The sequence below is a fragment of the Xenopus laevis genome, chromosome 2S (assembly GCF_017654675.1).
Source record: "Xenopus laevis strain J_2021 chromosome 2S, Xenopus_laevis_v10.1, whole genome shotgun sequence".
NCBI lineage: Eukaryota > Metazoa > Chordata > Amphibia > Anura > Pipidae > Xenopus > Xenopus laevis.
Window position 1 is genome coordinate 78,148,430 of NC_054374.1, and position 57,129 is coordinate 78,205,558.

At 40.2% G+C, this 57,129-nt stretch overlaps 1 protein-coding gene across 4 annotated transcripts; it reads left to right on the top strand.

The window, feature by feature from the left end:
- The first annotated feature begins 21,769 nt into the window (after window positions 1-21,769).
- On the top strand, window positions 21,770-37,345 carry txlna.S (taxilin alpha S homeolog). Of its 4 annotated transcripts, none has more exons than XM_018248497.2 (11): window positions 21,770-21,925; window positions 22,601-22,727; window positions 26,003-26,299; window positions 26,892-26,983; window positions 27,096-27,266; window positions 27,474-27,668; window positions 28,331-28,450; window positions 30,444-30,518; window positions 30,745-30,837; window positions 31,491-31,586; window positions 34,621-37,345. In XM_018248497.2, exons 2-11 carry the CDS (start codon window positions 22,607-22,609, stop codon window positions 34,900-34,902), a joined length of 1,542 nt encoding a protein of 513 aa, XP_018103986.1. In that variant the 5' UTR covers window positions 21,770-21,925; window positions 22,601-22,606; the 3' UTR covers window positions 34,903-37,345.
- Window positions 37,346-57,129: the final 19,784 nt, after the last annotated feature.

Here is a 57,129-nt window from a genome sequence, read left to right on the forward strand (position 1 = left end):
CCAAGCTGAGCATAACTTTTTAATTTGACTTTTCCTTCTAAGAGTAGTAGGGGTAAAAAGCGCTCGGCCGGGCAGATAACAATCTGTGCATACCTTTAATTTGGACTCTCTCTCTAAGAAGTAGTAGGTAAAAAAGCGCTAGCCGGCCAGAAAGCCAAGCTGAGCAACCTTTAACTGACTTTTCTCCTCTAAAAAGTATGTAGGCAAAAAACGGCTAGCCGGCTCAGATGCCAAGCTGAGCATACTGTTTAATTTGACTTTTCTCTTTCTAAAGAAGTAGGAGGTAAAAAGTGCTAGCCGAGCTTCACGCCAAAAGTCTGAGCAGTACCTTTAATTGACTTTTCCCTTATTAAGAAAGTAGTAGGTTAAAAAAGCCTCGCTATGCATCAGACTACAAGCTAAGAGCATACAATTTAACTATGATTTTTCTCTCAATCATAACCAAAAGATAGATAGGAATAAATCAAGCAAGTAGCCGCAATCAGCACGCCAAGCTGAAGCATACTTTTTAATTTGGACTTTCTGCTTTCCTAAAAGTAGTAGAAAACCCGCTCGCCAAGGCTCGAACATACAATCTGTGACAATTACCTTTAATACTCTGACTTTTTCTCATCTAACTAAGACAGTTTGTAGGTAAAAAAGCGCTGCCGGCTCAGACGCCAAAGCTTGAGCCATGCCTTTGATTTACTTTTTTCTCTCTTAAAAAGTAGTAGGTAAAAAAACGGTAGCCGGCTCAGACGCCAAGCTGAGCATACCAATAATTTGACTTTTCTCTCTCTAACAAGTAGTAGACCGAAGTTAACAAGCAACTAGCCGGCCAGACGCCAAAGTCTAATAAGAGCATACCTTTAACTTGACTTTTCCGCTTTTAAAAGTAGTAGGAAAAAACAAGCTCGAACAACACTCACGACAAACAATCGTGCATACCTTTAATTTGACTTTTCTCTCCTCTTAAGAAGTATAGGTAAAAAGCCGCTAGCCGGCCTCAGAAAGCCAAGCTGAGCAACCTTTAACTGACTTCTCTCTCTAAAAGTAGTAGGTAAAAAACGTAGCCGGCCTCAAGATGGCCAAGCTAAAAGCAATACTTTTCCTAATAGTTGACTTTTCTCTTTCTAAAAGAAGTAGTAACGTAAAAAGTGCTCATTAAGCCGGCTCAGAGCAAAGACTGAAGCATTGCCTTTGATAAATTGACTTTTTTCTCAAATCATTAACAATAGTCAGGGTAAAAGCACTTAGGCCGGCTCAGACGCCAAGCGAGCCATACCATTAAATTTGAACGTTTCTCTCTCTAACAATAGAGGTAAAAGCCTAGACCGGCTAGACGCCAAAGCTGAGCCATACCTTTTAACTTGACTTTACCTCTCTAAAAAGTAGTATGTAAAAACGCTAGGCGCTCAGACGCCAAGCTGAGGCATACTTTTTAATTTGACTCTTTCTCATTCTAACAAGTAGTAGGTTAAAAAACGCTAGCCTGACTCAGACGCCCAAGCTGAAGCATACCTTTAATTTAACTTTCTCTCTCTAACAAGTAGTAGGCTAAAAAAGCGCTCGCCGGCTCAGACTACAAAGCTGAGCAACTATTATGACTTTCTCTCTCTATAATAAGAGTAGGTAAAAGTACGCGTAGCCGGCTCCCAGACGCCCAAGGCTGAGCGATACCTTTAATTTGACTTTTCTCTCGTCTAACAAAGAGTAGGTAAAAAGCGGGCTCGCCGGCATCAGACTACAAGCTGAGCATTCCTTTTAACTTTGACTTCTCTCTCTTTAAGAAGTAGTAGGAAAAAGCGCGTAGCCGGCTCAGAAGGCGCAAGCTGAGCATACCTTTAACTTGACTTTTCTCTCTCTAAAAAGTAGTACGGTTAAAAAACGGTAGCCGCGCTCAGAGCCAAGCTGAGCATTATTTTTAATTTGACTTTCTCTTTCTAAGAAGTGTAGGTTAAAAAAGTGCGAGCCGGCTCAGACGCCAAGCTTGAGCGATGCTTTTTGATTTGAGCTTTTTTCTCTCTAACAAGTAGTAGGGAAAAAGCACTAGCCGGCTCAGACGCCAAGCGAGCATACCTTTAAAATTTGACTTTTCTCTTTTCTAAACAAAGTAGTAGGTAAAAAGCGCTCGCCGGCTCCAGGAACGCCAACTGAGCATACCTTTTACATTTGACTTTTCCCTTTTAATAAGTAGAGGTAAAAAGCGCTCGCCGCGCTCAGACTACAAGCTGGCATTACCTTTAAAACTTGATTTTTCTCCCTAACAAGTAGTAGGTAAAAAACGGAGCCGGCTCAGACGCCAAGCTGAAGCATTACTTTTTTAATTTGACGTTTTCCTTTCTAAGAAGTAGTAGGGTAAAAAAGCGCCGCCCCGGCCTCAGAACTACAATCTGTGCATACCTTAATTTGACTTTTCTCTCTCTCTAGGAAGAGTAGGTCTAAAAAGCGCTAGCGGCTTCAGAAAGCCAAGCTGAGCATGCCGTTTGATTTGACCTTTTTTTCTCTAACAAGTAGTAGGTAAAAAGCACTTAGCCGCTCAGACGCCAACTGAGCATACCTTAATTTTGACTTTGTCTCTTCTCAACATGTAGTAGGTAAAAAGCGCTGCCGGCTCAGACACAAGGAGCATACCTTTAACTTGGACTTTTCTCTCTCTGAATAAGTCAGTAGAGTAAAAAACGCTAGCCGGCTCAGACGCCAAGCTGAGGCAGCCCTTTTTTGATATTGACTTTTTTCTCTCTAACAAGTAGTAGGTAAAAAAGCACTAAGCCGGCTCAGACGCCAACTGAGCATACCTTTAAACTTGATTTTTCTCTCTCAATAAGTAGTAGGTAAAAAAAACGGTAGCCGGCCAGACGCCAAGCTGAGCAACTTTTAATTGACTTTTCTCTTTCTAACAAGGAGATAGTAAAAAGCCGCTCGCCGGCTCAGACTACAAAGCTGAGAAATACTTTAATTTGACTTTCCCTCTCTAAGAAGTAGTTAGGTAAAAAACGGTAAGCCGGCTCAGATGCCAAGCTGAGCATACCATAAATTTGACTTTTCTCTCTCTAACAGATAGTAGTAGGTAAAAAGCGTAGCCGGCTCAGAAGCCAATTCTGAGCATACCTTTAACTTGACTTTTCTCTCTCTAAGAAAGTAGTAGGTAAAAACGCGTAGCCGGCTCAGACGCCAGCTGAGCATACTTTTAAGTGTGCATTTTCTCTCTTTAAGAAAGTTAGCAGAGTAAAAAGCGCTAGCTCGGCTCAGACGCCAAGCTGAAGCATGCCTTTTGACCTATTGACTTTTTTCTCTCTAAACAAAATAGTAGGTATAAAAAGCAAACAGCTAGCCGGCTAGCACGCCTAAGCTGCAAGCATTACCTTTTTAATTGATCCCTTAGAAGTAGTTTAGGTAAAAATCGAACCCGTGGGTGCGCTCAGGCATACAAGAGACCCCTGAACATTAACCTTTAACTTGATTTTTCTCTCTTCTAACAAGTAGTAGGTAAAAAGCCGACCCTAGCCGGCTCAGAACCCTGCCAAAGTGCTGAGCATACACTTTTAATTTGCACTTTTTCTCTCTCAAGAAGTGGAGTAGGTAAAAGGCGGCTACCGGCCCACTCAGGATGCAAGCTTGAGCATGCCTTTTGATTTGACTTTTCTCTCTTCAAAAGTAGTAGCTACCGTAAAAAACGGCGTAGGCCGGGCCTAATAACGAACACAAGCCCGAAGCAATATACTGTTTATTTGACTTTTCTCTCAAACTCTCAAGACGGCCTAGCTCAGTAAGAAAAGACCGCTCGGCCCGGCTCATCCACCACAATCTGGTAGCATACCAATTAAATTGTAGTTCATTTAATCTCTCTTAAAAAAGTGAGATTAGCGTAGACAAAGCCGTGCTCACCGGGCTCAAGCACAGCTACAAGCTGATCATACCTTGTAACCTTACTGTTCCCTTTTAGAATAGTAGTAAAAAAAGCGACGTAGCCGGCTCCAGTATGCCAAGCAACAAGCCGAGCATACCTTATAGATTGACTTTTCTCTCTCTAAGAAGTACGTAGGTAAAAAGCGCTAGCTGGCTCAGACGCCCAACTGAGCATTCCAAATTTGACTTTCTCTCTCTAAGAAGTAGAGGTAAAAAGCTCTAGCCGCTCAGACCCCAAGCTGAGCATACCTTAAAGTGACTTTTCTTTCTCTAAGAATAGTAGGAGAAAAAACGGTACCGGCTCAGACGCCAACTGAGCATACCCTTTTACCTTGACTTTCTCTCTCTAACAAGTAGTAGGTAAAAAACGGTAGCCGGCTCAGACGCCAAGCTGAGCATACTTTTTAATTTGACTTTTCTCTCTCTAAGAAGTAGTAGGTAACAAAGCGCTAGCCGCGCTCAGACGCCAAGCTGAGCATACCTTTAACTTGACTTTTCTCTCCTAAGAAGTAGTAGGTAAAAGCGCTAGCCGGCTCAGACGCAAAGCTGACATGCCTTTTGATTTGACTTTTTTCTCTCTAACAAGTAGTAGGAAAAAGCACTAGCCGGCTCAGACGCCAAGCTGAGCATACCTTTAATTTGACTTTTCTCTCTCTAACAAGTATAGTAAAAGCACTCGCTGGGCTCAGACTACAAGCTGAGCATACCTTTAACTTGATTTGTCCCTCTCTAACAAGTAGTAGTAAAAAACGGTAGCCGGCTCAGACACCCAAGCTGAGCCATACTTTTAATTTGACTTTTCTCGTTTCTAAGAAGTAGTAGGTAAAAGCGCTCGTCGGCTCAGACTACAATCTGAGCATACCTTTAATTGACTTTCTCTCTCTAACAAGTAGTAGGTAAAAAGCGCTCGCCGGCTCAGACTACAATCTGGTGCATACCTTTAATTTGACTTTCTCTCTCTAAGAAGTAGGTAGGTAAAAAGCGCTAGCCGGCTCAGAAGCCAAGCTGAGCATACCTTTAAACTTGACCTTTTCTCTCTAAAAAGTAGTAGGTAAAAACGGTAGCCGGCTCAGATGCCAAGCTGAGCATACTTTTTAATTTGACTTTTCTCTTTCTAAGAAGTAGTAGGTAAAACAGTGCTAGCCGGCTCAGACGCCAAGCTGAGCATGCCTTTTGATTTGACTTTTTTCTCTCTAACAAGTAGTAGGTAAAAGCGCTAGCCGGACTCAGACGCCAAGCTGAGCATACCTTTAACTTGACTTTTCTCTCTCTAAAAAGTAGTAGGTAAAAAAGCGCTAGCCCGGCTCAGACGCCAGCTGAGCATACTTTTTAATTTGACTTTTCTCATTCTAACAAGTAGTAGGTTAAACAAACGCTAGCCGACTCAGACGCCAAGCTGAGCATACCTTTAATTTGACTTTTCTCTCTCTAACAAGTAGTAGGTAAAAAGCGCTCGCCGGCTCAGACTACAAGCTGAGCATTCCTTTAACTGACTTTTCTCTCTCAAGAAGTAGTAGTAAAAAGCGCTACGGCCAGAAGCCAAGCTGAGCATACCTTAACTTGACTTTCTCTCTCAAAAAGTAGTACGTAAAAAACGGTTAGCCGGCTCAGATGCCAAGCTGAGCATACTTTTTAATTTGACTTTTCTCTTTCTAAGAAGTAGAGGAAAAAAGTTGCTAGCCGGCTCAGACGCCAAGCGCAGCATGCCTTTTGATTTGACTTTTTCTCTCCTAAAATAGTAGGTAAAAAGCACTAGCGGCTCAGACGCCAAGACGAGCATACTTTAATTTGACTTTTCTCTTCTAACAAGTAGTAGCGTAAGAAACGCCGCCGGCTCAGAGCCAAGCTGAGCATACCTTTTAATTTGACTTTTCCCTTTAATAAGTAGTAGGTAAAGCGCCGCCGGTCAGACTACAAGTGAGCATACCTTTAACTTGATTTTTCCCTCTCTCTAAGCAAGTAGTAGGTAAAAAACGGTATAGCCGGCTCAGACGCCAAGCTGAGCATACTTTTAATTTGACACTTTTTCTCTTCTAAGAAAGTAGTAGTATAAAAAGCGCTCGCCGGCTCAGACTACAATCTGTGCATTACCTTTAATTTGACTTCTCTCTCTAAGAAAGTAGTAGGTAAAGCGCTAGCCGCTCAGAAGCCAAGTGAGCATGCCTTTGATTTTGACTTTTTCTCATCCTAACAAGTAGTAAGGTAAAGCACTAGCCGCTCAGAGCAAGCGGCATACCTTAATTTGACTTCTCTCTCTAACAAGTAGTAGGTAAAAAGCGTTGCCCGGCTCAGACTACAAGCTGAGCATACACTTTAACCTTACCTTTCTCTCTCTAATAAGTAGAGGTAAAAAACGCTTACCGCTCAGACCGCCAAGCTTGAGGCATGCCTGTTTGATTTGACTGTTTTCCATCTTAACAAGTAGTAGGTAAAAAAGCACTAGCCGCTCAGACGCCAAGCTGAGCATACCTAATTAACTTTGATTTTTCCTCTCATCTAATAAAGTAGTAGGGTAAAAACGGTAAGCCCGGCTCGAGGACGCCAAGCTGGCATACTTTTAAGTGTTGACGCTTCTCCCTACTTCTAACAAGTAGTAGGTAAAAAGCGCTCGCCGGCTCAGACTACAAGCTGAGCATACCTTTAATTTGACTTTTCTCTCTCTAAGAAGTAGTAGGTAAAAAACGGTAGCCGGCTCAGATGCCAAGCTGAGCATACCATAAATTTGACTTTTCTCTCTCTAACAAGTAGTAGGTAAAAAGCGCTAGCCGGCTCAGAAGCCAATCTGAGCATACCTTTAACTTGACTTTTCTCTCTCTAAGAAGTAGTAGGTAAAAAACGGTAGCCGGCTCAGACGCCAAGCTGAGCATACTTTTTAATTTGATTTTTCTCTCTTTAAGAAGTAGTAGGTAAAAAGCGCTAGCCGGCTCAGACGCCAAGCTGAGCATGCCTTTTGATTTGACTTTTTTCTCTCTAACAAGTAGTAGGTAAAAAGCACTAGCCGGCTCAGACGCCAAGCTGAGCATACCTTTTAATTTGACTTTTCCCTTTTAAGAAGTAGTAGGTAAAAAGCGCTCGCGGGCTCAGACTACAAGCTGAGCATACCTTTAACTTGATTTTTCTCTCTCTAACAAGTAGTAGGTAAAAAGCGCTAGCCGGCTCAGATGCCAAGCTGAGCATACCTTTTAATTTGACTTTTCTCTCTCTAAGAAGTAGTAGGTAAAAAGCGCTAGCCGGCTCAGATGCCAAGCTGAGCATGCCTTTTGATTTGACTTTTCTCTCTTTAAGAAGTAGTAGGTAAAAAACGGTAGCCGGCTCAGACGCCAAGCTGAGCATACTTTTTAATTTGACTTTTCTCTCTCTAAGAAGTAGTAGGTAAAAAGCGCTCGCCGGCTCATACTACAATCTGAGCATACCTTTAATTTGACTTTTCTCTCTCTAAGAAGTAGTAGGTAAAAAGCGCTCGCCGGCTCAGATGCCAAGCTGAGCATGCCTTTTGATTTGACTTTTCTCTCTTTAAGAAGTAGTAGGTAAAAAACGGTAGCCGGCTCAGACGCCAAGCTGAGCATACTTTTTAATTTGACTTTTCTCTCTCTAAGAAGTAGTAGGTAAAAAGCGCTCGCCGGCTCATACTACAATCTGAGCATACCTTTAATTTGACTTTTCTCTCTCTAAGAAGTAGTAGGTAAAAAGCGCTCGCCGGCTCAGACTACAAGCTGATCATACCTTTAACTTGACTTTTCCCTTTTAAGAAGTAGTAGGTAAAAAGCGCTAGCCGGCTCAGATGCCAAGCTGAGCATACCTTTTAATTTGACTTTTCTCTCTCTAAGAAGTAGTAGGTAAAAAGCGCTAGCTGGCTCAGACGCCAAGCTGAGCATTCCATAAATTTGACTTTTCTCTCTCTAAGAAGTAGTAGGTAAAAAGCTCTAGCCGGCTCAGACGCCAAGCTGAGCATACCTTTAAATTGACTTTTCTTTCTCTAAGAAGTAGTAGGTAAAAAACGGTAGCCGGCTCAGACGCCAAGCTGAGCATACCTTTAACTTGACTTTTCTCTCTCTAACAAGTAGTAGGTAAAAAACGGTAGCCGGCTCAGACGCCAAGCTGAGCATACTTTTTAATTTGACTTTTCTCTCTCTAAGAAGTAGTAGGTAAAAAGCGCTAGCCGGCTCAGACGCCAAGCTGAGCATACCTTTAACTTGACTTTTCTCTCTCTAAGAAGTAGTAGGTAAAAAGCGCTAGCCGGCTCAGACGCAAAGCTGAGCATGCCTTTTGATTTGACTTTTTTCTCTCTAACAAGTAGTAGGTAAAAAGCACTAGCCGGCTCAGACGCCAAGCTGAGCATACCTTTAATTTGACTTTTCTCTCTCTAACAAGTAGTAGGTAAAAAGCACTCGCGGGCTCAGACTACAAGCTGAGCATATCTTTAACTTGATTTTTCCCTCTCTAACAAGTAGTAGGTAAAAAACGGTAGCCGGCTCAGACACCAAGCTGAGCATACTTTTTAATTTGACTTTTCTCTTTCTAAGAAGTAGTAGGTAAAAAGCGCTCGTCGGCTCAGACTACAATCTGAGCATACCTTTAATTTGACTTTTCTCTCTCTAACAAGTAGTAGGTAAAAAACGCTAGCCGGCTCAGACGCCAAGCTGAGCATACTTTTTAATTTGACTTTTCCCTTTTAAGAAGTAGTAGGTAAAAAGCACTCGCCGGCTCAGACGACAAGCTGATCATACCTTTAATTTGACTTTTCTCTCTCTAACAAAGTAGTAGGTAAAAAGCGCTCGCTGGCTCAGACTACAAGCTGAGCATACCTTTAATTTGACTTTTCTCTCTCTAACAAGTAGTAGGTAAAAAACACTAGCCGGCTCAGATGCCAAGCTGAGCAAACCTTTTAATTTGACTTTTCCCTTTTAAGAAGTAGTAGGTAAAAAGCGCTCGCCGGCTCAGACTACAAGCTGAACATACCTTTAACTTGACTTTTCTCTCTCTAACAAGTAGTAGGTAAAAAACGCTAGCCGGCTCAGACGCCAAGCTGAGCATACTTTTTAATTTGACTTTTCCCTTTTAAGAAGTAGTAGGTAAAAAGCACTCGCCGGCTCAGACGACAAGCTGATCATACCTTTAATTTGACTTTTCTCTTTCTAACAAAGTAGTAGGTAAAAAGCGCTCGCTGGCTCAGACTACAAGCTCAGCATACCTTTAACTTGACTTTTCTCTCTCTAACAAGTAGTAAGTCAAAAAGCGTTAGCCAGCTCAGACGCCCAACTGAGCATAACTTTTGATTTGACTTTTCTCTCTCTAACAAATAGTAGGTAAAAAGCGCTAGCCGGCTGTCAGGTACTTACCTCAGTAAGCTGCGCTGGGTCCGGTCTGCGCTCTGCTTCCAGCGCTGTGCGTTCCAGCATGCGGGTCAGTGACGTCATGATGGGGGCGTCGCGCTGATTCCAGGGAGCCAGGCGGCGCATCGTGATGACTCAGGCGTTTCCATTTAAGTCTGCACAGAGGGGATTTCCAGTGCTCGGACATCGTGTTTCCTGGCTACATTTTGAGTAAGTTACTCTCTTATATATATTGAACTCGGTTTTGACTTGTTTCTGCATCCTGACTATTCTCCTGTATTAACCCCTGGAACTCTGCTTGGATTTGAACCTCTGTTGCCAACCCTGCTTGCTGTTTGACTATTCTCCTGTATTAACCCCTGGAACCCTGCTTGGATTTGAACCACTGTTGCCAACTCTGCTTGCTGTTTGACCATTCCTTTGTGTTAACCCTTGATACTTCGTTTGTACTTATTTATTGTTGCCGACCCTGCCTGCCTTCTGACCACTCCGCTACGCTTATCCTTGATACATAGACTGTGATTTGCTGTTGCCGACCCTGCTTGCCTTATTTTTCCACAACTGATTAACCCCTTGATATCCAGCATTGTGTGCTCCTACTTTGACGTTTGGGACGCCTGCCTTATCTCTCTGCGCTGTGAAGCTCGTGACCAACCCTTAACATTGGGCGGATCTTCAACTCCTGCTGGTCTCCACGTCTGAACCTGTTACGCCTGACGCCAACGTGCTTCCTAGAACCTCTCCCTGCAACTACAGATCTTCGCTTCCTGTAGCTACCGCCATTAATCTTGTGTTTCTCTGTACTCCTGCAGTCACGTTATCCAGCGCTGAAGTCGCACTACAGATTGGTGTATCCAGCTAGATTTACAGGCTCCCATACGTCATCTTCACTGGCCTCCCTCCATACTTATTTGGGGGTAGAACTGGTGAGGGAGCTGTAAGGGTTGTCTTCCTCAACATCAGTGGTTTCACCTGGATCAGTAAGTCTGACACCGGCTCAGACTACAAGCTGATCATACCTTTAACTTAACTTTTCTCTCTCTAAGAAGTAGTAGGTAAAAAGCGCTAGCCGACTCAGACGCCGAGCGGAGCATAACTTTTAATTTGACTTTTCCTTCTTTAAGAAGTAGTAGGTAAAAAGCGCTCGTAGGCTCAGACGACAAGCTGAGCATACCTTTAATTTGACTTTTCTCTCTCTAAGTATTAGGTAAAAAGCTCTTGTTGGCTCAGACGCCAAACTAAGCATATCTTTAACTTAACTTTTCTCTCTCTAACAAGTAGTAGGTAAAAAGCGCTAGCCGGCTCAGACGCCAAGCTGAGCATACCTTTAACTTAACTTTTCTCTCTCTAACAAGTAGTAGGTAAAAAACGCTAGCCGGCTCAGACGCCAAGCTGAGCATACCTTTAAAGGGATACCGTCATGGGAAAACATTGTTTTTTCAAAACACATCAGTTAATAGTACTACTCCAGCAGAATTCTGCACTGAAATCCATTTCTCAAAAGAGCAAACATTTTGTCAATTTCCCAGCTGCCCCTGGTCATGTGACTTGTGCCTGCACTTTAGGAGAGAAATGCTTTCTGGCAGGCTGCTGTTTTTCCTTCTCAATGTAACTGAATGTGTCTCAGTGGGACATGGGTTTTTACTATTGAGTGTTGTTCTTAGATCTACCAGGCAGCTGTTATCTTGTGTTAGGGAGCTGCTATCTGGTTACCTTCCCATTGTTCTTTTGTTTGGCTGCTGGGGGGGAAAAGGGAGGGGGTGATATCACTCCAACTTGCAGTACAGCAGTAAAGAGTGATTGAAGCTTATCAGAGCACAAGTCACATGACTTGGGGCAGCTGGGAAATTGACAATATGTCTAGCCCCATGTCAGATTTCAAAATTGAATATGAAAAAATCGGTTTGCTCTTTTGAGAAATGGATTTCAGTGCAGAATTCTGCTGGAGCTGCCCTATTAACTGATTCATTTTGAAAAAAAATTTTTTCCCATGACAGTATCCCTTTATCTTGACTTTTCTCTCTCTAAGAAGTAGTAGGTAAAAAGCGCAAGCCGGCTCAGACTACAAACTGAGCATACCTTTAATTTGACTTTTCTTTCTCTATGAAGTAGTAGGTAAAAAGCGCTAGCCGGCTCAGACGCCAAGCGGAGCATACCTTTTAATTTGACTTTTCCCTCTCTAAGAAGTAGTAGGTAAAAAGCACTCGCCGGCTCAGACGATAAGCTGAGCATATCTTTAATTTGACTTTTCTCTCTCTAAGAAGAAGTAGGTAAAAAGCACTCGCCGGCTCAGATGCCAAGCTGAGCATACCTTTAATTTGACTTAAAGGCCAATAGATGATTTATCTAGGAGCACAGATAGACACCTTATTGGGGGTTGTTTATCTTCCTTGCAAGAAGATCGAGCGTATGATTCTTCAGATAACACAGTTTCGGCAGCAGTCCATAGTATCAGCAAGGAAATGTATGAGCTTATTAGGTCTTCTATTATCAACCATAGGCCTTGTCGGGTGGGCCAAGTGGAAAATGAGGCCGATCCAGCTGTCTTTTCTCAACCAATGGGATTCCTTAAGACAGGATTAGTCCCAAACAATTCAGATTACTCGGAGTTGCAAGAAACATCTAGGATGGTGGAGTGTGTTCAGCAATCTCCGAAGGGGACTTCCTCTTGAGGAGCTGGTAAGCGTTGTTTACCGATGCCTCAGGCATAGGTTGGGGAGCACATCTCCCGCATTTTTTAACTCAGAGGAGATGGCTGGAGAGTCTTTCCCAAGTCTCTTCCAACATTTTGGAGCTCAGGGCTCTAGGAACAGGGAGCAGGTCATTATTTCGGGAGGCTCTCCCAATAATGGAAAGGGCACAACGGCATCTTCTCGACCTGACAGTCCACTACATACCTGGAGTGATGAACACGGAGGCAGATCAGCTCAGTTGTCATATTTTACTGAGAGGGGAATGGAGTATGAACCCAACGGTCTTCAGTTGGATAACCTCCATTTGGGGGTTGCCGGAGGTGGATTTGATGGCAACACATCTGAACACCAAGATCCCAGTTTTTTTTCCCCCAGGACTCTCTGTCCAGGAACAACAGCAGTAGTTGCATTCTCTCAGAACTGTAAGGGCCTATTTGCATACATTTTTTCTTCAATTACAATATTATAGCATGTCCTCCAGAGGATCCGCTTAACTAGGATGGAGGTCATATCAATTCTCCTGGATTGGCAGAGGAGACCATTGTATCCACTTTTGAGGTCTTTTAATATCTCAACCACTAGCGCTACCTCAGATCCGAGATCTCCTAATCCAGGGCAGATGGGAACATCCAGATCCAATAAGTCTTAGAGTAAAGGCTTGAAGGTTGAGAGGAGGATCATAAAGGTGCAAGGTTGCTCAGAGTCAGTCATTGATACTCTACTAAGAGCAAGAAAGAGCAATACGATAGCAAAATATCATAAAATTTGGGACATCTTTTGTCCTTGGGCCTGGGAGAGGTCTCTCAGCCCAATAGTTCCCTCAGTGGCTGAGATTTTAGAATCTCTTTAAACAGGTCTCGAAAAGGGATTAAGTATAAGCACCTTTATAAGCACCTTGAAAGGTCAAGTTTCTGCTTTATCGGCTATACTTGAAAGGAGATGGTCTAAAAAGAGCCTTTGATAGAGAGGTTTTTTCAGGCCGTAACAAGAATCTGGCCTCCATCAAGATCTATTTGTCTATCTTGAGATCTTCCTTTTGTTCTAAATGCTATATCTTCCACTGATTTTGAACCCCTGGATGACATTTCTTTGGTTGTAAACGTAGAAGACGTTCTTTTTAATAGCTTTTACATCTGATCGACAAATTAGTGAGCTTTAAGCTCTTTCAGTGGATCCTCCTTACACAATTTTTCATAATGAGAAGGTCATTTTAAGACTAGTCATCATCATCATCATTTATTTATATAGCCCTTGGATTTTTGCCGAAGGTTGTTTTAAAGTTCCATATTAAAGAGCCAATTGTGTCCCCTTCATTTGATCCTCCAACGTCTTGTCAGGACCTTTAGATGTAAAAAGATATCTGCAGACTTCAGCAGAACAGAGAAAATAAGAAAGTCTAAAAGATTATTCATTATTCCAGCAGGAAAGAAGAAGGGATAAGTGGCTTCAAGGTCTACATTAAGTTAATGGATTGTCAAGGCTATATGCAAGGCTTATGAGAACCAGGGCAGTATACTACCTACACAAGGTATGGCAGGTATGGCGGCCTCTTGGGCAGCGGAGGCTGGAGTGTCTTCAGAAACAATCTGCAGGGCTGCAACATGGGTTACCATGAATATGTTTATTAAACATTACAAACTAGATGTTTTATCTAGATCTCAGGCCGAGTTTGGGCAATCTATTATTTCTTCAGCTATGTCTGTGAATTAAAACATTAAGCATTTGGGTGTGTTTTATTCCCTCCCTTACAGATTGCTTGGGTATTACCCATCAGTTAAGTTTTTTTCATGTTGACGGGGATGGCCAGGAAAAGAGAAAATTAATTCATACTTACCAAAATTTTCTTTTCCTGGCCATCCCCTGGTCAACATGCCCACCATATTCTGTGACTTTATATTAGACTGTTGGTAATTAGGAAGGGGTGGGATTTATATATTGGAAATGTAACCATTCTGTCCAGGCTGGGAACCAGGAGAATACCCATCAGTTAATTTTTTTCATGTTGACCAGGGGGTGGCCAGGAAGAGAAAGTATGAATTAATTTTCCCTTTCCTCTTCTGTTTTCAACCACCTCCAACCTTTTACAGTGCACCTGTATTCTTGCTTTACCCTATTCAAATCACTATTTTTTTTTATACCATTTCTATTTTCTCTTATCATTCCTGTTATGTTTTGGGTAGTCGAGGATGAGTAGAGTATAACAGTGCTTTATTAGCAGAGTCATGCAGGCATTACACAACAGTAACTTTCACTTTTAAGCTGACAGTAAGTATGCACAGTAACTCATGTAGACAGTGACACCTGCAGGCCATTTGTATAAATACCACATATTCCCCCTATAGTAGGAAAGCATTTGGGCAAATGTAATAAACAAGAACAATTCATCTTAAAGCAATAATATATAATACATTATTCACATCACATAGTCCTGGGTCCATGCAGATATTTTTCTGATTCTCCCAGTATGGCTTATAGGTTCACTTTCTTCAGTCCTTTTGCAGTTGACATCAGGAGTAGGAAAATGTCCTTCATCAAATGGAGCTCCTCCAAAGTCATATCTAAAAGGAGCAAGAAAACTTGCATTCCATATGCGTCCATCAGATAGTTCATATGTGTATGGTCCTCGCTGGCGTCTCACTTCAAGTGGTGTAGTAAATTTAGATTGTCCTTGTTTCAGTTTTCCTGGTTTCTTAACTCTGACTAAAGATCCAGGCCGAAAGTGTACTTCTCTTGCACCACGTTTTCTGTCAATATAAGCCTTGCATTTGGCTTGTTGATGGTGTCTACATGAGTCACTGTGCATACTTCCTGTCAGCTTAAAAGTGAAAGTTACTGTTATGTAATGCCTGCATGACTCTGCTAATAAAGCACTGTTATACTCTGCTCATCCTCGGCTACCCAAAACATAACAAATGGCGACAAGGATGGGATTTTAAGTAACTGACAGTTTCACTTTTAAGATGACAGGAAGTATGCACAGTAACTCGCGTAGACAGTGACACCTGCAGGCCATTTGTATAAACACCACAATTCCTCACACCACCCTCCTTTAATAATCTCCGTTCTCTCCCTCTTCTGACATTCCGTTCTTCTTCCATCTTATTTAGGTTAATCCCATTACCTTTAACAGTCTCCAATATTTTGTGCTCTCACCTTCATTAACCTCGGCCACTTTTCCTCCCCCATTCAGCTTCCAATATTTCATCAACTTGGCCAGCAATAATCATACTTCCTTTGTTATGAAAAAGGAAAAATATAAAAAATTTTTGTTTTTTCCCCACACGTCTTTTTTTTTTCCTTATAGTATCCTTTCTCAATTTCACTTCCATTGTATACCATTCTCACTTCACACTCTGCAGCCCAGTTCTCTTCTGCTCAGATCCCATACCTCCCAACATTTCAGAACAAGAAAGAGGGATTAAACTGGTCGCCGCACGAAAAATTGTTTCGCCACACCTATTTGATGGCCACGCCTCCTAAAGGCACACACATTTATAAAAACACACACCCATTTCTCTTAGTTGGCATAGCAGACAAAGTGTGCACTAGCATTTTTAAAGCAGACGAAGTGGCCCCCATTATGTATGTGTGTTGCAGAAGCATTGCTGTCTCTCAGCATTTAATGGCGCATTGGTACATTGTGGTGCCAGTTCTTCATGATAGACACCCTCTACCCCCACCAATAACCCTGCTCAGTAAGTGCTCCCCTTATTACATCTATGTCTAATCCGGGACACTTGAGAGGTATGTAAAGATACAATACAATGAAAGGGTAACAGGTACCGTATATACTCGAGTATAAGCCGACCCGAGTATAAGCCGAGGTACCTAATTTTACCTACGAAAACTGGGAAAACTTATTAACTCTAGTATAAGCCTAGACACAACTACAGCCCTGTCTCCCAGCAGTGCACATTCTGCCAAAGTGACCCCCCCAGCGATCAACCAGACTTCTTTGCAAAGTTGATGGTGACAGAGAATTGCCAAACGGATTACTGTGTGCATTGTCCCACTGTCCCACTACCATCTGCAGAGGGTGCTGTGTGATATTGCCATCACTGTTAATCTTTCGTATAACCAACAGAGGGCGCTGTGTGATATTGCAGTCACTGTTATTCTTTCATATAACCAACAGAGGGTGCTGTGTGATATTGCAGTCACTGTTAATCTTTCATATAACCAACAGAGGGCACTGTGTGATATTGCAGTCACTGTTATTCTTCCATATAACCAACAGATGGCGCTGTGTGATATTGCAGTCACTGTTATTCTTTCATATAACCAACAGAGGGTGCTGTGTGATATTGCAGTCACTGTTATTCTTTCATATAACCAACAGAGGGTGCACTGTTATTCTTTCATATAACCAACAGAGGGTGCTGTGTGATATTGCATTCACTGTTATTCTTTAATATAACCAACAGAGGGAACACTGTTATTCTTTCATACAACCAACAGATGGCGCTGTGTGATATTGCAGTCACTGTTAATCTTTCATATAACCAACAGAGTGCGCACTGTTATTCTTTCATACAACCAACAGATGGCGCTGTGTGATATTGCAGTCACTGTTATTCTTTCATATAACCAACAGATGGCGCTGTGTGATATTGCAGTCACTGTTATTCTTTCATATAACCAACAGAGGGCATTGTGGGATATTGCAGTCTCTCCCCAAGTGAACTGTTAGTATAGGAATGATTAAAAGTGACTGCAATCTCAGTTACTCGGGTTGGGTACCGCTGACCCGAGGTAGACTTTTTCAGCATATTTTGGATGCTGAAAAACTTATATACGGTATAAGATCCGTTATCCGGAAATCCTTTATCCAGAAAGCTCCGAATTACAGGAAGGCCATCTTCAACAGACTCCATTTTATCCAAATAATCCAAATTTAAATAATAATTTCCTTTATCTCTCTGTAATAAAACAGTATCTTGTACTTGATGTGGTGCCATGTCATTCTCTCTCTCGATTTGACATTTCTGTGATTGCAATGCATAGGTTTTTATCCACACAGTGGTGCAAGCTGTCCATGGAGTGTTCTGTATAGTATCACTAAGGGGTTAGAGAAACTCACCCACTTTCTAGTATGTATGTGTGTGTGTGTATATATATATATATATATATATATATATATATAACTTTGACGTAGTTGGCCAGCTTAAATATATTGCAATATATGGACAAACAATCCCTATGTTGTTTAAAGGGTAAGGCATTTTTTAGTAGCAGTATGGTACATTGATAATGGGTTGAGTGCAGAGGACTCTTGTATTTGTCTATATGTATTTTGTGGTCACACCCTCATTGCACCCCCCCTAATGGTTTTAAAAAATAGTGGTGAGCACAACTTTCCCTTGTTTGTTATATTTATATATATATATATATATATAGAGATAGATATATAGAGATAGAGATAGATATATAGAGATAGATATATAGATATATAGAGATAGATATATAGATATATATATTCTCCCAGATGACGATGCGCCAAGGAAAATTCCACTAAGACATCAGTTCAAATCAAATGCAGGTTTATTTATGGACCAAAGTTTCGACTCCTTACTGGAATCTTCGTCCAGTATATATATATATATATATATATATATATATATAATGGTTGGTGCTTTTGACAGCCAGTAAATACTGATGACGGTAATGCTGCTTATATTTTTTTTTTCATGTTTTGCTCAGTGAATGCAAACAAAATATAATTATAGATGAACTAGTGATGTGCCAAATTCAGGATATGGCCAGCAGTTTTTCCAGATTGGGATTCGCCAACGCCTGGCCCAACAGTATGGAGTAGGCTTATTGGCGTTTGGATTTGATAGATGCCTTTGTGAAGGATTTTATTCGGTCAGATTAAAAAATTCTGTCTTTGGTGTGGCCTTGTATGAATGGAAATATTATAAATAAAAGCAATAATCTGTAGACAAAAAAACCCTTACATTTGTCTCATGGAAATGATATCTCCAAGCAGATGTGATGAAATGGAATGGGGCTTCCATGTACTAGCCAGGCGGGGTGGGGGAGCAAACTCCAATGTCACCCTTCCAATTGCACATTTTAATGAAGCACCGACCAGGTGACCACATAGAAAAACAATACTATTAGCCTCTGATTATTTCCCTACAGTCACCCTGGGGCTCATATGTAGGTTAAGTACAGAAATACAAAACTGAGATGGGCTGAGAGATCCATGGTGCCCGGAGTGAGCACAGGTCACCAGGCTGTCCATACCTGAGCGCCGCTTTCCTTCCGTGAAGAACAAGCGCTCCATCCTCCCTCTGAGCCATGTTGCCTTCTCTGCGGCTTCTCTGCTAGGTAACCATTGGAGGAGCCAAACAAGCTGTTGCTAGGCAGAAGTCATTTTCGCTCGGTTAGACACTCCCTTACCAGCGACGCTAATGTTCTTCTGCTTTCTCACACCTTTTGACTCTACCTGGAATCCATCGGAGTTAGAGGTGTGTAGTCCATCTGATGCCGGTTGCCTTTCTACCAATCATAGCGAGAGGTTTATAGCGGATTGTCTGACAGCGGGGGACACACTGCACCTCTCATTTGTCTCTCATATACACACACAATCAGGAAGATCCGAACAGCACCGCGGGACATCTTCACCTGCTATCCGGGACGGCAGGACAGGCAGGTAAAATCGGTACTGTCCCGCCTAATCCGGGACACTTGGGAGGTATGAGATCCCTGTGTCTTTACACTCTGATGTACCATCATCAGGTCTGGACTGAGTCAAAATTGGGCCTGCACTGTACAAGTACACATAGGCCCAAACAGCCCCCACCATCTGACTTAAAAGTGAATTTCTATTGGGAATGCATAGAATCCAGGATTCAGTTCGGGATTCGATCCTTTTTCAGCAGGATTCGGCCGAATCCTTCTGCCCGGCCGTACAAAATCCTAATTTGCATATGCATTTGCATATGCAAATTAGGGCGGGAAGGGAAATCTTGTGACTTTTTGTCACAAGACAAGGAAGTAAAAAATGTTTTCCCACCCCTAAATTGCATATACAAATTAGGATTCGGTTCGGTATTTGGCCGAATCTTTCGCGAAGGATTCTGGGCTTCGGCTGAATCCAAAATAGTGGATTCGGTGCATCCCTAATTTCTATGGCACCTTACAGCAGTCACTCCTTTGTCAGAGCCCACAGAGAGCCAGTCTGACCCTGTGTACCATAATGTTCAATTGTATTCTGAACTTTCCCCCCTTATGTCTAGGTTCAGTCTCATTAAATTAAATATCTCCCATACCCAGCATTACATGCACATTCTTGGCTTCAGATCACTCCTGCTAAAGGAAACTGCTTTGTGCAGAGTTAACAAATGATCTTCAAGTTCCCAAAGCTAAAGGCCGCTTCTCTATTCTAATCCTTGACCACCTTCTCTTTATGCAAGAGTATCACGTTGCGTTTCACCTACGTTTTGGTGCTTGGATGCTCCTGTGTGAGTACAGCATTATCTCTAAATACAGGCTGCATTTACCTCAGCGGTTGAATGCAAGAAAACTGACAGCAGGACGAAACGTCGAACCCTAATGCAAAATCAGGAAAGCTATAGTTTTATACTAGGGTGAATTCCACAGGTGGGTCACACATTTTTAGTGCCCCCCCCCCATGCAGCCTGTGTTGCTAGGACCCAGGCCTGGACTGGCAATCTGTGGGTTCTGGCAAAGAAGGGGCTGCTATAAGGTGCCATAGAAAGTCACTATTTAGTGGGTGGTGGGGGCTGTTTGGGCCTCTGTGTACCTGAAATGCCAGGGCCTATTTTAATTCTCAGTCCGGACCTGCTAGGACCACTAGGTTATGAAATACTAGGGTCACTGTGCTTCACATTTCTGAAAAGTTATACAGTTTGGCATTTTATTTAGAAAGTGGGTGGTCTTACACAAGTAGAGGGGCAATTAAACCACAAAAAGTTTAAAACCTGCATTGCACTATTGCAGCCTAGTTATTATGCAATGTTTGTGATATCATAACATCATGCGTTTACTATGAAAAGTTGTGTGACCAAAGTCTCTGAATCTTCCCCTTTGTTATCCGACCCGACAGTCCGCGTTTGTCCTTGAGTAAAAAGCAGGAATCCAAATTTTTAAGGGTCAAAGCAGAGGGGAAAAATATGATGAAAGAGGGAATTTTTTTTTTATAGTGTAGTATTTACTGGTAGCGTTGTAGTTCCACAACCAAAATAATCTCTTTGGTGCAGTTACCCTTTACAAATCACCACGTGTGGTTATTAGGTGGGTACTTACAGACTAGGGTTGCCACCTTTATGTCTGGCTGAGACAGGGCGGCGGGGGGCGTATCTGTGACATCAGTGGGTGGGGCTATGGCATCAGTGGGCTGACCCATGATGTCAGTGGGCAGGGCTATGACGTGGCGATCAACGATTGCCCAATCGCCGTGTCAATCAAGGGAACCCCGCCCGGTTTTCCTTATTTGGAAAACCGGGCAGGAAGTATAGACCCAGGCAGCCCCTCAAAATACCGGGCTGTCCGGGTCAAAACCGGACAGGTGGCAACCCTATTACAGACGTTTAAGTCTAACACATGCGCATCAAGATTTGCAGAATAAAGCTGTTGAATATTCTTTCTAGATTTCAGTAGTTAAAATAGGCATAACGTCTCTTTCCATGCAAGTCCGTGTTGTTGCAAGTCTCTCCAGTGGTTTGGGTTGTAGGGTCTGACCCGCGTTGCCTTCACCAAAAATTTGTGTGTTTTATATATACATGAATTGTGGTATAATTAATTGTATTTATTAAATTGATATTTGTATAGCATTTTTCACTGTTTTGGTATTTGGAATTAAAAAACCTCAAAAAATTAAATCATAAATTTTTGGTCTCTCTGAGGATTTATTAATTTTGATTAATATATTACATGAAGTAATCTACAGTGTGCGGAAAATAAGATCTTTCTCACGCACCGACGTACATGGCTTTGTAAGCTTCTATAATTTTAAATAGTAGTGTGCGCTGCCGACATATATACAACCGCATTGCCTTCACATTCCACTTCCTGGACGCTTGGATATGAAGTCAGCCGCCTATGCCTTATGCGTTTAGACGCTTAGCGACTTCATCAGAGGCTTTCCGAAGGCAACGCGGGTCGGAACCAGGCCCGGACTGGCAATCTGTGGGTTCTGGCAAATGCCAGAGGGGCTGCTATAAGGTGCCATAGAAAGTCAGTATTTAGTGGGCTGGTGGGGGCTGATTGGGCCTCTGTGTGGGCTGATTGGGCCTCTGTGTACCTGAAATGCCAGGGCCTATTTTAATTCTCAGTCCGGACCTGGTCGGAACGTACAACACAAACCACTGGAGAGACTTGCAACAACACGGACTTGTATGGAAAGAGACGTTATGCCTATTTTAACTACTGAAATCTAGAAAGAAATATTCGACAGCTTCATTCTGCAAATCTTGATGCGCATGTGTTTGACTTAAACGTCTGTATGTACCCACCTAATAGCCACACGTGGTGAATTGTAAAGGGTAACTGCACCAAAGAGATCATGAGTGTGACACCTATTAAGTTACCTGTTTAATAAAAGCCAATTTCAATAAGCCCTTGTTTTAAAATGTTAGCTTTATAGGAAAGCATAGCACTATGTCCATGCACAGTCTGACTCCCTAAGGTCACAATTCAATTGTGACTTATATATCACAAAGTAGCACGCAAGAAGCTGGTGCAGATACATATAACTGCGCCACAAACAAGACTCATATAGGGACTTGCAGTTTTTATTTTGGCGCCTTTGCCGCCGCCCTATACAGTTTCTATTTCCTTGCAATCTAGTGGCGTCCTAAAAAGCCCGGCTTCCGAACGCCTAGGTTTCCGTTAGACCCGCCTCTGAAAGCGCATTGGTCTTTAGGCATGTTGGAGCTGCGTCTGATTGGCTAAGAAGTGTCCGGCTTGAGGCCTGGATTTGTTCCTGTGGCTTCCGGCAGAGAGTGATTGAGAGAGTGTTACCGGAGCGGATGCGAGAGTGAGGTAAATCCGGTTTTTAATCGTGTCCTCCGGGAAAAGTAGTCAGCGCAATCTCACTGGTAGATACAACAACTTTGTGGGAAACACAAAATATCTAATTCAGCGTTTACACAAGGAACACACCAGAACTACATCTTTGCTTCAACGTTTGAGGTGCAGCTTCCGTGTGTAGAGGTGGGACAAGGACAACAGACAAGTTTGCTGACAACAGGTAGCCTGCAGTGGCTCTGCATCAATAAAATAACTATAAGGGAATTTTCTAATGCAGGGAGGAAGAATTGAAATCTTCAGTTCAGGGATGATCGTTCTGCAGAGCAGGAGTTGTCAGCAACATTAATAAGGGTTGTCAGTCATGGGAGGGAGCAGGGTCACATTGCAAGATGGAGGCTTGGATCTGTCTCCTTTACACCTATCTACTTGGTTAATGCTAAACCATTGTATCCAAAATTATGTCATTTTTTCTGTCAAGTGATTATTGGAAGATGCTGTTGTTTGCTGATTAAGTAATTGGTTTATCAATCTAAAGTGCTAATGGCTGAGTTCTGTAATCTAGAGCATGCATATGAATGATAATAATGTGTTTTTATACCCGCAAACCCTCCAGACTTATTTGATTCCTGAAAGTGTGAAAGTGTCTTGTACTCATGCCATACTCTACTTATGTTTTGTTACTACAAGAGAGCAATGAAGGACCAAGAACTGGAGACTGTCACAGCCAAAGGGCCTACTTCATCCAGCCCCTCGCTTCCTCCATCTGCACATGAGAACTTGACTTCATCTGAAGTTTGTCATCCAGAAGTGGAAGGCAAGTATTATTTACACCAGTGATTGTAATTTTGATTGTAGTTTTTTCAGTTCAGCCCAGGCCCCCTTGGAGATTCAACCTTTGCCCTCCTTTAGTGCAAAACAAGGTCACAGACTGTTGCTGTATCAGTCTTTCAGCTATAGAAATTAGGCTTTCAGGTCTATCTAAGAGACCAAATAAGCTTTCTCCCAACATTTCACCCTAACTGGCCTTCAGACTGGACCCCTCCAGCAACTGTTATTGCAATGATTTTCATAAAATAAATCTTTAATTTTAGGATTAATCATTATCAGCCAGTTGTGGCTTTTATTTGTTTTGTATTTCTTAGAAGACTCACATACTCGCTAAATTAACTACTACCAGGGCCTCCCTTTATTGGTTTAAAAGTTCATCTTTAAATACTGATGCCAAAATATTGCCAAAAATTCTGGCTATAAGTCTTACCCAGGCCGTGCAAGAACTAATACACCCATACCAGTCTGGCTTCATATGCCTCAGAAGGCAACAGACTTTAATCTCTTCTGCTCTTCGCTTATATCCAATTTTCACACACAAACAAAGGTTGCAGAGTAGTGACCTCACTAAACTCGGAAAATTCTTTCGACTACCCCTGAGAAGTACTACATAGGTTTGGCATGAGCAGCAAATTCATTCAGTGGGTCAAACATCTGTACAAGTCCCCGATAGCCAAGGTCAGGGCCAATAACTTCATCGTCTCCCTCCCCCTTTCAACATCGTAGGGGGACCAGGCAAGGATACCCCCTTTATCCTTTCCTTTCACACTAGTGCTTGAACCCATGACCATTATGATAAAGGGATACCCATACATCAAGGTGGTGTCCCTCCTTGCTGACAAAATATTAGTATACCTAGCGCATCCCCTAGAATCCATTTCCACTGTCCTGGTTTTCGGCAAATACTCTCATATTAAGTGGGGGAAACCACGGCTATTTAGTATTGGCCCCAACTTATACACTACTTCCCACACAGGCACAGATGTGGGTTACATCATTTAAGTACCTGGGAATATGGGTACAACTAGTCCCCCAAATTTTCCTACAACTCAATTTATATCCCACAATTGGCACTCTCTAACTTCAAGAACTTGAGAGTTAGAGAAGCTACTGTTTACACTGTGGGGGGGAAAGTGAATATTATCAAGATGATATACAGGTATGGGATTCAATATCTGGTATCCAGAAAGTTCTGAATTATGCAATGGACATCTCCCATAGACTCTGTTATAATCAAATAATCAAAGTTTTAAAAATCTGGGCCAACGGATGTAACTATAGATATCTCCAAATCAGGCACTCCTTTCAAGTGCATTTTTATACTCTCTCTCGCCTACAATGACCACGGTAGCTCAAGAACTTACCCTCCACTCCCCTTCCCAATTAAACTTCTATCTAGACTTTTTATGGGGGGGTAACTGTTAAAACTGCCCTTTGACCAAACTCGCCACCTTTGGGTTCAGGCCATTCTGGGACTTGACAAAGAAAAATGGGAGGAAGCCACAGACATTTTTCAAATTTTTCAGCAGAAAAGCCAATATGCCAAGGAAACGCCATATAATTGAGCTCTGGCATCCGCAGGTTTGAAAGTGCACTTTGCGCAAATACGCCGCTTATTTTTAATATGTCGGTCAAACTCATGTGAGATGGATTGCGCATATACACATCTAAAGTGTTGTCTGCTGGTGACATAGTTACGTGGTGTATTGTAAATTGCTTTTCCACTTTGCTTTTTTTTCCACAAAAGGTTTAATACATTTCTTCTGAGCGGAGAATTACAGGCTGTAACACACACACACATTATCATGCGCATGTGGCTTAATTGGCGTGTTTACACTCAACGCACATTTTTAAAATCGCAACGTAAAAATGCCCCATGTGATCTCGCCCTCAAACCTGGTGTGACCTACACACATGCATATTGACACTTGTAAGCATTCAGTGATGGTATTCTTCTAGCCTGTGCTTGACCCCACATCAATACAATACATTCTACCAGACACTGTATTCTATTTTTGTTTGTTGTTCAAATTAATAAAATTTGCCTAAAAAAAAATAAATAAATACAATAAAGTTTCAGTCACTCCATATTCCTAGACTTTCTATTTACCTGTCCAAAGTATGGCATACTCTCTCCAGTTTGAAAGCCCTCCATTTGTTTCCTGGACTGGGCTTAGCTCTATAAAATGTGAAGTGGCACTCAAAATGTTGTATACTTTTTGCTTCCTAGAAATGTCGTAATTAAAGGCAAATTAAAAAAAGTTTTTTTTTACACAAGTAACTTTGTGTGTCGTTGTCCTTAGGTTTTATCTAACCTAGAAGTGCCATTTGCTCCTTTTATGCTCCTGCTCAGGAAGAGTAATTATAGAGTGTGTTTCTTTCACTGTATGGTTTGTCTTGTGGTTCTCCTTAATAAACCTTCTGGTTGAGCATTATTTATAGTCTCCACATAGACTAATGCTACCAGGATATGTTGTAATTTGTCACTGTGACTTTTACTGAAGAAATGTATGGGTGACATAATATGGAATTGTTGCCATTAGCTTTCAATTTTGGGCCAATGGAATCTTTGTAAATATTATTAACCTGTCCAAAAGTTGCCTGAAAATTGAATGACTGTATCTTTAGGTACAAGTCATATTTGTGCCATGCTACTGCCATGATTTCAGTTGTCCACAATGGAAAGTGATTTGAGAATTTCACCCATGAATTGTTTGCAGAATCCATGTCTGGTGTAACATAAGCATTCAGTTAATCACTTGAGTCTCCTCTGGGAGGCCTTAATTGCTTTGGAACTCCACCCAAGCTCCACCTTGTGGTGTGATCAAGTGATTTGCAGCACTTCGTATAGTTGAAAATCTCAAAAAAATCATATGGCATTTTATTTTGGCAGGCTTCCCAGTATCAGATGATCATTTAGTGGAATAAACAACTGAATGCGCAATTTGGCTTCATGTCTGGGTGGCCCGCTTACACTAATCTAAAGTGCAGTTTTCCAGGTCAGGCAGTGACCTGAAATATGACAAGTTAGGTTAGTTTTTTGCCCTAGTGGTCAATTAATCAGGTGAATATGACCCACCAGGTTGCTTTTAATTGATGTTGACCTTCAGACATAGTGCTTCATTGTTATAGATTACTCTTTCAGTGTAAAATTTCACTTGTACTGTGAATTCCTATTGAAACCAAACAATTCGCTTTGTGAATTATTTTTAACGTTACCGGTTTAGAATTGGCCAGTTGATGTGTTGCCTTGTCTTGCAGCAGAAGGAGCAGCTGGTAATGCTATTACTGTATGTGATGTATCTGAAGAGCTAAGTAGGCAACTGGAAGATATCCTTAATACGTATTGTGTTGATGACAAGCAAGAGGGAGCAGGAGACTCAGAGGAGACAGAAAAGGGAGCACAGGAGACACCAAAGAATGGTGATACTGAACTAGTAGTCCAAGAGGTTAATGGTGAGAAGGAGGAAAATAAAGTTTTAGAAGACAGTAGAACCATCAATGAAACCGAAAAAGACCAGAAAAGAATGCAAGATAAGAAAAAAGTAAAGGGTCTTGGTGAGTTACAACCTTTTTAGGTTAAGTATGCCATAAGAATCACGTGTGTCTTTTACTGTCTTGATGTATTGTTCAATATTTTTTTTTCATTATTACATAATGAAACAGTTTAAGGATCACCACAGTGCTTCTGCCTCAAACATTGTGGAGAACAGCACAGTTCCATGGGCTAAAACTTTCTATAAACTAGGTATTTATAAATTATTGCTTAGTGGGCCCTGGTTATGGCACAAACCAGGTAACCACCTTAAACCGCATGAGGATGCTATTTTTGCATCCTGCCCTATAGATTGATTATTTATTAACAACAGTGTGCCATGCATACAGTGGGCAGTATTCTTTTCAAATGTGTCCAAGTCATTTATCATATTTTACAGAAGTTATTTTGTGTGTCGTTGCCCTTATGTTTTATCTACCTATAATGTCCATTTGTGTGATGTGTTTCTATACTGTATATGTAAGTGATATTTTTTTTTTTTTTTTTTAAACCCTTGAAATGATTGTGTGTGTGTTTCAGTTATTTTGTTTTTAGCAGTGGCAGTGTTTCCAGATTGCTGTTTTGTTTACATCTGACAGATCCCTCATATTTTAGGGAAGGAGATCACCTTATTAATGCAGACTCTGAACACTCTCAGCACGCCAGAGGAAAAACTGACTGCCCTGTGTAAGAAGTATGCAGAACTGGTGAGGGACTATACGTGCATTAGTGACAAACATGAATACTTCATCTAAGATTAATTATATTGTGAATTGTTTTTCATATTGTAAATAATGATTTCCCTCCTCCTACCCCTAGTTGGAGGAGCACAGGACATCTCAGAAGCAAATGAGGATACTACAGAAAAAACAAACGCAGCTTATCCAAGAGAAGGACCAACTTCGTAATGAGCATAGCAAGGCCATCCTGGCAAGAAGCAAACTGGAAAGTTTGTGCAGAGAGCTACAGAGACACAACCGTACACTAAAGGCAAGTACGATGATCTCTAAGTTCCAAGCAGAAGCATGCTGTAGAGCAACCATGTTAGTAGCACAAACTCAACTTTACTTCATTTACATATTATACTGAGACGCACCCTTTATTATTGCTGTCAAATGTCTTTCTTGAGTTTGTTCATTAAATTGTAACCCAAGGACTTCTGCTCAGCCTCTTTCATTTGTATTTGCACGTGCACAGGAGGAAGGAGTACAGAGGGCTCGTGAGGAGGAAGAGAAACGCAAGGAAGTAACCTCTCATTTCCAAGTGACACTCAATGACATCCAGTCACAGATGGAGCAGCACAATGAACGGAATGCTAAACTTCGTCAAGAGAATGTCGAACTTGCTAATCGACTTAAGAAGCTTATTGAGCAATATGAGCTAAGAGAAGAGGTGAGGAGAGAGTGGATTTTAATTAATTAATGAAGAACAAGAGAATAATGTGACATTAGCCCCCAGGGATACTGACACCTCTCAATTATATTTATGTGCTCAGCACACATTTCTCTTGCTTCCAAGTGGTCTCATAAATCATGGGATAAATTCCCTCCTGTCAGGAGGCATGGAACTACAAGACAGAATTCCGGACCCTCTCGCATTTGTTTTTCTTTTAATCCTTATGGCTCACTCCATTTAACATGAAATGTAGAATTCAAAGCAAATAAATTTCAATGTAGAACTAATGGGCATTCCTAAATTATGTGTATGTAGTGTATGAAAGCACGAAAAGAACCAGAGATGGAGTAAACACCAATTGTATTTAAAAAAATGAAGGAAAGACACTAGTTTATAAGAAATAACTTGTATTTAATTGTGTAATGTTTACTACAATTCCACTATATTGCTATATTGCTCAGTGTGTTTTTATTAGTGGGTATAATAGTTTAGAAAAATTTCAAGTGGTTTGACACTTCAATGCCATTCACTTCAATGCGTTTGGCTTCTCAAATTTTTGGCAAAGCAAATCGGGTCAGATTGACCTATCGCAACTGCTTAGTAGTCTTTCTATTGTGACTATCTCTCATTTTCTGTCTTTTGATTTTTATGCCCTCCAGCACATTGACAAAGTTTTCAAACATAAGGATCTTCAACAACAGCTAGTGGACGCCAAGCTTCAGCAAGCACAAGAAATGCTGAAAGAGGTGGAAGAGCGTCACCAGCGGGAAAAAGAATTTGTAAGTAATTATGGTCCAGTCAATCATTCTATTTTATGATTTAATATGATGCCCAATTTTTGTAGTTTTGACGCTTGGTGATCTGTAATTGAGTTAATATTACAAAAAATGCAATATCATAAAATGGGATGTTCACGTTTAAACAGTAAACCAGTAACTGCTCCCCGAGCAAAAATTTGCACATATTTTTACTTTGCCCCTATTAAATGGTACAGGGGGGAGGATGTTATTTTGACATATAAACAGCCTGCTACAATTCTTGTCTTCTGCTCTCTTATCTCTTCCCGCCTATAGAATCCCACTGTTAGTTAGATATCTGTGGCAGGCCCACCTTTCATGGCTTAAGCATTGGTGAGTAAGGTCACAGGGCTTGGTCTGAGTCTCTTGTAGGGTATTCATTGTGATTATCATAAGCAAGACCTATCCCTTTTTGGCTTAATGCATAATAGAAGTGAGCTCTCTTTACAGTGATGCTGTGCCTCTTGGGCTTACAGGAACAAATGCTACTTTGTGAGTAAAAACATGATAATTTGCATCCATATTTTGCCCGTTGCACATTATGCTCACTTTGTTAATGAGCCCTGGTTTACATTGTGCCCAGAAGCAGGGATGCATCAAATCCAGGATTCAGTTCGTCATTCAGCCAAGATTTACCTTTCTCAGCAGGATTCAGATTCAGCCGATTCCAAGTGCCTGGTCAATCTGAATCCAAAAAAGTCATGTGACACAAGAAATTAAAAATATTTTTAGTCCCGTGCTGTTCTTTCCCTACCTTGGTTTCCTAATTTGCATATGTAAATTAGGGTTCTGATTTGGTTCCATATTTAGCCGAATAATTCATAAAGGATTTGGGGTTTGGCTGAATCTTAAAGCAGAAGCAAACCCTACCCCTACCCTACATAGACCCCAGCCTAGCTGCTGGCCCGGGCAAATGCCTCTAAGCCTTTACTTAGTGCAGATTCTGTCTTCAGCCGCTTTGGTAATCTTCGGGTCTTATCCTGGCGTTTTTGGCAATTTTCATGAGTTTCGGCGCATGCGCAGTTGTCGCTAATCGTAAAATAGCTCCAAATGCGCATGTGCCGATACGGCACTTCCCGAAGAGAAGAAAATGACGCCCGTGAATTCTGCTGGATAGAATCTGCAACGAGGGGTAAGTAAAGAGTTAGGGTCTATGTAGGGTAGGGGGGTAGGGTTTTTTAACTTTACAGTTTGCTTCTCCTTTAAAGTAGTGTATTCGGTGTATCCCTACCCAAAAGTAGCGAGCAAGAAACCCGGCCACTAACCTTATCCTGCATCTTTAGGTATTTCTCATGTGTAACGTTTTACATCATACCTGTGATATAAAGGACTTCTGCAGCTGCCCTGTTTGAAATTCTAAATCTATTCTCTTGTTACAAAGGGTTTTTATTTTAACTAACTGGAAGATGTATAAGAGATGTAATGAACAAAAAGATTGATAAAAATGTAATAAATTATATATAGATTTAGGAAAGTGTACATTTTGGATGCAGGAGGGAGCGGAACCGAAAGACAAACATGGTAAACAAATCAGAAAGCAATACAAGACTGAGACCACAAACCGTATCACAATCTACTTCCTACTATAAGTTTTATTTTAATTTAAGTTGATCTACCCCATTAAGAGGTAAGAATGCAATACAAAAAGGGAAGGGTCAGTCATCTGCTCACTGAGCAACTCACTGAAGAACCTTTTCCCCAAGTTCCAAACGGTAACTATAACATGCATTTACTTTCATAGCAACACATTTTTTGTTATGATAGCTCATCTTTTGTCCTCTTAGTCTCCTTTCCTTCAGTTGCAGTACGAAATTCTAGTATGTGGGCTAGCTTTTTCCCTTATACTGCTTCCATGCTTTAAGGGATATAGTCACTTATCCATTTCCAATTTCTCCTATGTTCAGATAATATGGATTGTATTGCTCTCATTGCAGTCAGAGATTACTGTACAGTGATTTTTTTTTATCTACTATAGCTCTTGAAAGAGGCAGTGGAATCACAGCGCATGTGTGAACTTATGAAACAGCAAGAGACCCACCTCAAGCAGCAGGTAGTACACCACATTTTTTTTAATTGCATCTCTGCCCCCCCCCCCATACACACACACACACACAGCATTATGGCATGTTTATATAGTTTTGTGAAGGACATCTTCCCATCCTTTTTCCAAGGAAAAATGTAAAAATCCTTACTGAAATAAGAAGTGAGATTTGATATTAAAAATTTTGGAAGCCTTTCTGTGTTATTAAACATATCCATTGTCTTTTGTCCTCCAGCTAGCACTGTATACAGAGAAGTTTGAGGAATTTCAAAACACTTTGTCCAAAAGCAATGAGGTTTTCACCACTTTTAAACAAGAAATGGAAAAGGTAAGGATTGTATAATCAATGTTGCTGCTTGTTGCAATGAATGTAGGTAATACAGTAGCTGACTAGATCATCAGGATATATTTTAATTTAGTTTCAGTTTAAGGGTACTTGCTGTAGTTGTTCTGAAATTGGCCAGAAACACAGTGCCAAAACTTTCTGAACTGTCCCCCACAGTCTTGAACTGAAGTTGTCGGACAGGTGCTTTTTAAAGGCAGCTTCTGCATTAAAAGAGAATTTAACCACTTTGACGCTAAAATACATCCCCCCTCCGACCTACCCCCCCCCCCCCGGGCAAATGCCCCTAACTTGTTACTGACCCCTCCGTGCAGTTCCTCTCCTGTTGAGTTCATGGCAGCCATGTTCACCTGTGTGCTCTTCTTCCTCTATTCGCCGGCATTTGGTGGCGTATGCGCAGTAGATCCTTACTGCTAAATCCCTCTACTGCGCATACTCCACCAGGTCGGAGGAGAGGAGGGAGGGGGAGGGATTTTAGCGCCGAAGGTGTTGAATTCTCCTTTAGCAAGTGCTTGGACTACCAGTTACAGAGCAAGTCTGTAGAGGTAATTTTGGACCACTGTAAGCATCCACTGTCATTATCCAAGGAGAATTGTTATAAAAGTTGACTTGTGTTTATCATCATCATTTATATTCAGATGACAAAGAAGATCAAGAAGCTGGAAAAAGAGACAACCATGTATAGGTCCCGATGGGAGAGCAGTAATAAAGCATTGCTTGTCATGGCAGAAGAGGTAGGCGAATGGGTGGAAAGCACAGAAATATTTCACAGCATTATTTTGTCATATTTCAAAGGAGAACTAAACCCTAAAAATTAATATGGCCAAAAGTGCCATATTTTATATACTGAACTTATTGCAATAGTCTATAGTTTCAGCATCTCAATAGCAGCAATGATCTAGGACTTCAAACTTGTGACAGGGGGTCACCATCTTGGAAAGTGTCTGCGACACTCGCATGCTCAGTGGGCTAGGGCTTGTTACAAGCAGAAAAATAGGTTTGTCTAATATAAGCTGATGCTCCAATGCTGATTATTAAATTCTGATGCTAGTTGCACTGGTTTCTGTGCTGCCATGTAGTAATTATTTGTATTCATTACTAATCAGCCTCATATTGTGATATTTATATTCTATGTGCACTGTATATAGTGATTCAGACCCTAATCTTAGAAAGCGACAGAGCATGTGCAGTGAATTGGCAGAAAAGAATATGGGGCGCTACTGGGGCATCTTTGGGGGCACAGATCTTTACTGCTAAAGGGCTGTGGCTGCTTTGGGCTGGTACAGAAGCCCAACACATAATGTGCAATATTTCTAGATCTGTTCTAGAGCCTTATATTACGAGGGTTTCCTGCAGATGTTTGGTGACATTAGACCATGTTGTAAAATTCCTTACTGGGAGCAGTTTTGAAATCTAAAATGGAAACTGTTGCCTGAAAAGAAGGAATAAGAATAACAAAATATGCAAAGCTAATTTACGTTTTGGTTGCTGGTGATCATGACGGCTAGATTATTCAGCTTCAGTATAGAACGACACTAAATTGCAAGGCATCAGTAACCGTTTTATATAAAAAAAATAAAATGGTCTAATAACAAGCCTAAACATCTTTAGGTGAAGTGATCGAACCCTTGTACTGGTCTTCACTGGTCTCGGTGGATGTTACAAAATAAGTAACTGAAAAAGTTAATCTAAAGTTGAGCTGTCCATTTTATCAATCTAAAAATGTTAATGATAAATGTTTAATTTAACATCCTTGCACAACTGATTTAAGAGAGGCAGAGAAAAACGGTTAGCTTCTTCATATGGGTTACTGGACAAAGGATCATTAATCATGCAACTACTTATCACCTCCTCCCACACAACCAACACTTTTTTTTGGTTCTTTAGTTGAATTCAGCGACATGTACATTCTAAACAAATGCATCATCTTTGAGACACTGAATCACCCTGTTCACTATAAAGCAGATTGTTATTTTCATAATGTTCATTTCTCTTCATCTGTTTATGCCATGATACATTATTACGTAGGCACTTTCTTTCTTTATGTTAATAAAAGGTATTAATACTTTAATTCAGTTATGAAAAAGTTCAAACAGTTACGAACAGCTCTTCATAACCCCATAACACACAAATTTGAATATAAAAAAGTTATATAAGTTGGCTTATAATAATAAATATGTGTTTCAATTCAGACCATTGACCTATTCTCTCACTTTACTGAAAAACAAATCCTGTACTGAAATTTTGCACCCTGGGCCAGGTAAACATGATTTTTTTTTTTTCCAAAAGGCATTAGCTGATAGTGCTGCTACAGCAAATTTCTACCATGAAATTAGTTTTGAAAAGAGCAAACAGATTTTTTTTAGATTTAATTTTGAAATCTGACATGGGGTTAGACATATCAGTTTCCCAGGTGCCCCAGTCATGTGACTTGTGCTCTGAAAAACTCCAGTCACTCTTTACTGCTGCACTGCAAATTGGAGTGATATTACCCCCCCCCCCCCTTCCTTACCCTCAGCAATCCATCAGCAGAACAATGGGAAGGTAACCATCTGGTAGATTTACGAGCAGCATATATCAATAATTAGGCTGGTATCCACATCTGATTTCTGTTTATAATAATTCCCGGAGGATACTAAACGCGTAAGGTGGGCCATGTGGGGTCAGTATGTATTGTAATTTTAATGTAACTTAAATAAATACTTTGTTTTAACTAATGAAAAGCCTTGGCACATATATCTTTTGATATACATTTTTTAGATTTACGAGCAGCACTCAATAGTAAAAATTCATGTCCGACTGCGGCCCTTTCAATTACATTGAGTAGGAGAAACAATAGCCTGTCTGAAAGCAGTTCCATCATGAAGAGCTGGCTCTTTCTGAAAGCACGTGACTAGGCAAAATGGCTGCCTACACACCAATATTACAACAAAGTGTATTTTTTTAAATGTATAATACTGGTGTGTAGGCAGCCATCTCGGGTCATTTTTCATGTTTATGTGCTTTCAGAAAGAGCTAGCACTTTAGGATGGAACTGCTTTCGGGCAGGCTGTTATTTCTCCTACTCAATGTAACTGAATGTGTCACAGTGGGACCTGGCTTACTATTGAGTGCTGTTCTTAGATCTACCAGGGAGCTGTAATTTTGTGTTAGGGAGCTGTTCTCTGGTTACCTTCTCGTTGTTCTGCTGGCGGGGGGGAGGAAGTGAGGGGGTGATATCACTCCAACTTGCAGTGCAGCAATAAAGAGTGACTGACGTTTATCAGAGCACAAGTCACATGTCAGATTTCAAAATGAAATATAAAAAAAATCTTTGCTCTTTTGAAAAACTGATTTCAGTGCAGAATTCTGATGGAGCAGCACTATTAACTGATGTTTTCCCATGACAGTATCCCTTTAAGGAAGAGTTCAAGGTATGAGGTATTCAATTTGTCACTGAGGGGTGTCTAACTGCACCCCCCCCAATATCCACTTTATATGTTTGTATAAATATTTAATGCCTACATTTTAATATGTTCTATCTAGATCATCTTTTGCAGCATTAAGAACTTTAAGACTTCCAGGATAATTATGTGCCAGTCTGCACTCTTAAGGAGTGGTATGGGCCCATTCTTTCAGACAGATTTACTCCAGATTGTTCAGGATAGTCAGGTGATGCTTGTGCATCTCCACAGAAGCTTCAGTAGATTGAGATTAGGGCTGCCTTGAAACATCTATTGTATCCACTACTATAATGCATATATGTGTAATTTGGCTCTTTCTTTTCAGAAAACCCTGCGAGACAAAGAGCAAGAGGCTTTGCAAGCCAAGATCCAGAAACTTGAGAAGCTTTGTCGGGCTTTACAGACAGAACGGAATGACTTGAACAAGAAGGTTCAGGACCTGTGTAAATCCTTAGAGGCCCCTCCAGGCCAACTAGTCACACAAGAGGAATCCAGCAGCTGTACAGGCCTTCCACTTGGGGAAAATGCAGGACTTAGTGACAATGGAACCTGTGGGCAGCAAAATGCACCTTCATTCCCAGTTCTTCCCAACACTGCAGCTGAATGATTCAGATGTGGCAAAATGAAATTGAGTGAAAATCCATTCTCCTTTTATAAAATAGCTTCCACTTTTATACCTCCTGTGCACACTCAGAACATCATCCTTCTCTTACAGTGTAAGGGATGTTGTGTGTGTGTAGTTCCCACAGAGGATGAAGAAGGAAATATTTGATTTTTCATTTGCAGCTTCATAAAGGTCTATTCTTCACATTTGTATCTTGTTTTATATATAGCAGAGAAACATATACTGCTAAGATGGGAAGAGCAGATGTAAACATCTGAAGTTTTACTACACCTCTAAGTAAAATTACCACATTGTCATGTATGGTATATTTACCTGTAAAGCAAGGGACCTAGTTTTGCAAGCATACATACATATTAATCCATGCAACAACCGCTTAATTCTCTCTATTAGTTCTCTCTGTTGTTGCCTTACTACTTTTGACCAGTAAATGGTAAGTGGGAGCATGTTAAAGGGTACGTGATGTAATAGTGCGGCACATATTTATTCAAAGTAAGCACGCAGACATCATGACCTCATTCTCCCCAGCAGACTGACTGATGCTGCTTTTTAATTAAAAGATAATATTCATTCTGCTTCTTTCTAAACGGATGTTCATTCCCAATTTGTTTTACAAATGGAAGCCTGGTACAATACTGTATGCTACTGTAAGTCTACTATGCATTAAATTTCACTATAGTTTCTAATGTTTTCTTTACATCAGTGGTTTTCAATATAGTTTGTATTTCTATGGAAATTGTCATTTAGTTCCGTCTGTCCTTTCAGAAACTGCTAGCATTGTTTGCTGATCCATCACAGTTGTCGTTTTGCTGTATCAGAGTTTCCTCTCTTGCTACTGTAAACCATTCTAGCTGCCCCTACCCATTATACACAGTCTACTAACTATTTTCATACATCCCTCTTGTCTTCTTTGCTCACAGCCAGGGGCACCGCATTAATTTCATAAGGCCTGCCCTCCTACAGATTGCACCTATAGTGCAGACTTCACTATGCCTTCAATTTGCTTAAGGTAATGACACACTGCTATTTGCCACAGCTACACAATGCCAGAAGATACCCAACCATAGACAATACTGAGAACTGTATCTGCTAAAACACTCAAATTGTGTAATCACTCAAAAATGCATTTGTATGCATTTTTGAGCTAATATGTGATTTGAGTGTTTTAACAGAGACCATTTTTTAAGTATTGTTTATGGTTGGGTATTTTATAGCCACAACAAATCGTGCACAACAAATAGTACTTATCCTAAGCCTTAGCTCGGTGATCTCCAACTGGTGGCCATGTTGAACATGTTTTTCACCAAGCCTTTTCATGTTGCTCCCAGTGGCTTCAAACCATGTGCTTATATTTGAATGTCTCACTTGGAGGCAAGTTTTGGGGGAAGAACATATGTACTGCCAAACAGACCCTCTTGTAGTCTGCCAGTCCACATAGGGGGTTACCAGTAGCCAATTATAGTGCTTATTGGGCACCCCTAGGAATTTTTTTTCTAACTTGTGTAGCTCCCCAATGTTTTATTATATTTAAATGTGGTTCATATAAGAACATTTCAGCTAGTCCCTGATATTTATGTTTACTTCCTCTGCAAACATATTCCGCTCATATACCTGGACACCTATTGGTTTAAATTAAATTAAATTATATAGGATATTATTTTATTTTTTTTGGTTTCTTGGGCCCTCTCATAATTTGCTATCTGTATAGCAATGATATCCTTGGTACTGTTTAATTATTGTTTGCTGGATGTTCCGTCCAAAATTTTTACTTGCAACAGCTTGCTCTGTATGCAGTGTGTATATAAATGTGTAAATAACACATTTACAAGCTTGCTCCTGTTTGTTAAAGGGGTTGGTTACCTTTAACTAAGTTTAGTGTGATGTATAGAGAGCTATTCTGAAACCATTTGCAATTAGTTCATTTTTTTATTATTTGTGGTTTTTGGGTTATTTTTAGCTTTTTATTGAGCCGCTCTCATTTCTGCAATTTCAGCAATCTGGTTACTAGGGTCCACATTACCTTAGTAACCATGCATTGATATGAATGAGAGATTGGAATATGATTAGGAGAGACTCTATTCCTTCACTCGAACTAAGTAAATGGGCCCCATCGTGTTGCTTTAACCACTGATGCATATGTATTACGGGGATCAGCACAGAAGCTGTGCAGTGCAAACCACAAGATAGCCTATGGCTGAGTTTAAATTTGGGAATGAGAACACATTTAACACCTCTGTACAATGGATGCACTATATCAGGGTATTTAGAGTTCATACACTGACATTCCCTAAACCTTAAATACCAAAGAGATTGTCCTGCTCTGTGTTTGGTACAGGGAGACTGGTTTAAATCAGTAAATGCAATGAGAAAATAAGGACTTGTTTAATTATATGCACCAGAACCAATAAATCCTTAAGGCTTTTTGTCAGTTTGTTTGGTGTTCTTTGTTTAGATGCACATCTTTCGTACAAATGTACTAAAAACTAGTTCAAACCGTGATGAACTGAAGACCTATTTGTAGAAGATGATGTGTATAAATGATGAGCGAGTGGATAGTGACAAATATTTCATCCTGTTCTTAGCTTCACCTTATTTATTATTATTATTTATACGACTTACATTTCAGCTTGAAAATCATTTGCTATTTTGCATACCAGTAACTTCTTTAACTTTTGATATTGAGTTTTTATTTTTTTCGTTAACTTTTGGGATTTCTCCCCACTGAAAACTAAAATTGCAAATACTATTTATTTTCGGGTTAACTAACTTTTAATAAGGTTGATGTGGAATTGGCTGGCAAGATGTGGCGGTGTTTCAATTCAATGACCTATTCAAGTGCAGAAAGTTTCTGGACAGTTATTCTAAGAAAATTTTGTTTTCAAAGAGAAAATACTCCCTAACACTAAAGCCTCTTCTGTAATCCCCGGAGTACTGAGAAATGGCTGTCATATAAAACATACACAATGCCAATAATACTCTTTTCTTGAAAGAATGAGCGAGACAGTCTTGTAGCAAATGGAACATAAAATAAATTTAAAAAAAAAGTCTTCCTTGCTAGTGATGTGCAAGCTGACCCAAAACCTCAAGTATCTGTGTGGCTTGTACTAAATGGTGGGTTTGCGTTGAGTGCATGTAGGGTCTGGCAGTAACAATGCTGCTTGATGCCAATGTTATTAAAGATAAAAATAAAGGCTGGTATTTTTTTCCCAGGAAAGTTGGCAATCCTAGGTATAGGTCTGACTTAGGGGAATGCATTCACAGTTTCTGCCCACTGATGTCCCTGAACTCCTTGTGACTCCTTATAAACACTGGGCAAATTTACACCTGTGTAATAGCCCATAATAACCAATCAATATTTAGCTTTTTTTCAGGCAGCTGCAGGTTGAGCACTGAAAGCAATCATCTTGTTACCATGGGTTGCAGCCCAGGAGCAAATTTGCCCAGTGTTTATAAATAACCATATCTGTTACCAAAGATTCAATTTCTTAGAACCAGCGGCACGCACAGAAGCAGCGTATAGAACAGGACGACTGCCGCTATAAGTTGCGTGCAGGTCATAATATTATGGGTTTGTTTAGTTGCGGGTTAACAGAGGAGGAAAGTCTATTTAACTTGAGGGTGCCAAAAGTTAGGCACCCCCAAGTGGATGTATTTATTTACCTGACACCCTGGCCCAGTGCTCCTATCAGCACAAAAATACCCCCGACCCAGGGGTTCTGCCAGCAAGCACCACGGAGGGATCGACTTCTTCGCTCTTCAAATTTGCCGGGGCAGAAGGCTTTTTGGTTAAAGTTCAGCTTTTCGCTCTACTGTGCAGCCGCAAGAAGAAAGAAAAAGCAGGAAGAGGATCACTCCATGGTGCTTGCTAGAAAGATGACGTTCCAAGGATGTAGGCACGAAAAGCGTTAGAGAATCACATACCCTACAGATCTATGTAATTTTAAGCGTTGAAATAAAGCCGGATTGGTATTATACGAGTCTGTCTCCTGGTATGCTCCGATCAACGCTCCGCAGCGAGTCCTTGTATTCATGCTTGCTAGAAGGACCCCGGGTTGCTGCAGTATACTGCTGATAAGCTCAGGCCCGTGGTATCCGGTAAGTAAATACAATCACTGGTTAGTGCCTAATTTTTGACACCCCCAAGATAAAAAAAAAAAGACAAGTCATGGTGGATAAAATCATGGTTTAAAATGCAGGAAAACATACCTTAAGCCGGGATACCGTCGCGGGAAAAGGTTTTTTTTTAAATTCTACTCCAGCAGACTTCTGCACTGAAATCTGTTGTATAAAAATCTTTTTTTTTTTTTAATTTCATTTTGAAAACTTCACATGGGGCTAGAAATTTTGACAGTTTCCAGGTGCCCTCAGTCATTTGAATTTTGCTCTGATAAACTACAGCAATTCTTTACTACTGAACTGCAAGTTAAGCTTGCCATACACGGACCGATAAAAGCTGCCAATAGATCGAGTCAGCAGCTTATTGGCCCGTGTGTGGGCCCCTCTAGCAGGCTTCCCTGATCGTTATTAGGCTGAAAGTCGGGGCAGATGGTGATCGGGCAGGCTTAAAAATCCCGTTGGATCGCGACCACATCTGTCCGTTGATGCATCCCGCGATCTGACCACCCACATTGGCTGCATTTTGATCCGGTGCTGGTTCTTTCTGAAAGCACATGACCAGACAAAATGACCTGAGATTGCTGTCTATTTATGTTTATTTGTATTGTGACAAATATGTCTTGTCATAACTGGTGATGTTAAGGGGCCGATTCACTAACTTCGAGTGAAGGATTCGAAGTAAAAAAAACTTCAAATTTCGAAGTTTTTTTTGGGCTACTTCGACCATCGACTACGACTTTGAATTGAAGGATTCGTAGTAAAAATCGTTCGACCATTCGATAGTCGAAGTACTGTCTCTTTAAAAAAACTTCGACCCCCTAGTTCGCCATCTAAAAGCTACCGAAGTCAATGTTAGCCTATGGGGAAGGTCCCCATAGGCTTTCCTAAGTTTTTTTGATCGAAGGATATTCCTTCGATCGTTGGATTAAAATCCTTTGAATCGATCGAACTATCTGCGCTAAATCCTTGGACTTTGATATTCGAAGTCAAAGGATTTTAATTCCTAGTCGAATATCGAGGATTAATTAACCCTTGATATTCGACCCTTAGTGAATCGGCCCCTAAGTGTTGCTGTTATTAAATACAATAAAAGCAATAAAAATATGTGCTCCAGAAGAAATGTAGCGACAGAAGCACTTGCAATTCAGTAAATATTCTCTGGTGTTTATTTCTGCCCGCTTTTCTGCCTATTGCAGTCAGTGCTTGAGGGCAGTGATGGATTATAGTTTTGAAGGTAGGACTAGCAATGCAGAAATACTTGTAAATTGTTGCAGGTCTTATGTCTGAGTGTCTCTTTTCAAAATGAAATAATTCTATGTTGATATAGTTGTCTGTATTTTGGCAATTAGCTACATAAGCACATGGCAATGTCCAGTTGAGAAGCTGAGAGCTTGTAATACAGAATGGGAATGAAGGGTGGAGCAGAATGATGGGACTGGACGCATACACTGACAGGGAGGGAGGGTATGGCATGCGGACATTACAGAAATAGGAAAGCCTAAAGATTTTTAAAAGATTTAGTTATCGAGAGACCACGATTATCTTGAAACAATCGTTTAAATGTACGATTTGTCCATCAACTAAAAAGACCATTTCAGAACATATTGGCAGCAAAACTGAGGGGAGCTGCCTGCTTGGCCCTGCAAACATACTGTAGATAGATTGCACTGGGACCGATAAACATTTTTTAACCTGGCCGATCAATTTTTTGACAGATGTTGGACGAAAAATCGTAAGATGTATGATCGCTTGATTCCCACTAACTTCACTATAATTTGATGGATTGGTCGGATTTCGCTAAAATCGGTCGTTCACCAAAGAAAAATCTTTGCGTCTATGGGGATGTTTAAGGAGTTGGAGTTCTTGGGTGAGTCCAGTAACGGGCAGAATGATGAGCAACTGGGGAAAAGTGCAGATGTGACAATAAACCTTAAGAGAAAAATCAGGACTGTGTGAGAAAGACAGGAGCTGTGTGACTGGAGAGGAGGGTTATATCATAATCTTGTCACTGTCCCAAATCAACCTCACCTCAGGTCAGTGGCCATTGGGCAAATCCTAGTTGCTTTTTCCCCTGCTTTCATCCTTTTGTTGGAACACGCTTCTCATGAACATGTAAGAGCCGAGAAGCAGTAAGCATCTCTTGAGCTCCCATCTTATGTTGTGACCTCCGGCTCTAGTTACTCTGTACATTAATATCCCTCTTCCACTTTATGTCTGTTTGTTCCTTCTATGAGTGTCTGCTTTGTGGTTTTGTTTCTTGCTATTGGACCAGTCCTATGAAAGACTTACATATCCTTAAGGTGTGGGGGTACACTGGCATCTTTACAAACCTTTTCCTGATGATGGAGTTCTGTGCCCCCTCTCTTATGCTATTGTACCTGCTTCTCATTCACTACTTGCCTTGTGCTGCCCAAACACACCTTCCCATTCCATTTTGTCTTTTGCTAACCTAAATCATAAGTTGTGTGTGCTCAGGTGCCCATAGCTTAAAAGAACAGCAGTAAAACACACATTGGGCTAAATTGAACATATATGGTTATTCAGCTCTCAAAATATTCACTTAAAATTTATCATGCAATACATTGAGACATTGGCTAAAAATGGCTGAATTGGTTTCCAATATCCTATTATGTTTGGCAGCCATAGGCCGACTGGAACGGAGAGCAAACACACAGCACAGATACCTTCCTGTTGTTTAAAGAGCACAAATGATCAGAACAGCAGGAGGGGAGGGGGTGCTACAGCTTAGAGTCCTGCAGCGGGTCGGGTACCCGCGGGTTACCCGCAAAGTTCCAGGTGTGGGTATAGACGCGGTTCTTTGGGTCGGGCCGCGGGTCTTCTCAATAGCGATATTTACTCCTTTTTTTCTGGTCATGTCTACTTCCGATGACGTCACCGGTTTACAATTACAGCACTTCCTGATTCTTGATGGTCAGCGGGTCGCGGGTCCTGGTTGCGGATAAGGTACTTGCGGGTCGGGACCAGGCGGGTATAAATGCGGGTCCGGGTTGCAGATTGTGGGTATGGGTCAGGTACAGGTCCCAAAAACTGGTCCCGTGCAGGACTCTACCACAGCAGCTGCTGTTCACTTTCTCAACTGCCACACAATGCATCAGCTGATGAAATTTTCAAACCTGGCGCATCCCCAAACTGACCCTTATCAATAGCGATGAAGGAACCACACAAGATATGAAATGTCATGTTTTACTGCTGGAAATCTGTGTTATGTTTCAACTGCAGACTGCTCCTACTTTATATGCTGCTCATATGAAAGGGGGTTAAAAAGTTGGGCCACAAACTGGATACTTTGGTATAATTGGCAGTAACTTGAATGATCCTTTTAAGTAGGAGTACAACAGCCAGGACCCTGTCAGTAATTATCAAATGGTAAGTCCTGTCTAATGACTGCTAATGGTCATCTAATCATATAGATGCCTTTTGGGATTTCTGCATTATGTAAACACATACCCATCAGATTCTCTCTTCTCTTTTTTTTCTGACTTTACAAACCTTTCTTTTGAAAAATTTTAATTATCCATATTTCCCTCTCCTTTCTTCATTTTGTAATGCATGTATGCAATTTCCTGGCCAGATTGTTGGGTTATGGTTAAAGTTTGGGTCCAGTTGTCGCTATGAACTAATAAACGATTTTGTTAGATCCAATCAGTTAGACTTCTGCATGCCTCTATCTTGAAATAATAAAGGTTTTTTTTTAGCTATACAGGTTAGCGTTTTTTCTTGAGTCACAGAAACCAAGTGCAGTAATTTTACATCTGCTTTGTGTTATCAGTTCATTTTATATAAATAAAAAGTACACATATGGGATCTATTATTTGTAAACCCAAAAATGCAAAAATCAAGTTCTCCTTGATGGTACCTACCGTGAATGTTTTTAGCAGCCTTAAGCCGTGGTTTAACTAGATGTTATTGGGCTCCACAGCAAATATATTTGCTGCTCCATATTACGGGAAGACCACTTATCTGAAAATTCCAGGTTCCAAGCATTCTGGATAATAGATTCAATGCCTGTAATATTTCAAAGCTGCTATCAAGAATATTGTGTGCAGCATTACAGAATTTTGTAAACCTGTTATGTAGAAAGCTCCAAATTACAGAAAGACCATTTCCTGATTTTATATGTTGAGTTCTTTTTCTCTAATAATAAATAAGTAGCTTGTACTGTAGATGCATGAATCCATATTGTTGGCACAACATTCCTGTTTAATACAACTAAGAAAATATTTAATTATATAAATCAAAGGATAAGGAAAGGCTAATAGACTATAGGAGCCAAAATGTATGCCAGTCCCCCAGTAAATTAAGTTTGTTTGCCCTTTATTAAATACATTTGTGATATTTCAGGTATATTTCTCCTGAACACAGCATATTTACATTTATAGGTTTAAAACACCCCTCTATTCCTTCTATTCACATTAAGTGATATACTCTACACTGTTCATTAATAGGTTTATTATATAAATCTGTGATATTTCAGGTCTATTTCTCCTGAACACAGCATCATTACAGCTTATTATAGCTCAATCTTTTTGAAAAGTAAACATAATTTCAAACAACTTTGCAATATACATCAGTTAAAAAATGCAGACTTTTCATGATTTTTAATGGTTTCTGACAGTTCCCTAAGCCTAGTCCCTGCTCTTCTGCAGATCTTTCTGACTACATTGCTGAGCTGGCTGACTACTGTTACTTTGCATCAACAGCTATATGTCCTTAGACTGCATCCTCCAAACCCCACAATTCCCTGCACATGTGATTTCAATAAGGAACAGAACAGCATAGTGCAATGCATTGTGGGTTATGTAGTTCCTGCATGCTGTCCGTAAGTTGTGGAGAAGTTGTTACAATTTGTAACATCAGTGTTTAGTCCCTCCTTCCCTGCCAGGATTTCAAATGATGTAGAAAGAGAACTGTTAAACAGCTGGATTTCAGCATAAAAAATGGCATTTATTCATACTTTTTGAAGAAACGGGTAACGATGATGGGGTTTCTGTGTTTTGTGGGCAGTCTTTATTTTGGTTTGGAAGCCGGAGTTTTCCTTTAATAAATGTATTAAATAAATCTGTGACATTTCAGGTTTATTTCTCCTGAACCCAGCACATTTACATTTATAGGTTTAAAACACACCCTCTATTCCTTTTATTCCCATTGAGAGGTATATACTGTTCATTAGTAGAAGAGAATGCCTTTATCCCATTCACATAAAGGCTTTGTAACTATGCCAGGGTACAGAGACTTCTTTGAGTCAGATAGAAACAGGCTTCATGGGATTCTGGATAACATATCAACATATTCAACTCTTTAGCCATGGCAGGGGCACAAAGGATGGCAGACATCCGCCTTTCACAAGAAATGTCTGAGCTTTTGTCTATAATTTTGTTCTCCCTGTCCCTGTCAGTGAAAAATAAATAATTTGCTTGCATTTCTACATCTAACTGCACATTATACAAGTTTTTCTTTACATATTTTTTGATATTTTATACACTCATAACAAACCAAAATATATTATTATTATTAAATGTTATGTTTTTAGGTACCTGAGAACAGGCACGATGGAGGATAAGAGGAAACAGAGAAGCCCCAAGGTGTGTGTGACCCAGACGCTTCCACCTGCCCCCTTACGTAAAGCTCTTGCAGCCCCCTGTAAAAGTGCCACCTTCAGCCTTGGACTCCCACATCCCCCTTCACCTAAACAGAGGAGCAAAATGAAGAGGTACCTGCATACAGACTCAAATTATGCCTTTGTATAGCTTTGTAAGAGTGAGTTGCCTTTTGGGACATTTCTTCCATTTTCACATGTTTAAGTGATTTGGTGCTTTCTAAATCTGTGCCAAGTCCCCTTTCTTCCCCTGGTAGTCCCTAGAACAACATAAGAAGCAGAGGTAGATCTATCAAAGTCCAAGTGTAGAGCCATATCTTAAAGGAACAGTTCAGTGTGAAAATAAAAACTAGGTAAAGAGATAGCCTGTGCAAAATAAAAATTGTTTCTAATATAGTTATAGCCAAAAATGTAATGTATAAAGGCTGTAGTGACTCAATGTCTAACATAATAGACCTCACATTAGTAAAGTATGGGCTCTCCTGGTATAGTTTGTACTGGACTTGGAGGAGAAGAGCTGCTAAGAGAACCTAGAAGGCCATATAGGTGGCTGCTGCATATAGGTAGTGGAACATCAGCCCAACATGAATTAAATGGGTAAAAGTCCATTTCATATTTAACTCTTCTTTAACACAAATAGGCCCTGTCCTTAAAAAATATTGTCAGCTCTTTAAATGAGAAGTAAACTTAGTTTGTTTCGCTTCCTACAGTATCTGTTTTCCATATGAGATGCCTTGTATTGTGCGTTGTCATGTAATAAAGTATTAAAAAATGTTTGTGTCATTGTTCGAAAGCGTTATAGTATTTTGTAAGTTCTCACTTTAGAAATGCATAATTATCATTGAAAACTCCTTTTTGTTTTATTAAGTAAGAGGTAACATGCCCTCACGGAACAGGCTTGAATGCTCCCCATAGTTTGTTTATCCAAATGTTGCATATTATCATCTATGTAGTTTCCCCATTGTTGTTTGAGATATGTGCAAAAGTCTGCGTTGTTGTTTAAAGGAGAAGGAAAGCTACCGAGTCATTTTATTGCCAATAGTAGTGCAAGCTAGAATGCCATATATATTATAGAATAAAGAAAAGAAAAAAGGAACCTTGTTTGGTAACTGTATCAACACTACACCTCTGTATTTCACCCACCTCTCTCCACGATTAGTTTCAGTTTGTTATGCAATTTAAAGGAAACCTTAGTTGTTACAATAACCCAAATAGAAACTATGTTGACAATCTTTGGAATGAACTGATAACACCAGATTAACACGTTACAAAGTTGCTTATTGTTTAACGTCTGGTGAAACTGACTCTTCTCTGCAGAATATGACAATTCATATGCCGTATTCACCTTCAAACACCTTTAACAATTGATTCTAATAAAACCTTTACACTTGGTATTGTCCGTTATTTTATTCCAGTTTAACCCACACGGTCAATAGCCAGTTGAACTAAAGATTGGGAGTTCGTTACTCCCTATTAAATTACTTATGATTAAAGGTGCCGTTTGTCTTGTGAGGATTCAAGTTCATTCAAAAAGATTCAATTCACTCTCGATATTCTTAACCAATTTAACCAATAAGGGTTAACAAATATAATTCATAAATATAAAGTGACCTGTGCAATTAGTTCAAAGTTGATTAATTTTTATATGCTCTATTTAATAAAGTGCCATGTGCAATCGATTAGTTCACCATTCCATCTAGTGATTAGTGCATAAATTAATTAAAATCTGAGAGTTAATTCTTATGGTCACAATTAAAAAACCCCTGGTTATCGATCTCTGGTTAAAATTGAGAAAGGTGAAATTGTATAGAAGGTGGAGTTGCTCCCAAGATTTTAGTTATAATTTTTCTAACTCCCTAGGAGCACCACAAAGATGTAGAACGACAGGACCTGTAAGGCTGCGGTCTCAAAAGTACCTTTTCTAACTGTTTGAGAGAGGCTGTCTAAACCTGTAAAACCGCAAACCCCACAGTCCTTAGAAAGAAAATAGATCAGTAAAAGAGTTTGAATCCTCACAAGACAAACGGCACCTTTAATCATAAGTAATTTAATAGGGAGTAACGAACTCCCAATCTTTAGTTCAACTGGCTATTGACCGTGTGGGTTAAACTGGAATAAAATAACGGACAATACCAAGTGTAAAGGTCTTATTAGAATCAATTGTTAAAGGTGTTTGAAGGTGAATACGGCATATGAATTGTCATATTCTGCAGAGAAGAGTCAGTTTCACCAGACGTTAAACAATAAGCAACTTTGTAACGTGTTAATCTGGTGTTATCAGTTCATTCCAAAGATTGTCAACATAGTTTCTATTTGGGTTATTGTAACAACTAAGGTTTCCTTTAAATTGCATAACAAACAGAAACTAATCGTGGAGAGAGGTGGGTGAAATACAGAGGTGTTGATACAGTTACCAAACAAGGTTCCTTTTTTCTTTTCTTTATTATAATTAACCGATACCTTGCGTGACTGCAGAGTCTGAGCATTTATTTATTGGCGTAAGAGTTAACTTTTCCTCTAATAATATTTATTCTATAGAATGATTTACCATACCAAAATAAAAAGCTTTAGAAGCACTGTTTATTTAGGATAGCAGCTGCAGTATTAGCTTGGTGTGACATCACTTCCTGCCTGAGTCTCTTCCTGCTCACTTATAGCTCTGGGCTCAGATTACAGCAGAGGAGCAGAGGGACGAGGAGCAAAGTGAGCATGCTCAAGCCCGGGGCAAGGAGGTTTAAGCTGAAGGCAGGAAGTCTGATACAGAAGCCCATGTGTACACAATAGAAGAAAATACATTTTGACAGAGGACTCAAAGCAGCATTACTTTGAGAGTTTACTGGTATATTTAGGTGGACCTTTCTGATCAGGCTTACTTAGTTTTAACCTTTCCTTCTCCTTTAAATATGTGGGAAATTGCAAAGTTATATGATGAGGTCCTTGAAATAATTTGTTTCATGGTTAAAGTTATAGGGGCATGATCGGTTATGCTTATGTTGTCTATGGTGGCTGTTGTTACATTTGAAAGTTGAGAATCAACTAAAAAAAGTAATCAATTCGGGAATGTGTTTTATGTGCCCATTAATTAAAAGTGTAGTCTTTCGTATCTGGGTGTGTGAATCGGTATGTGACGTGCAGAGTAAAAACTCACAGATTGTGTGCAGTGGTGTAATCCGTCGAGCAGTATATTTAGATGTGGCATCCGACCTGTCCATGAATCGGTCCCATACTGTGTTTATATCTCCTCCCAGGATTAGATTTGTGGGCCCCAGGAGTCAATCCTTTGTATTAGTTCTGTAAAGAAAAAATGTGGAGGCTTGAACCTCAATTTCAACAATTAAATAGTGACCATTTTCGTCTTTGTACATTTTAGTTACTGAACCCCCTAATGATTTACTTCTAGATTTGACTGTAGGATGCCGTTATTTGTTCTTGTATTCAGTTGTCCCTTAATATAATTGTATCTTTATCTCTCCAGTGTTTCTCTTGTAAAAGGAGACATGTTCTCTTTTTAAAAAGTCTAGGACTTTGCATCTTTTAATAGGGGCATTTAAGCCACCTACATTCCATGAGATTCATTTAAAGTCTTTGGGTTGTTTGTTCTGAGGTAAATTTATTACTAGAGCTCCCATTTTTTTTATCTGTATTTTAACCTATTCCCTTTTTGGGAGTTGTGGGGATTGGCCTTACCAATTATAGGGTGGGTGCTCTGTCCCAGCGAGCAGATACCAACCCATGATAGCTTTTGTTATGTACAACAGGGGTATAATTGTGGGTGATATTTATAAATGTCGGTCTTGGTTACTTTACAAACTGTATTAAAATAACTATATACATTAAAATACTTTCAGTTCTTCTTATGATAGTAAGATTCATTAATTTAATTATTTATTATTTATAAACTAAACTTTGAACTGTACAATTTTAATGAACTGTACTATTTAAAGTAGCAGTTCCGTGATTGGTTAGTATCCAGTGTGACCATCCCATGTTTTCTGACTGTTGTGAACTTATAAGTTTGTTGTATAAGGTCTAATAGTTTTGTGGTAGCTGGCGTGTGGTCCTTGCGCAAGTTAACAGGCCTCTACGAGCTGACGGAACCATTGGTTAATTCTGTATTATGGCTAGTTATCCCTGTGGATAGTTCAGTCTTTCAAAGACGTGATTAACTTGTGAAGAGTGCGGTCAGTCAGATGTTGGATGATGGATTAGTGGTATGGTTCATTCTGGGTAGTCTCCAGTTCTGGACTTGGTGAGCCATCTCCAATTTGTGATGGTAAATCTGTTATGCCAGGTGTTTCTTTTGTAAATTAGGTGTGGATGTTATGGTTTATTGTTCCTGTGATGAGTTTGTTTGTTTGTCAGTGTTAAGGGCCTATCGGCTCCCAGCAGAGAAGACCAAGGAGGAAGCTTCAGATAAATCCAAGTTTGCTGTAACCAAAAGGGATCAGAAGTAATTGTAGTCAATTTCCAGGCAATAGTTCGAAGACAGGCAGAAAAGGATCGTGGAAACAGCTTCAGGCAAGAGTCAAAGTCCAGAATGGCAATCAGGAACAATTTAGGAACACCCAGGAATCAAAGTAGCAATGCCTATAATCGGGCATTGAACCTGTGACCTTGGTGACTTTTCATTTAGAATTTTCACGCTAGACACGTGATGTCATCACTCCGGCGCCGCTACCCACGTGGCGGCTATGGGCGCCACCATCTTAGAAGCAGCGCTGACGGAGAAGGGAGCGCCATTGGCCGCTGGCACATCCTACAAGAAGAAGTCTTGGGGAAAGGCTTGCGGATGTTGCCCATACACGGTCAAGAAGGGTGATCTACCAGTGGAGGCATGATGAGTGTTGTTGTGAGTGAATTCTGCCCCTGGAAGAAGATTGGCCCAATCATCCTGACAGAGGGATACATGAATTCTCAGGAACTGTTCCAGAGCTTGGTTTACTCTCTCAGCCCCATTGGATTGAGGGTGATAGGTAGAAGAGAATAGGAGAGCAATACGCAGGTCTTCACACAAAGAATGACAGAACTTGGACACAAACTGGGAACCTCTGTCTGATAAAATCTCCGCTGGAAAGCCATGAAGTCTGAAGATATATTGAATAAACAACTGAGAGAGTTCAAGGGCAGAGGAGAGTTTTATGAACAGGAATGAAGTGTGCCATCTTACTGAAGCAGTCAATAACTACCCATATTACAGTGTTCCCTTTGGAAAGTGGCAATTCGACAATAAAGTCCATCGCTAAATGAGTCCAAGGACGGGAAGGAATTGGTAGAGGTTGCAATGAACTGCAAGGGCGAGAATGACTAGACTTGGAAGAGGCACAAGTGGCACAGGCCCCACAAAGTCTTTCACATCCGAAGAGTTGGTCACCAAAGGAGTCGACTGACAAGCTCAAAGGTCTTTTGGGTACCCAGATGTCTAGCTTGCTTGGAACAGTGGCTTTGCTGAAGGATGGGAATGCGGGTGGAACCTTTACCATACCTATGGGGGTATCAGCAGAGGACTGGACAGATAAGATCTGGCTGGCCAGTTTAGGAAATAGGGAATGATTTTCACAGGAGGAACAATTGGTTCCTGATCTTCACTGATGTGCCCCTTAGGAACAATGCTTCTGGATAGGGCATCTGCCTTCCGATTTCTGGAGCCAGGGCGATGGATATAGAGAAATGTTTGAATTTATAGTTTTACCTCTTTTTGGTCACTAGAGGTCTCTATCATGCTATATAGCATCTACTATATATTCACAGAGTTCTGTGATCCAACCTTTTTTGTCTTCAAAGTTATGTGTCTTATTGGTGTCTTTTTCTATTATTTTTAGTTTAGCTTGGAACATTAAAGAGAATTTGTATCCTGAGTTGTAGACTATTTTGCATATCGGAGCAAATTCTCTGTGTTTTGCTGTCACCAATGCAGAGTAGTCCTGAAATAGTAAGATTTGGTGTCCTTCATAGTTGAGGTTCCTTGTTGTCCTGTATTCGTCTAGTAGTCTGGTTTTATCAATAAAATTCAGAAGCTTTAATATTACTTGCCTGGAATGCTGTGAGTAGGTGGTGGACTAATTCTGCGGACCTTGCCACTAGAAAAGGAAGCGGTTTTGAGTTATGTTGAGCTGAGCGTTCTTAGGTCTCTGTTTACCCTCAGATATTCCGCTTTCCATTCTGCTCTTTTATGCTGTGGTTCGGTATGCTTAAACAGCTTTTTGCTGGTTAAGTTTAGGAGCGCATCTAAAAGGCGTTCATCTCCTTGGTCCCGCTCCCCCCACCCCAGAAACTGCTATTTTTTTTTAATCTCTCTGCACTTTGCCTTCTCTAGAATTCCTCAGCACCTTATCCTGTAGCCTGTAGGCATGATTACTTTATGCATCAGTGCTAATGTTGTCACCAATACCGGCAGGGCCATACCTAGTCATAGACAATCACCTCAGAAAATTCGATTTAGCTGTTTACAGCAGTCTTGAGGTATTAGATAGTAGTAAGTACAAAATGTTGTGTTTTCACACAAAATTCTTTGTGAACACCAGAATTTCTTAAGTGCGCTGGCCTCAAAGTTTGTGTGCACATCTTAGAGGGAATGTTGCTTGAGGGGGCCTTGGGGGGTGCTTTTGGCCTGCTTAAAAATGTGATGCTTAAAGTACCCAAACTAACCCTGTATCTCAATACCTTAAGTTACTTTATTTTACTCAATGGGGCAGATTTATAAAGGGTTGTATCGAAAATTCAAATTTTCGAATTTTTTATGGTTAAAACTGTCAAATTAGACTAGGGAGTATTTCAAATTCAATTTGAGTTTTATCGAGATTTATCATAATCTGGCCCTTTAAGAACTCAAATTCGACTTCCTGACATTCTAATCATGTTTTTTATAATTCAAATCGAATTCGATTCTAGTTTTCAGGTCGATTCAATTCATCCGAGTTTAAAAAAATGTATGGGAGTTTAGGGGATTTTTTGCAAATTTACATGTATTTAAATCCATAATAGCCAGTATACTGTCTCTTTAGGAAGATCTGTTGTCTTCACATGTTTTTAGTGAAGTGATCCCTAAGATTTATATTAAATTTAATATTTTTTATTCATTTCATGTGGTTTTGTTTTGGTATTGTGTTATCAGAAACCAAGGACAATAACATTCGCATTTGGCCCTAATCATTCATATGCTTAGGAATGCACAGGGTTGGACTTGGCCGGCAGAAGACCGGGAAAAAACCTGGTGGGCCCCGTCGTCCCAGATCCGCAACCTATGCTCCTGCACTGCGGCCACCGGCCGAAGAAGGGACAGAAGAACACAATGGGTGCAGATGTGCAGGCGGACGGATGTGCAGCAGAGGGGGCCCTAAGGTGGCAGCCGCAGTGGGCCTCGGGACCGAAGAACACATCAGTTGTGCACACGGACGTAAGCGCACACGCATACAGGGAGGGGGGGGCGAATGGGGCCCTAACGCGGCAGCCCCTGTGTGCCTCGTTCCCCCCAGTCTGATCCTGGGAATGCACATTCTTTTATTTTACTGTCTTTTCATATGATAGGTTATTTTGCAATGTGAACATAATTTATATATTTCTGCACTAGTTTGCATGAAATCATGTGGTCTTATTTTATTGATGTTTATGATTGCTAGGAGGGGTGGTATAATGTCTTTCATTTGCTGGTAACTAACAGCTATCTAAAGTGAGCAGGCTTCATAAAATTTATCTGACAATAATTGCAGTGAACAGATTCATTTTCGATACTGCCTGATTTTGCCCAGACCTTGGTTAATTCAGTGAGAAAGCCCTACTAATAAAATCATTTTACTTATAACTTCTTTTTATCAAGGGCCAGCATGCTTCATTGTTCTGTACAACAGGGGTCAGAAAAGTGTTTGCTTAAGAAATAAACACAATGTGATTTGCATTGTGTAGGCAACGGTGAACCCTAGTAAAAAGAGTTTAAAGTTCTACTGTAGTACTAATGGCAGCAAAATGGTGGAGTGGTTTTGAGTTGGTTAAAAGAAAAAGGTGCTATGACTGGGCTGATGCTGACGTTGGTTCCCTAGGCAGAGGAGACATACAAATTATTCTTATTGGATAAAGATATTTTAGGTTATTATGTAAAGCATAATCATACTGACAAGAAGGGGAGTCGATCGTGCTGACCAGAAGAAGGCATCAGGGACCTCATTTGTCATTTGTAAATTGTACACACATTTATTTAGCGCAATGCTGCAGAATATGTCGGCACTTTAGAAATACTTTTGTTAATAGTAATAATTATTATTTGCATTATTCCTATTATTTAATGGTAAGATAGATATTTAATGATACGCTAGGCCCACCGAATCTTTGAGGCATACTGAGAAAACTCGGCTTATAAGGAGTTGACGTACTTGCTTGTGTGCCTTAGATGATCTGGTGTTTGAAGAAATACTGCCAAAAACCCTAGTGCTTCTCAAATGTGGTTTTAGCACTTCTTCAAATCATAAACCCCAATGCTATTTTCAAGTTAGAATTAATGATTTGTACAAATAAAATCTTACATTTGTAACCGTTTTTTTCAACATCTTTGCGTGTGCATATATATTAGCATTGGTCTATGCAGCTGCACTAATGCAGATCATTGGTTAATGAGTGATGTATTTGATCTGGGAAGATCCCGTTAAATATCTATACTCGGTATTGTAAACCTTAGCATTTACCTTCAGTTCAAATTATATCCAAGCTTATGAAATAGTCTGCCATTCCTAAATTACAGAAAACATTTCACACTCTCTAGAGTCAAACTATTTTAATAATCTTAATTATTTACCAAAGCATTTCCCTAACTGGTTTTAATCCAGAAAATGTGCTCCAGTATTTTATACCGTGGGCCAATGTGTGCAAGTCTATGGGAATGCCGTAGGCTTGGTACATAGTATGTAGTAGAATTAAGTCTAAAGCTTAACTTTTCCCATCGTTAGGAAGGAATGCTAAGCAAACATAATAAATATGTGTAAATTTCTGGACAACTACATTTTTTTTCCACTAGTAACACTAGAAAATGTTTTTCTTCCTTCTGTTTATAAAGAACAGTGTCACATAGATGTATGCAAACAAACCTACACAATGTCAACTCGTGAGAGCTTAGAGTGTAGAAACACACAATCTAAATTATTCTAAGTACAATTAGAACATAAATATATATATTGTTCTTTTAATCTTTCTTTGGACATCAGGCAGTCTCTCAGGTGTTTGAATATTTGATACCCTTTCATGAGAGAAACTATAGAGTCATTGTGCAGCTATATTGTAACTGTACTGTGCTCTCCTAAAGCAGCGAACATGATCTGCTTATATGTGGCCATTTATCCCATTATGTTCCCATTGTTCTCAAGTTGAGCAGTTTTTCTCCTAGTTCCCCATGGAGACTTTCACCAGAACCTTTCCCAACCATGTACGTTTAAATACCAAATCTTAGCATTTATTTATTGCCATAACAGCTGTCAATTTGTAGTATCCTATTTATATAATTTTATTGCTGCCTGTGCTTCTCCAACTTCTCTTATTATCCAACATGTTTGTGGGGAATCATTTGGGTACACTATGTTAACCACAGAATGATGGGTAAAAACATGGTGAGCGGTACCATGCTTTCACTCTGATTGATTAAAGCTGTCATTGTTTTAAAGGACATGGAAAGTGCAATTCACAGTGTGGGGCAATTTGCTTACATTTTATTCTGGGCTGGCATTGGGTACCTTCTGAGCACGTGACACCATCTTTACTGCTTTCCCAGGGAACCTATGCAGCTCTACAACCAGTGCATTTATAATAAAATATTGTATTGTATTTTACTTGGCATGCATCCTTTTTACTATACAATGCATATGCCAATCCTGCCAAGTGCAGATGCAGTTGGCACTCCCCTAGTGTATTGCACTTTTCTTGTGTTTTAGACTAACTATAGCTGCAATGTTTTGCTTGTGTGTTGACCATGACAGTATGATCAGTACACGGACCAACACATTTTTGGGCTATAAGAATTCATAAAAGAAATATGCACTAATGTACAGTTATTGCATGGGTTAATTTGGCCAAATTGGCAGCACTTAATATAATTCTGTGGTGCCTAGCACAAAGCACCCCAGATAAAATATACACTAGGCAATGGTGACTGTCTCTTGGCAACAGCAAAGAGTGTCAGCAATAGATAGATAGAGAGGAACGAGCAAAGCTGCATTTGTGCAGTGTTCAAGGCTGTGTTTTATGAAAAGGAGCTGTATGATGAGCTGTGTGTTTATAAATATTGTTGTGCTCTGTGTGTGTGTGTGGGGTGGTAGAGCAAGTGTATACCCAAACCCGTTCCTTTGCTAAATATGAGCTCCCCCTCAAGGGTACAGCTTGCTCCACTAGCCAAAAACCTTGTGCTGTACAGAAATGGGAATCCATTTCATATGGGACACAAGATGGTGGTGAATGAGAAGCAATTTCAGGCCTTCCTGAACGAAGTTACCAGCTGCATCCAGGCTCCAGTTGCTGTTCGCTCCATTTACACGCCTCGTAACGGCCACCGTATCACTCAACTTGGGAACCTACTAAACAAGGGCCACTATGTTGCAGGTGCTACTGAGAAATTTAGAAAGCTGAAGTTAGTATAACTTTTGCCTGGCCACCCCCCTCCGAACACAGTTTTTAGTGCGCCTTCGCATCAGCGTGAGAGTCCGGAGGGCCCCAAGGGGGCGCGGGCTCGGGCGCTATGGCACCCACAGTAGTTAAGCCCCTGATAGAAGAGTAATAGCAATGAGATATCACACTGCTGTATATTGCCACTCTTGACATGACTATATTTGCAGTACTCTGCAGCTGTACAAGAGCACAGTAATGTCACCTGTTAATAGGAAATATTTAGTATTGATTTATTCTTTATATAAAACAAATAGTATTTGGTTTGTGTATTTACATGTACACATTATAACAGGATCTTCCATTCATAATACTTAGAAATGAAGTATATTGTTACTAGCTATCCTTTAAAGGAAACCATAAGCCATTTCTGTTTCACTGTGTTTTCAGCTACCCACATACTGAGATTAAGCAGCCTGCTGTCATGAAACTTAGAGCTGTGCAACAGGTAAGAGCAGACCTTTTTCTGAATTGCTTTTTTCTTCACACCTGTTTACTGTTTTGCTGAAATCTAAAGACTTACTCTGAAAGACACTCTGGCAATAGTCAGGTTAGTGAAAAAGTGAAAAAGGCTTGGTCACAACAGACCACAGAACTTTAATCCTCTTTGCAGACCTGCTTTCATGTGGTTCTTTTTGAGTAATGACTTCTTCAGTGCCAGGGCCGCTCCTGCCATGAGGTGAGCTGAGAACCTTGCTACTGGCGTCAGTAAGTAGCCAGTTACATGGGGCGGCAAAAAGCCACCTCTTTTAACTTTAAGAGCCGAACTTCCGGGTTTTATACACTATGCACTAGTGATGCTGCCCCCTTTAGACCCGCTCAGACGCTAAACGTTTGCTGAAAAGCTTTATATGAAGGAGCAACTTGATACCAATATTAGCTTGATTAAAGCATTAGTCACTTATTAATTTATGGGATAATTAACTAAGGGGAAAATAAAGGTGGTAATAACCAAATTAAGCTAAAAGGAAGGGCCAAAAGCCCTCAAACACTCTGTATTCTGAATTTACCTCATGAATTGATAACACTATAGGGGCACATTATTTGATTTGATTTTAAAGAGTTAAATCATTATAGGAGATAAGCAAATTCATGATTTTAGAATGAATTAATTGATAAATTGGACTCATTGATTGGTTGATTTAATTTTAATTCATTTGTGCGAGTATATTCAGTTGAGACTCTGTGGAAATTGGAGTAAAATTGTGGTGATTTAATTACACAGTTGTGGAAGTTTTAAGCACTCAGCACTTTAATTTTGAATCAAACCCTTGGTGGTGAATTAAGTTGTTACACAGTTGTGTGGATTTAAGCATTTGGCACTTTACTGTCTGAAACAATTTAATATTGATTAATTTTGAGCAATGGCACAGATGTGAAGCCCTAACACGCAGCACTTATATTCAATTCATTGAGTAGGTGATTGGGGAGGTGTAAATTCATTATTGTAAAGTGAAATAGTGATTGGAGGTAAAAGGCTAGTGGGTCATTCCAATAGAAGTGACTATCAATCAGTAACCAACTATAAATATAAAGGGTAACACGTTGAAGCATTGGAAAAATCCAAGTGGGTTCAAGGAATGGAAAAAAGATCTACCAAAAAAAATTATATACAGTCACAAACAAGGTTATTTTCTTTCTTCTTTTGTTTTACAACTCCTTGTGTGTTTGAGGAGCAAGGAGATTATTTTAGTTGAGAAGAGTTGATTGTTTCCTTTTTCAATAATTATGATATACATAACATGGTAAATAAAAGGAAGATTTATTGTATGGCTGAGAAAAGCATTATCATATCCATGAAGCCTTTACTATATAATGGTAGAACTATGGGAAGACAGTAATAA

Excerpts from the sequence above, each read along its gene's own strand:
- txlna.S (XM_018248497.2), top strand. The coding sequence starts at position 22,607 with ATGAAGGACCAAGAACTGGAGACTGTCACAGCCAAAGGGCCTACTTCA. Across the intron at positions 27,267-27,473 it reads GACACAACCGTACACTAAAG|GAGGAAGGAGTACAGAGGGC; the intron begins GCAAGTACGATG and ends GCACGTGCACAG. Across the intron at positions 28,451-30,443 it reads ACCAGCGGGAAAAAGAATTT|CTCTTGAAAGAGGCAGTGGA; the intron begins GTAAGTAATTAT and ends TATCTACTATAG.